This window comes from Anopheles funestus, unplaced genomic scaffold (assembly GCF_943734845.2).
Source record: "Anopheles funestus unplaced genomic scaffold, idAnoFuneDA-416_04 scaffold_65_ctg1, whole genome shotgun sequence".
Lineage (NCBI taxonomy): Eukaryota > Metazoa > Arthropoda > Insecta > Diptera > Culicidae > Anopheles > Anopheles funestus.
In genome coordinates, this window is record NW_026045319.1 from 1 (window position 1) to 57,088 (window position 57,088).

The 57,088-nt window shown below is 46.0% G+C and overlaps 2 long non-coding RNA genes across 3 annotated transcripts; both read right to left on the reverse strand.

The window, feature by feature from the left end:
* Nucleotides 1-28,704: 28,704 nt before the first annotated feature.
* Nucleotides 28,705-54,225, reverse strand: LOC125774366 (uncharacterized). Of its 2 annotated transcripts, none has more exons than XR_007420850.1 (3): nt 54,099-54,225; nt 33,198-33,281; nt 28,705-28,933 (listed from the first exon to the last, which is right to left on the reverse strand). It is a non-coding gene; the product is annotated as an uncharacterized LOC125774366 (long non-coding RNA). The 2 variants fall into 2 exon arrangements; XR_007420849.1 differs by lacking the exon at nt 54,099-54,225 and adding an exon at nt 53,889-53,973 and having other exon boundaries at nt 33,198-33,323.
* LOC125774370 (uncharacterized) lies at nt 33,734-52,101 on the reverse strand. Its single transcript, XR_007420853.1, has 3 exons — nt 52,029-52,101; nt 46,055-46,208; nt 33,734-33,771 (listed from the first exon to the last, which is right to left on the reverse strand). It is a non-coding gene; the product is annotated as an uncharacterized LOC125774370 (long non-coding RNA).
* Nucleotides 54,226-57,088: the final 2,863 nt, after the last annotated feature.

Here is a 57,088-nt window from a genome sequence, read left to right on the forward strand (position 1 = left end):
TAGCCAAGACACATTAGCCAAGACACATTAGCCAAGACACCTTAGCCAAGACACCTTAGCCAAGACACCTTAGCCAAGACACATTAGCCAAGACACCTCAGCCAAGACACCTTAGCCAAGACACATAAGCCAAGACACCTTAGCCAAGACACCTTAGCCAAGACACCTTAGACAAGACACCTTAGCCAAGACACATTAGCCAAGACACCTTAGCCAAGACACCTAAGCCAATACACCTTAGCCAAGACACCTTAGCCAAGACACCTTAGCCAAGACACATTAGCCAAGGCACCTTAGCCAAGACACCTTAGCCAAGACACCTTAGCCAAGACACCTTAGCCAAGACACCTTAGCCAAGACACATTAGCCAAGACACCTTAGCCAAGACACATTAGCCAAGACACATTAGCCAAGACACCTTAGCCAAGACACCTTAGCCAAGACACCTTAGAAAAGACACATTAGCCAAGACACCTTGCCAAGACACCTTAGCCAAGACACCTTAGCCAAGACACATTAGCCAAGACACCTTAGCCAAGACACCTTAGCCAAGACACCTTAGCCAAGACACCTTAGCCAAGACACCTTAGCCAAGACACCTTAGCCAAGACACATTAGCCAAGACACCTTAGCCAAGACACCTTAGCCAAGACACATTAGCCAAGACACATTAGCCACGACACCTTAGCCAAGACACCTTAGCCAAGACACCTTAGCCAAGACACCTTAGCCAAGACACCTTAGCCAAGACACCTTAGCCAAGACACATTAGCCAAGACACCTTAGCCAAGACACCTTAGCCAAGACACATTAGCCAAGACACCTCAGCCAAGACACCTCAGCCAAGACACCTTAGCCAAGACACCTTAGCCAAGACACCTTAGCCAAGACACCTTAGCCAAGACACATTAGCCAAGACACCTTAGCCAAGACACCTTAGCCAAGACACATTAGCCAAGACACCTTAGCCAAGACACCTTAGCCAAGACACATTAGCCAAGACACATTAGCCAAGACACCTTAGCCAAGACACCTTAGCCAAGACACCTTAGCCAAGACACCTTAGCCAAGACACATTAGCCAAGACACCTTAGCCAAGACACCTTAGCCAAGACACCTTAGCCAAGACACATTAGCCAAGACACATTAGCCAAGACACCTTAGCCAAGACACATTAGCCAAGACACCTTAGCCAAGACACCTTAGCCAAGACACATTAGCTAAGACACCTTAGCCAAGACACATTAGCTAAGACACCTTAGCCAAGACACATTAGCCAAGACACCTTAGCCAAGACACCTTAGCCAAGACACCTTAGCCAAGACACCTTAGCCAAGACACCTTAGCCAAGACACATTAGCCAAGACACCTTAGCCAAGACACATTAGCCAAGACACCTTAGCCAAGACACCTTAGCCAAGACACCTTAGAAAAAGACACATTAGCCAAGACACCTTTGAAAAAGACACATTAGCCAAGACACCTTAGCCAAGACACCTTAGCCAAGACACATTAGCTAAGACACCTTAGCCAAGACACCTTAGCCAAGACACCTTAGCCAAGACACCTTAGCCAAGACACCTTAGCCAAGACACCTTAGCCAAGACACTCTAGCCAAGACACATTAGCCAAGACACCTTAGCCAAGACACCTTAGCCAAGACACCTAAGCCAAGACACCTTAGCCAAGACACATTAGCCAAGACACATTAGCCAAGACACCTTAGCCAAGACACCTTAGCCAAGACACATTAGCCAAGACACATTAGCCAAGACACCTTAGCCAAGACACCTTAGCCAAGACACATTAGCCAAGACACATTAGCCAAGACAACTTAGCCAAGACACATTAGCCAAGACACCTTAGCCAAAACTCCTTAGCCAAGACACCTTAGCCAAGACACCTTAGCCAAGACACATTAGCCAAGACACCTTAGCCAAGACACCTTAGCCAAGACACCTTAGACCAAGACACCTTAGCCAAGACACATTAGCCAAGACACCTTAGCAAAGACACATTAGCCAAGACACCTTAGCCAAGACACCTTAGCCAATACACCTTAGCCAAGACACCTTAGCCAAGACACATTAGCCAAGACACCTTAGCCAAGACACCTTAGCCAAGACACCTTAGCCAAGACACATTAGCCAAGACACCTTAGCCAAGACACATTAGCCAAGACACATTAGCCAAGACACATTAGCCAAGACACCTTAGCCAAGACACATTAGCCAAGACACCTTAGCCAAGACACCTTAGCCAAGACACCTTAGCCAAGACACCTTAGCCAAGACAGCTTAGAAAAGACACATTAGCCAAGACACCTTAGCCAAGACACCTTAGCCAAGACACCTTAGCCAAGACACCTTAGCCAAGACACATTAGCCAAGACACCTTAGCCAAGACACCTTAGCCAAGACACCTTAGCCAAGACACCTTAGTCAAAACACCTTAGCCAAGACACCTTAGTCAAGACACCTTAGCCAAGACACCTTAGCCAAGACACATTAGCCAAGACACCTTAGCCAAGACACATTAGCCAAGACACCTTAGCCAAGACACCTTAGCCAAGACACATTAGCCAAGACACCTTAGCCAAGACACCTTAGCCAAGACACCTTAGTCAAGACACATTAGCCAAGACACCTTAGCCAAGACACCTTAGCCAAGACACCTTAGCCAAGACACCTTAGCCAAGACACCTTAGCCAAGACACATTAGCCAAGACACCTTAGCCAAGACACCTTAGCCAAGACACCTTAGCCAAGACACCTTAGCCGAGACACATTAGCCAAGACACCTTAGCCAAGACACATTAGCCAAGACACCTTAGCCAAGACACCTTAGCCAAGACACATTAGCCAAGACACATTAGCCAAGACACCTTAGCCAAGACACCTTAGCCAAGACACCTTAGCCAAGACACCTTAGCCAAGACACCTTAGCCAAGACACATTAGCCAAGACACCTTAGCCAAGACACATTAGCCAAGACACCTTAGCCAAGACACCTTAGCCAGGACACCTTAGCCAAGACACCTTAGCCAGGACACATTAGCCAAGACACCTTAGCCAAGACACATTAGCCAAGACACCTTAGCCAAGACACCTTAGCCAAGACACCTTAGCCAAGACACCTTAGCCAAGACACCTTAGCCAAGACACCTTAGTCAAGACACCTTAGCCAAGACACCTTAGCCAAGACACCTTAGCCAAGACAACTTAGCCAAGACACCTTAGCCAAGACACCTTAGCCAAGACACCTTAGCCGAGACACCTTAGCCAAGACACCTTTGCCAAGACACATTAGCCAAGACACCTTAGCCAAGACACCTGAGCCAAGACACCTTAGCCAAGACACCTTAGCCAAGACACATTAGCCAAGACACATTAGCCAAGACACCTTAGCCAAGACACCTTAGCCAAGACACATTAGCCAAGACACCTGAGCCAAGACACCTTAGTCAAGACACATTAGCCAAGACACCTTAGCCAAGACACCTTAGCCAAGACACATTAGCCAAGACACCTTAGCCAAGACACCTTAGCCAAGACACCTTAGCCAAGACACCTTAGTCAAGACACCTTAGCCAAGACACCTTAGCCAAGACACCTTAGCCAAGACCCCTTAGCCAAGACACCTGAGCCAAGACACCTTAGCCAAGACACATTAGCCAAGACACCTTAGCCAAGACACATTAGCCAAGACACCTTAGCCAAGACACCTTAGCCAAGACACATTAGCCAAGACACATTAGCCAAGACACCTTAGCCAAGACACCTTAGTCAAGACACATTAGCCAAGACACCTTAGCCAAGACACCTTAGCCAAGACACCTTAGCCAAGACACCTTAGCCAAGACACCTTAGCCAAGACACCTTAGCCAAGACACCTTAGCCAAGACACCTTAGCCAAGACACATTAGCCAAGACACCTTAGCCAAGACACATTAGCCAAGACACCTTAGCCAAGACACCTTAGCCAGGACACCTTAGCCAAGACACCTTAGCCAAGACACATTAGCCAAGACACCTTAGCCAAGACACATTAGCCAAGACACCTTAGCCAAGACACATTAGCCAAGACACATTAGCCAAGACACCTTAGCCAAGACACCTTAGCCAAGACACCTTAGCCAAGACACCTTAGCCAAGACACCTTAGCCAAGACACATTAGCCAAGACACCTTAGCCAAGACACATTAGCCAAGACACCTTAGCCAAGACACCTTAGCCAGGACACCTTAGCCAAGACACCTTAGCCAAGACACATTAGCCAAGACACCTTAGCCAAGACACATTAGCCAAGACACCTTAGCCAAGACACCTTAGCCAAGACACCTTAGCCAAGACACCTTAGCCAAGACACCTTAGCCAAGACACCTTAGTCAAGACACCTTAGCCAAGACACCTTAGCCAAGACACCTTAGCCAAGACACCTTAGCCAAGACACCTTAGCCAAGACACCTTAGCCAAGACACCTTAGCCAAGACACCTTAGCCAAGACACCTTAGCCAAGACACCTTAGCCAAGACACCTTAGCCAAGACACCTTAGCCAAGACACATTAGCCAAGACACATTAGCCAAGACACCTTAGCCAAGACACCTTAGCCAAGACACCTTAGCCAAAACACCTTAGCCAAGACACCTTAGCCAAGACACATTAGCCAAGACACATTAGCCAAGACACATTAGCCAAGACACCTTAGCCAAGACACCTTAGCCAAGACACCTTAGCCAAGACACCTTAGCCAAGACACATTAGCCAAGACACCTTAGCCAAGACACCTTAGCCAAGACACCTTAGCCAAGACACCTTAGCCAAGACACATTAGCCAAGACACCTTAGCCAAGACACATTAGCCAAACACCTTAGCCAAGACACCTTAGCCAAGACACATTAGCCAAGACACCTTAGCCAAGACACCTTAGCCAAGACACCTTAGCCAAGACACCTTAGCCAAGACACCTTAGCCAAGACACCTTAGCCAAGACACATTAGCCAAGACACCTTAGCCAAGACACCTTAGCCAAGACACCTTAGCCAAGACACCTTAGCCAAGACACCTTAGCCAAGACACCTTAGCCAAGACACATTAGCCAAGACACCTTAGCCAAGACACATTAGCCAAGACACCTTAGCCAAGACACCTTAGCCAAGACACGTTAGCCAAGACACATTAGCCAAGACACCTTAGCCAAGACACCTTAGCCAAGACACCTTAGCCAAGACACCTTAGCCAAGACACCTTAGCCAAGACACATTAGCCAAGACACCTTAGCCAAGACACATTAGCCAAGACACCTTAGCCAAGACACCTTAGCCAGGACACCTTAGCCAAGACACCTTAGCCAAGACACATTAGCCAAGACACCTTAGCCAAGACACATTAGCCAAGACACCTTAGCCAAGACACCTTAGCCAAGACACCTTAGCCAAGACACCTTAGCCAAGACACCTTAGCCAAGACACCTTAGCCAAGACACCTTAGCCAAGACACATTAGCCAAGACACCTTAGCCAAGACACCTGAGCCAAGACACCTTAGCCAAGACACCTTAGCCAAGACACATTAGCCAAGACACATTAGCCAAGACACCTTAGCCAAGACACCTTAGCCAAGACACCTTAGCCAAGACACCTTAGAAAAGACACATTAGCCAAGACACCTTAGCCAAGACACCTTAGCCAAGACACCTTAGCCAATACACCTTAGCCAAGACACATTAGCCAAGACACCTTAGCCAAGACACCTTAGCCAAGACACCTTAGCCAAGACACCTTAGTCAAGACACCTTAGCCAAGACACCTTAGCCAAGACACCTTAGCCAAGACACCTTAGCCAAGACACCTTAGCCAAGACACCTTAGCCAAGACACATTAGCCAAGACACCTTAGCCAAGACACATTAGCCAAGACACCTTAGCCAAGACACCTTAGCCAAGACACATTAGCCAAGACACATTAGCCAAGACACCTTAGCCAAGACACCTTAGTCAAGACACATTAGCCAAGACACCTTAGCCAAGACACCTTAGCCAAGACACCTTAGCCAAGACACCTTAGCCAAGACACCTTAGCCAAGACACCTTAGCTAAGACACATTAGCCAAGACACCTTAGCCAAGACACCTTAGCCAAGACACCTTAGCCGAGACACATTAGCCAAGACACCTTAGCCAAGACACATTAGCCAAGACACCTTAGCCAAGACACCTTAGCCAAGACACATTAGCCAAGACACATTAGCCAAGACACCTTAGCCAAGACACCTTAGCCAAGACACCTTAGCCAAGACACCTTAGCCAAGACACATTAGCCAAGACACCTTAGCCAAGACACATTAGCCAAGACACCTTAGCCAAGACACCTTAGCCAGGACACCTTAGCCAAGACACCTTAGCCAAGACACCTTAGCCAAGACACATTAGCCAAGACACCTTAGCCAAGACACCTTAGCCAAGACACCTTAGCCAAGACACCTTAGCCAAGACACCTTAGCCAAGACACATTAGCCAAGACACCTTAGCCGAGACACATTAGCCAAGACACATTAGCCAAGACACCTTAGCCACGACACCTTAGCCAAGACACCTCAGCCAAGACACCTTAGCCAAGACACATTAGCCAAGACACCTTAGCCAAGACACCTTAGCCAAGACACCTTAGCCAAGACACCTTAGCCAAGACACCTTAGCCAAGACACCTTAGCCAAGACACATTAGCCAAGACACCTTAGCCAAGACACCTTAGCCAAGACACATTAGCCAAGACACCTTAGCCAAGACACATTAGCCAAGACACCTTAGCCAAGACACCTTAGCCAAGACACCTTAGCCAAGACACCTTAGCCAAGACACATTAGCCAAGACACATTAGCCAAGACACCTTAGCCAAGACACCTTAGCCAAGACACCTTAGCCAAGACACATTAGCCAAGACACCTTAGCCAAGACACATTAGCCAAGACACCTTAGCCAAGACACCTTAGCCAAGACACCTTAGCCAAGACACCTTAGCCAAGACACCTTAGCCAAGACACCTTAGCCAAGACACATTAGCCAAGACACCTTAGCCAAGACACCTTAGCCAAGACACCTTAGCCAAGACACCTTAGCCAAGACACCTTAGCCAAGACACCTTAGCCAAGACACCTTAGCCAAGACACATTAGCCAAGACACCTTAGCCAAGACACCTTAGCCAAGACACCTTAGCCAAGACACATTAGCCAAGACACCTTAGCCAAGACACATTAGCCAAGACACCTTAGCCAAGACACCTTAGCCAAGACACCTTAGCCAAGACACCTTAGCCAAGACACCTTAGCCAAGACACATTAGCCAAGACACCTTAGCCAAGACACCTTAGCCAAGACACCTTAGCCAAGACACATTAGCCAAGACACCTTAGCCAAGACACCTTAGCCAAGACACCTTAGCCAAGACACCTTAGCCAAGACACATTAGCCAAGACACCTTAGCCAAGACACCTTAGCCAAGACACCTTAGCCAAGACACCTTAGCCAAGACACCTTAGCCAAGACACCTTAGCCAGGACACCTTAGCCAAGACACCTTAGCCAAGACACATTAGCCAAGACACCTTAGCCAAGACACCTTAGCCAAGACACCTTAGCCAAGACACCTTAGCCAAGACACATTAGCCAAGACACATTAGCCAAGACACCTTAGCCAGGACACCTTAGCCAAGACACATTAGCCAAGACACCTTAGCCAAGACACCTTAGCCAAGACACATTAGCCAAGACACATTAGCCAAGACACCTTAGCCAAGACACCTTAGCCAAGACACCTTAGCCAAGACACCTTAGCCAAGACACCTTAGCCAGGACACCTTAGCCAAGACACCTTAGCCAAGACACATTAGCCAAGACACCTTAGCTAAGACACCTTAGCCAAGACACCTTAGCCATGACACCTTAGCCAAGACACATTAGCCAAGACACCTTAGCCAAGACACCTTAGCCAAGACACCTTAGCCGAGACACATTAGCCAAGACACCTTAGCCAAGACACATTAGCCAAGACACCTTAGCCAAGACACATTAGCCAAGACACCTTAGCCAAGACACCTTAGTCAAGACACCTTAGCCAAGACACCTTAGCCAAGACACCTTAGCCAAGACACCTTAGCCAAGACACCTTAGCCAAGACACATTAGCCAAGACACCTTAGCCAAGACACATTAGCCAAGACACCTTAGCCAAGACACCTTAGCCAAGACACCTTAGCCAAGACACCTTAGCCAAGACACCTTAGCCAAGACACATTAGCCAAGACACCTTAGCCAAGACACCTTAGCCAAGACACCTTAGCCAAGACACCTTAGCCAAGACACATTAGCCAAGACACCTTAGCCAAGACACATTAGCCAAGACACCTTAGCCAAGACACCTTAGCCAAGACACCATAGCCAAGACACCTTAGCCAAGACACCTTAGCCAAGACACCTTAGCCAAGACACCTTAGCCAAGACACATTAGCCAAGACACCTTAGCCAAGACACATTAGCCAAGACACATTAGCCAAGACACATTAGCCAATACACCTTAGCCAAGACACATTAGCCGAGACACCTTAGCCAAGACACCTTAGGCAAGACACCTTAGCCAAGACACCTTAGCCAAGTCACATTAGCCAAGACACCTTAGCCAAGACACATTAGCCAAGACACATTAGCCAAGACACATTAGCCGAGACACCTTAGCCAAGACACTTTAGCAGAGACACATTAGCCAAGACACATTAGCCGAGACACATTAGCCAAGACACCTTAGCCAAGACACCTTAGCCAAGACACCTTAGCCAAGACACCTTAGCCAAGACACATTAGCCAAGACGCATTAGCCAAGACACCTTAGCCAAGACACATTAGCCAAGACACCTTAGCCAAGACACATTAGCCAAGACACCTTAGCCAAGACACCTTAGCCAAGACACCTTAGCCAAGACACCTTAGCCAAGACACATTAGCCAAGACGCATTAGCCAAGACACCTTAGCCAAGACACATTAGCCAAGACACCTTAGCCAAGACACTTTAGCCAAGATACATTAGCCAAGACACCTTAGCCGAGACACATTAGCCAAGACACCTTAGCCAAGACACATTAGCCAAGACACATTAGCCAAGACACATTAGCCGAGACACATTAGCCAAGACACCTTAGCCAAGACACCTTAGCCAAGACACCTTAGCCAAGACACCTTAGCCAAGACACATTAGCCAAGACACCTTAGCCAAGACACATTAGCCAAGACACATTAGCCAAGACACATTAGCCGAGACACATTAGCCAAGACACATTAGCCAAGACACATTAGCCAAGACACCTTAGCCAAGACACCTTAGCCAAGACACATTAGCCAAGACACCTTCGCCAAGACACATTAGATAAGACACCTTAGCCAAGACACATAAGCCAAGACACATTAGCCAAGACACATTAGCCAAGACACTTTAGCCAAGACACATTAGCCAAGACACATTAGCCAACACACATTAGCCAAGACACCTTAGCCAAGACACATTAGCCAAGACACATTAGCCAAGACACCTTAGCCATACACCTTAGCCAAGACACATTAGCCAAGACACATTAGCCAAGACACATTAGCCAAGACACATTAGCCAAGACACCTTAGCCGAGACACCTTAGCCAAGACACCTTAGCCAAGACACATTAGCCAAGACACCTTAGCCAAGACACATTAGCCAAGACACATTAGCCGAGACACATTAGCCTAGACATCTTAGCCAAGACACCTTAGCCAAGACACATTAGCCAAGACACATTAGCCAAGACACTTTAGCCAAGACACATTAGCCTAGACATCTTAGCCAAGACACCTTAGCCAAGACACATTAGCCAAGACACATTAGCCAAGACACTTTAGCCAAGACACATTAGCCAAGACACATTAGCCAAGACACCTTAGCCAAGACACATTAGCCAAGACACATTAGCCAAGACACCTTAGCCAAGACACCTTAGCCAAGACACCTTAGCTAAGACACATTAGCCAAGACACCTTAGCCAAGACACATTAGCCAAGACACCTTAGCCAAGACACCTTAGCCAAGACACCTTAGCCAAGACACCTTAGCCAAGACACCTTAGCCAAGACACCTTAGCCAAGACACATTAGCCAAGACACCTTAGCCAAGACACCTTAGCTGTTACTCACGGGAACAATTCGGACTTTGGTCCGCCGTTGATTTGACTGCGCGAAGGACAGTCAAGATGAAAACTTCTAAAGCAAGTTTTCAATGCCGTTTATAGGCTATTTTCCGTAGATCGGCGATTGAGCAGTTCTTACAGTAGGCTGTGTATTGAATCTCAATATCAATTCCTAATGTGGAGTGCCGCTCGGATCACCTACAGAAAAGACTCGTCGGTTTGAAGTTCGGATAACAAGTGAAGTTTTATTGAAAATTATCCAGCTTATATACTAACAAAGTTTAATGGTATTAGTTCTTATTCTACACGCAGTAAGTGTGTGTTAGTTTCAAGAACGTAAGGGTAAATTCCTAGTTTACCTCCTAATGTTAGTTTAGGATCCTGTAATGCGATCCGATTCGGCCTTGTTTAGTTAATTGCACCGAGCGCATAGGCGCGTGTTTCCTTACCGCTACTGTGCGTACGTTACTCAGATGCAAGCGGCTACCCGATGGAATTGTTTTAAGGATCAAGTGCAAGGTTATTATTGCCTGCCATATGCTACGGCTTGCGGGCGTATGGCGCTTATCGCTATTTGTTTTCCTCTCGTTCGTAGATGGGTGCTGTTTACCCGTTTCGGTACCTTATTGATATTAGCATTTCAAGATGCCCTATTCCTAACTATTCCGGGTAATCGATTGTTTAAAATATCAAGGCTCGAACAAGCCAATCCTTGTGGTGTGTTTATTACTTGCTTGCCTACCGCAAGGTGCTGGCAATAGACCGCATTGTTCTTTCCTGTGGTTTCATCCTAAATAAACACATGGCTAGGTCCTGTTTTGGTGCTTTATCCTAAACCCTTTAGTTTATTTGCATCCAAGTAATTAAATGTTTATGCTATTGAAAGTAGGTCTGGCTGCACCTGCGTTCCTTACCCTGAGTTGAACGCATTCGAGTCGGTTATTCTTTTTCCATTTTAGACCTCCTTCGCTTGACCTACGCAACGCGTGATTTGATTGCCGTAGAACAAACCTTTCCAATGTTCTTATCTAATTTGGTCTAATTCAAACCCCATGTGACATTTTTCAATGCCATCTATTGATTAACCTCGCATGCCTCTTGCTGATTAAAGTAAATCTTTTTCTTTCTTATGATAGATCGAATTTTCTTACGCGTACGCTTGTGAGTTTTGTCGCGTCCGTAACATTCCACCCCTGGTAAAACTACCTGTTAGTTTTACCAAATTTCGCGACATTATTCCTACTTAGTTTCACTCTTATTGAATTGATACCTGAATTGGTCGCATGTTGCTGCTTTAGCTGATGAGTTGAAGAGCGGGCATACTTGTAGGATGTCGTTGCTATGATGACGCTGCTATTGAGGACTATCGATGGCGCATATGTTGGGGTATAGTTTGGTTTTGGTGTTTGGAAGACGTGGTACCTGAGTTTCTTCTTCGTCGTTCTCGTTGATTGTGACGACTTCTGGTGATTCGTTTTCATATCGCTTTTTCATCATATGGTTTCGATGCGATAACAGATTCGTCAACGAATCCCAAAATGCGGCTAAGAGCTGCCAGCCGATGCCATAGATGTCGTACAGGATTCTACCATGAATTACGGTGTCAATGATGAATTTAACGACGCGAGTGAACATGTAGATGCCAATTGCTGTAGACGTGACGTTGCCCAGCCACGTTGACCATGATACGAACTTAGACCAATATTTATCGAACACGCCGTGAATGATATTCTCGGGGATTAGAGTATCAAACGAGAAGCCTTGAAGATTCGGATGCTGGCCTGACATTATCTTATGTACGACTGAAGAAGCAATTCTTTTGTCGCTCTGCTCGTACACCATATCCTTCATCCGTTGCAGGTTTTCGTAGTCATATACACCACTTTCCATCAGACTCGGTAAGGGAGTATATGACCATTTCGTGACGACGTCCGTCGTTAGTTCTTGCGGTGGCGTCGTTTCTCTCAACCTCTGGTCTGTAGTATACCATCTTCCGCCGATATTGAATTTAGCGGGCAGAAGTGGAGTGCATTCTATCTGGGTACCTCTTGGTTGTAACACCCTAGTTACTGGTGCGATGAACATGGAGCGGTTGTTGTATATCACCGGTATTTCTTGATAGCAGTCATCTTTCCTTTCGTAGATGACGAAGACCGGCTTGCACTCAATAATGTACAGTACCTCTGCTGCGACTACCGCCGTGTGACCTGGTCGTTTAATCAGATTGGAAACAAATTCGCTAGGGTTAAGACGTGCGAGCGTTAACTTAGTTTCCATTAAAGCCTTATCGACCTTGCACATTTCCGTCATTACTGTTGTATAGACGTCGTTTAGCTTTTGACCGAGGTAGCTTTCCACTAACGTTATTTTTGAGTTGAAATAGGTAAAGAGATCCAGGTTTCTCCCATTTACCGCCTTGCGTTTAAACGGCGATTGATAACCGTTTAACTCAAGTATAAAGATTCTCGGGTGATCTGTGTTATAGCTATCAAACCCGCAGATTTGATTAACGTCGCGAGCCCGTATGGAAAACATTTGCTCGTGTGTTATGAGAGTATACACGGCTCTTGTATCACTGCTTCCGTCGTTGTCGAAGGTCTTGTTAACTGTGCCTTCATAGATGATTTCGAAGTCGGTTCTTTCGCACAATCTTTGATGATCAACCTCCCAGGTGAGATAGCCATATTCACTATCCAAACACCAACCAACACTATATGGACATACGACGCCGTTTCGAAGCGTTACTAGATCTTCTTCGATGTCCGCTGTTGCTATGTAGTCAAACATGCTGATCTCGTACTCGTAGTACACCAAGGCGTCTTCCCATCTACCGGATGGCGTCGTGTAGAGTCCTCCGATGCAAGATGAGCCCTTGACGCTGCCGACGATTAACGCTTGCCCCCGGGTTGTTTGATTGCGACCAATTTCCCTAACCTTTCTATCAAAAGAGATTGAAACTTCGCCTACCGTTTGAGCATGTCTACATTCGTCTGACGTAAATTCCTTGATTGCATATGCAAATCCGTTTTCATATTCGGAAGTGTGAGACCAAGCCCCGCAGTGTTTTATCGAGCGTTTAAGAATTACCTTACATTGCCGAACGTGTGTTAATGTTTTTGGGCTTCTTTGTAAAACTTGTATTTTGGTCTCTAATGTCGTTATATTCTTAAACTGAGGCACGCAAGAAGCTACCTTTGTGAGCGAATAACTTGTTATATTAATATTGTCGTGCGCACAGTCGTATGCGATTAAACCGTGTCCCGGTTTGCCCAAAGCTTGTGCTGAAAGAAAGAGCAACATCATTATTACAAGGTTCCACATATTTAATGATAGTATCTTAGATTTGTTTTTCCTTTCTTGTCTGTCATATGAGGTGATGGCAGTAACATATTTCGTATTTGCCTGTAAGGTTTCTGACCCCCAGTTACAAGGTCTTACCATTTTTTTCTTTTTCCTGTTTACAGGTATATTATCCATTTTCCTTTTGAGGGTTCCCTCATGAATAATTCCCAGGAAGTCACGTTCCACCGGATTTTCTTTAACCGATTTTTCATCGCTCGGTTTTTTATCGAGTACCTGTGTTTTTTCCTCTGGCTTGTTATAGACGTCTAACACGGCTATGCCAGTAACTGGGCGACAATATGTGCCCTGCAAAGTTTTTATCCTTGCTGATCGGATCTCACCGTCCTTGCCCCTATGGAGTTCTACCACACGTCCTTTTAACCATGCTCCTATTTTGTTGGTCGCATCAGTTATGACGACGATGTCGTCCAGTTTAATAGGTTCCGTTCGTCGGTTCCATTTAGGACGTTGAGCAATTAATGGAAGATATTGTTTCTTCCATTTTTCCCAAAATACTCTGGCGTAGTATAGCGACAGTCGCCACAATTTTCGTTCCAGATTTTGCGTTTGAAATTCTGTCGGCACAGAGTAATCACCTGCCCTTCCAATAAGGATGTGGAACGGCGTTAGCGGTTCGTCATCCTCCTGATTGAGCGGAATATGGGTTAGAGGTCGCGAGTTTAGAATAAACTCTGCGTGTATCAACGCTCCTCTTAATACTTCTACTGGAGGCGGACGATGCTGCCGGCTGTGTATCATCTCCTTTAGATTGGATTTTATGATGCGAATCAGTCTTTCCCATGAACCGCCGAAATGCGGTGCCACTGGCGGATTAAAATGCCATGCTATGTTTAGCTTCATTGCTTTTCCGCCTTCCATTACTGAGTTTATTTGTTTTACCAGTTTTATCAACTCATTGTTCGCTCCAACGAAATTAGTGCCGTTGTCGCTGTAAACGTGCGACACGGCTCCTCTTCTTCCTTGAAAGTTCATAAAACAGAGTAGGAAGGAGTCTGTATCCATTTTTTCTGCCAATTCTATATGGCTCGCACGTGTTGTCATACACGTAAATATTACCCCCCACCGCTTCTCAACTGATCGTTTAACCGTTACATCGAAAGGTCCAAAATAATCAATACCCGTATGTGTAAATGGGTAAACGTATGCGTCCGTTCGACTTTCCGGTAATGGTGCCATGATCGGCGGTACCGGCTTAGCCTTAGCGTTCTTACAATATTGGCATCTAGCCTTTACATAACGGAAAGTTGTATTTAATCCAATTATGAAATATCTTTGTTGCAAGCTAGCTAGGACAATCTTGTCGGATTGGTGGTTGTACATCTCGTGATACCATTGTACGATCAGATAAGTAATGTGGTGGTGCTTGGGTAATATGACTGGCACTCTGGCCGGTTTAGGCAACTGTTCGACATATTCTAATCTACTCCTGAAACGCATCACCCCATTTTCGTCTAACATGGGTGTGAGTTTTGACAACGGTCCAATTGTTGTCAACTCCTTATTTTTGATAAGGTCTTCTACCTCATCAGGATAAACATCCCTTTGGGCTTTTCTATACAGTATATTTTCTGCTCTAATACGATCCTCAACCGTATAAGCCTTACTGAATGATTTACGTTTTAGCCCGTATTCGATGATTTTCATCATCATGCACACGCGAACTATCAATTTCCACCAATTGGAAAATTTCATTTCCTGTATATAATTCGGTTGTTCGCCATGCTTATTCACGAAGCTTGCTTCTTCGTGCGTTTCCGTAATGCTTGCCTTTGGCCATTCACTTTCTGCGGCCTTAAGGAATTCGGGGCCAGTTACCCATATAGATGGCCTTGATACCCTTTTGGTAGCCTCATCTGCAGGATTTTGATTTGATGGTATCCATCTCCATTGGTCCACGGTAGTCGATTCTAGTATTTCACCAATTCTATGAGCGACAAATTGCTTGTATTTACGGTGTGCGGAGTTTATCCAAGCAAGCACCGTTTTGGAATCACTCCAAAATATCGATCTAGAAATTTTTAATCTTGTTTCTTCCTTGATGGTATCGCATAGTCTTACTCCCAATAATGCGGCTTGTAGTTCCAATCTAGGAATAGATAACCCCTTTATTGGTGCTACTCTGGCCTTAGCCACAAGAAGCTGTATATGCGGTTTTCCGCTAATTCCTTTACTTCTTGCATAGATTACTGTTGAAAATGCCTTATCAGATGCATCCACAAAAACGTGTAACTCTATTTCAGACACTGGCGCGTTTAAGATCCATCTCGGAATTTTAATGTGGTTGGCTTGTTTAATACCCTCAAGGCATAAATTCCACATCTCAAATAATTTTTGCGATATCGGAGTGTCCCACTCGCTCGTTTCCTTGTGTAATTCTTGCATCAACAATTTCCCTTGAATTGTGATGTGTGAAATCAACCCCAACGGGTCGAAAAAACTCATAATGAAGGATAATACTTCTCTCTTGGTAGGTGGTCTTAGCTTATTGAACACCTCCTTCGGAAGAGCCTCCAATCTGGATCGAAATCCTATTTTATCTTTTGCGGTGTTCCAGTATATGCCTAAAATTTTAGAGGAATTTTCTTCCTGTTCATCGAGCATCCTGATAGCATCAGGTTCTACTCTATCCGCAGGTATTGACGCAATAAGTTCCTTGCTATTGGAGCAGAACTTAGTGATGAAAAATCCACCCTCATCGTGAGCTTGAATTACTTGTTTAACAGTTTCTACTGCATCATTAAGTGAATTAAAGCTATCATTGTAATCATCAACATAATGTTGATTGATTATCGGCGTGAGAGCTAACGGATATTTATCTTTCAATCGCTCAGCATTCGTATTCTTCGCTGCTTGAGCGCATGATGGTGAACATGTTGACCCGAAGGTCATTACCTGCATGACATATATGTCTGGGTACCGATTTTGACAATCGCGCCAAATGAAACGTTGCGCGTTTTGATCTTCCTTGCGGATTCTTACTTGATGGAACATTTCCTTTATGTCCCCACAAATTGCATATTCCCCTTCACGGAATCTTACTAGAATTCCAAACAAGGAAGTTGTACTATCGGGTCCCGATAGTAGCGTGCAGTTAAGGGATTGACCCTTTACCTTAGCTGCTGCGTCGAAAACTAACCGTGGCTTGGGTGGATCCTTATTTTTATTTATTACGATGAAGTGTGGCAGATAGAACAGTGGTGATACTTCCTTTATCATTTCCACGGGTTCTAATTTTCTTGCGTAGCCTTTATCCACATAGCTCTTAAAGGTTGTTATGGCCCATTCCTTTAGAGCTGGATCCTTGGCTAGTTTATTCTCCATGTGCCTAAGTCTTGACATCGCATTGTCAAGACTCCATGGAAACTCAGGTTTATCATTTTTCCATAATAACCCTACCTCATAGCGTCCATCCACAAACTTTAAAGTGTTTTTTAGGATGGTTTTCGCACGTTTTTCCTCTTCAGATTCCGGTAGTTTAGCTACTTGTTTTACTCCGAAATCTTCAGTTGAAAAATATTTTTGCATTAAGTCACGCATGTCGTCCTCTTGGACGATCATCGTGTGATCATTAATCGATTTTTCTTTACTGCTCAACTTACCGAAGACTAGCCACCCTAGTCGCGTTTTCATCCCTATAGGTTCACCTGGCTTACCAAACCGGTGCTTGAGCCCCATCAACAGGTGATTATTGTTTAGTCCTATCAAAATGGTAGGACGAATATTACCAAATCCCTTTATTGGAAGCCCTTTTAGATGAGGATATCTTTCACTCATCTCTTCATAAGGTAATGATTGCATGGGAAGTCTCAATTCTTCAATTGTTCTAACATCCTTGAGCAAGAAACCCTTTTTGGTTGCACCTTTTACATGCAGTTGTACCTGCTCGCTGGTTTCCTGAACTGCCTTTATACCTTGAGCCCAGTTCAGTTGTAGCGGTATGTTTGGCCCAGTCAGACTTAGTTGTCGAGCGACGCTCGCTTCGATCATGGTTAAAGATGAACCAGGGTCTAAAAACGCGTAAGTGTTCAATGATTTATTCCCATTTATTAATCTGACCGGCAAGGTCTGATAATGGGTCGTCCATGTAACCTCCACATTGTGGTGGTTATTCATTTGCTCCAACTGTACTGGAGCTTCCTGCTTTACATGAAGCATCTTACTATGCTTCTGTGAGCAACCATCAATTCCACATGGAATTGCACTCTTGCAGTCTCTTATGCTGTGTTTATTTGAGTTCAGACACCCAAAACACAATCTTTTTTCATTTGCGACCTTTAACCGTTCCGACGGTACCTTTTTCACAAATGTGTAACATTTAGTCGTCTCATGCGGCTTGTTACATATCAGACAACTTTTCCTTGCCTGTGTTACATTCTTTTTTCCTTGATTTGTGGCTGGTCCCTTTGATGTTCCTAAATCATGTAAGTGAAAATTCCCCTTTTGATTGTGAACCGTGATTGTGTTCATCATTTCTGCCGTCTTGGCATAGGGTTTGAGCCATCGACAAAATTCCTCAAGATTTTGAACGCTTAGTGCCGATGATGCGGACGCCATATGTTCCGCTCTCTTCACTTGAATATTGTGCGGTAACTTGCCCGTCAATTCCAGCACTAACCTATGATCATGCAAATATATCGATGTCCCCATTAAATTCACATTCTTGATGATGTTCTCCAGTGCACTAGTCATGTCCGAGATTATGTTTCTTGAATCTTTTCGTAATTTTTGGAGATCGCTCAGTAACTCCAAATATACCAAATCGGGTCTTCCGAAAAGTTCATCCAAACGTTTTATAATCTCAGGTACATTTTCGGCTTCCATCATCAGCTGTTGAACGCTTTTATAAGCCGTTCCATGCAAAACCTGCTTGAGACGATTTAAGTTTTCTAAATTAGAAAACTCCCCTTCTCGGGTTGTGTCTTCAAATGTTTTCTTGAAGTTGGGCCATTGCTTAGGACTGCCATCAAACCTAGGTAGTTGCATTAGGGCCTGTCTTCTGATCAGGACCCCTATTTTGGCGGATTCTCCACCATTAGTTGCCATCAGTTTAACGAACTCCTTCGTTTGCTGTTGTTGGCTAACTATTAATTGGGAAATCATTTTCCCGAGGGATGGTTCCTGTTCTGGACCTCCTACTACTTCGGTTGATTCCTGTTCGGCAATTTCAACCTTATTTGCGCCTTCTGTTAAGGCCCTGAGCTCCTCCCTGTTCTTTGCTTCTGCTTCCTGAAGCGCCTTTATTTCCTCCTTATTCTTTGCCTCTCTTTCTTGCGCAGCCTTAAGTGCGTCCTCTTTCCTATTGAGTTCGTACTTAATTTGCTGGCATTTACGGCATAACCAGCACTCTTCAGTTGCTGGTTTGCGTGTTAGCTTGGCACATTTCAAGTGGAACCATCGGTCACACTCTGTGCAAGCAACCATACTCTCCTCAGCGGTATCCTCCGCTGTACAGAGTCGGCAACTGCCGTTAACATTTGAAACAAACGGATAAGGCATTTTGGACGAATCAGCGATTTCCAGCCTTGCTTATAAGAATATAATTCACTTACCTGACTCCTTGGTCTGAATTTCTTTCTAAGCACCGACTGGACTCTTAGCGAAGCACAAACAACGATTCCTTGCAATCGTCGTTTTTCGGATAACTCACTAATTTTCTTTCAAAGTTTCTCAATTTTTTCTTTCAAATGTTTCTTTCTGTGTATGTTTTCTTTCGGATAGTGGCACTATAATAGTCTACTCCCAGAATTGAGGTGTTTTTTTTTTTTTTTTATTATACCATTTCACGCACTTAGCACTCTTCCGCTTCTACAAGCACTGAAATTGCAGATGCACTATCTGAGGGTACGCATCCCTCGGAAGAATCTGGCGGTTGTGGTATCTGCTGAAGAGGTCCTTGAGTTCCTCAAGGACTTCAACCGGAATATGACGACCTTCGTCTAGCGTCTGCCGGATAGCGTTTATGGTAGTCTCTATTACCTCGTCTGTATCTTCGTAGGTGGGCCGGCGATATCGACTGAAATAGTATTCGTCGTCGTCGTCCGAGTCTACCTGGTACTCCGGATAGTCGAGGATTTCTTGATGCTCTTCTTCTTCGAATTCCGGGTTCTCCCGTTGCCGGGCTAGCTCCTCCGCGAACAGACGATTCCACTCGTCGTCCTCGATCCAACCACCGATGTTACAAGGTTCGCCGAGGTCCTCCGGTTCTGCAGCTGCTGGTTCCTCAGCAACTGGTTCCTCAGCAACTGGTGCCTCTATCACTGGTTCCTCTATCACTGGTTCCTCTATCCACTGTTGAAAGCCTCGCGGTCGAACTTCTAGGATGTGTTCTCTATCCAGCTCCTCCTGGTCGCGCGGCAGACACATCTGGATGCTCACTTTCACTTTTAGTACTTTCACACACACAGCTGTTCTAGGCGACAGCACACCGCACTTTGTAAGATCGTTCTTCGAGATGCAATTACTCGCTGGCTATTGCAAACTCCTCTCTGGAGCCACCATTTTTTACTCACGGGAACAATTCGGACTTTGGTCCGCCGTTGATTTGACTGCGCGAAGGACAGTCAAGATGAAAACTTCTAAAGCAAGTTTTCAATGCCGTTTATAGGCTATTTTCCGTAGATCGGCGATTGAGCAGTTCTTACAGTAGGCTGTGTATTGAATCTCAATATCAATTCCTAATGTGGAGTGCCGCTCGGATCACCTACAGAAAAGACTCGTCGGTTTGAAGTTCGGATAACAAGTGAAGTTTTATTGAAAATTATCCAGCTTATATACTAACAAAGTTTAATGGTATTAGTTCTTATTCTACACGCAGTAAGTGTGTGTTAGTTTCAAGAACGTAAGGGTAAATTCCTAGTTTACCTCCTAATGTTAGTTTAGGATCCTGTAATGCGATCCGATTCGGCCTTGTTTAGTTAATTGCACCGAGCGCATAGGCGCGTGTTTCCTTACCGCTACTGTGCGTACGTTACTCAGATGCAAGCGGCTACCCGATGGAATTGTTTTAAGGATCAAGTGCAAGGTTATTATTGCCTGCCATATGCTACGGCTTGCGGGCGTATGGCGCTTATCGCTATTTGTTTTCCTCTCGTTCGTAGATGGGTGCTGTTTACCCGTTTCGGTACCTTATTGATATTAGCATTTCAAGATGCCCTATTCCTAACTATTCCGGGTAATCGATTGTTTAAAATATCAAGGCTCGAACAAGCCAATCCTTGTGGTGTGTTTATTACTTGCTTGCCTACCGCAAGGTGCTGGCAATAGACCGCATTGTTCTTTCCTGTGGTTTCATCCTAAATAAACACATGGCTAGGTCCTGTTTTGGTGCTTTATCCTAAACCCTTTAGTTTATTTGCATCCAAGTAATTAAATGTTTATGCTATTGAAAGTAGGTCTGGCTGCACCTGCGTTCCTTACCCTGAGTTGAACGCATTCGAGTCGGTTATTCTTTTTCCATTTTAGACCTCCTTCGCTTGACCTACGCAACGCGTGATTTGATTGCCGTAGAACAAACCTTTCCAATGTTCTTATCTAATTTGGTCTAATTCAAACCCCATGTGACATTTTTCAATGCCATCTATTGATTAACCTCGCATGCCTCTTGCTGATTAAAGTAAATCTTTTTCTTTCTTATGATAGATCGAATTTTCTTACGCGTACGCTTGTGAGTTTTGTCGCGTCCGTAACATTAGCCAAGACACCTTAGCAAAGACACATTAGCCAAGACACCTTAGCCAAGACACCTTAGCCAAGACACCTTAGCCAAGACACCTTAGCCAAGACACATTAGCCAAGACACCTTAGCCAAGACACCTTAGCCAAGACACCTTAGCCAAGACACCTTAGCCAAGACACCTTAGCCAGGACACCTTAGCCAAGACACCTTAGCCAAGACACATTAGCCAAGACACCTTAGCCAAGACACCTTAGCCAAGACACCTTAGCCAAGACACCTTAGCCAAGACACCTTAGCCAAGACACATTAGCCAAGACACCTTAGCCAGGACACCTTAGCCAAGACACATTAGCCAAGACACCTTAGCCAAGACACCTTAGCCAAGACACATTAGCCAAGACACATTAGCCAAGACACCTTAGCCAAGACACCTTAGCCAAGACACCTTAGCCAAGACACCTTAGCCAAGACACCTTAGCCAGGACACCTTAGCCAAGACACCTTAGCCAAGACACATTAGCCAAGACACCTTAGCCAAGACACATTAGCCAAGACACCTTAGCCAAGACACCTTAGCCAAGACACATTAGCCAAGACACCTTAGCCAAGACACATTAGCCAAGACACCTTAGCCAAGACACCTTAGCCAAGACACATTAGCCAAGACACATTAGCCAAGACACCTTAGCCAGGACACCTTAGCCAAGACACATTAGCCAAGACACCTTAGCCAAGACACCTTAGCCAAGACACATTAGCCAAGACACATTAGCCAAGACACCTTAGCCAGGACACCTTAGCCAAGACACATTAGCCAAGACACCTTAGCCAAGACACCTTAGCCAAGACACATTAGCCAAGACACATTAGCCAAGACACCTTAGCCAAGACACCTTAGCCAAGACACCTTAGCCAAGACACCTTAGCCAAGACACCTTAGCCAGGACACCTTAGCCAAGACACCTTAGCCAAGACACATTAGCCAAGACACCTTAGCCAAGACACCTTAGCCAAGACACATTAGCCAAGACACCTTAGCCAAGACACCTTAGCCAAGACACCTTAGCCGAGACACATTAGCCAAGACACCTTAGCCAAGACACATTAGCCAAGACACCTTAGCCAAGACACCTTAGCCAAGACACCTTAGCCGAGACACATTAGCCAAGACACCTTAGCCAAGACACATTAGCCAAGACACCTTAGCCAAGACACCTTAGCCAAGACACATTAGCCAAGACACATTAGCCAAGACACCTTAGCCAAGACACCTTAGTCAAGACACCTTAGCCAAGACACCTTAGCCAAGACACCTTAGCCAAGACACATTAGCCAAGACACCTTAGCCAAGACACATTAGCCAAGACACCTTAGCCAAGACACCTTAGCCAAGACACCTTAGCCAAGACACCTTAGCCAAGACACCTTAGCCAAGACACATTAGCCAAGACACCTTAGCCAAGACACCTTAGCCAAGACACCTTAGCCAAGACACCTTAGCCAAGACACCTTAGCCAAGACACCTTAGCCAAGACACCTTAGCCAAGACACATTAGCCAAGACGCATTAGCCAAGACACCTTAGCCAAGACACATTAGCCAAGACACATTAGCCAAGACACATTAGCCAAGACACCTTAGCCAAGACACCTTAGCCAAGACACCTTAGCCAAGACACCTTAGCCAAGACACATTAGCCAAGACGCATTAGCCAAGACACCTAAGCCAAGACACATTAGCCAAGACACATTAGCCAAGACACTTTAGCCAAGATACATTATCCAAGACACCTTAGCCGAGACACATTAGCCAAGACACCTTAGCCAAGACACATTAGCCAAGACACATTAGCCAAGACACATTAGCCGAGACACATTAGCCAAGACACCTTAGCCAAGACACCTTAGCCAAGACACCTTAGCCAAGACACCTTAGCCAAGACACATTAGCCAAGACACCTTAGCCAAGACACATTAGCCAAGACACATTAGCCAAGACACATTAGCCAAGACACATTAGCCGAGACACATTAGCCAAGACACATTAGCCAAGACACATTAGCCAAGACACCTTAGCCAAGACACCTTAGCCAAGACACATTAGCCAAGACACCTTCGCCAAGACACATTAGATAAGACACCTTAGCCAAGACACATAAGCTAAGACACCTTAGCCAAGACACATTAGCCAAGACACTTTAGCCAAGACACATTAGCCAAGACACATTAGCCAACACACATTAGCCAAGACACCTTAGCCAAGACACATTAGCCAAGACGCATTAGCCAAGACACCTTAGCCATACACCTTAGCCAAGACACATTAGCCAAGACACATTAGCCAAGACACATTAGCCAAGACACATTAGCCAAGACACCTTAGCCGAGACACCTTAGCCAAGACACCTTAGCCAAGACACATTAGCCAAGACACCTTAGCCAAGACACATTAGCCAAGACACATTAGCCGAGACACATTAGCCTAGACATCTTAGCCAAGACACCTTAGCCAAGACACATTAGCCAAGACACATTAGCCAAGACACTTTAGCCAAGACACATTAGCCTAGACATCTTAGCCAAGACACCTTAGCCAAGACACATTAGCCAAGACACATTAGCCAAGACACTTTAGCCAAGACACATTAGCCAAGACACATTAGCCAAGACACCTTAGCCAAGACACATTAGCCAAGACACATTAGCCAATACACCTTAGCCAAGACACCTTAGCCAAGACACCTTAGCCAAGACACATTAGCCAAGACACCTTAGCCAAGACACATTAGCCAAGACACCTTAGCCAAGACACCTTAGCCAAGACACCTTAGCCAAGACACCTTAGCCAAGACACCTTAGCCAAGACACCTTAGCCAAGACACATTAGCCAAGACACCTTAGCCAAGACACCTTAGCCAAGACACCTTAGCCAAGACACATTAGCCAAGACACCTTAGCCAAGACACCTTAGCCAAGACACCTTAGCCAAGACACCTTAGCCAAGACACCTTAGCCAAGACACATTAGCCAAGACACCTTAGCCAAGACACCTTAGCCAAGACACCTTAGCCAAGACACCATAGCCAAGACACCTTAGCCAGGACACCTTAGCCAAGACACCTTAGCCAAGACACATTAGCCAAGACACCTCAGCCAAGACACCTTAGTCAAGACACATTAGCCAAGACACCTTAGCCAAGACACCTTAGCCAAGTCACATTAGCCAAGACACCTTAGCCAAGTCACATTAGCCAAGACACATTAGCCAAGACACATTAGCCAAGACACATTAGCCAAGACACTTTAGCCAAGATACATTAGCCAAGACACCTTAGCCGAGACACATTAGCCAAGACACCTTAGCCAAGACACCTTAGCCAAGACACCTTAGCCAAGACACCTTAGCCAAGACACATTAGCCAAGACACATTAGCCAAGACACCTTAGCCAAGACACATTAGCCAAGACACCTTAGCCAAGACACCTTAGCCAAGACACCTTAGCCAAGACACCTTAGCCAAGACACCTTAGCCAAGACACATTAGCCACGACACCTTAGCCAAGACACCTTAGCCAAGACACCTTAGCCGAGACACATTAGCCAAGACACCTTAGCCAAGACACCTTAGCCAAGACACCTTAGCCAAGACACCTTAGCCAAGACACATTAGCCAAGACACATTAGCCAAGACACCTTAGCCAAGACACCTTAGTCAAGACACCTTAGCCAAGACACCTTAGCCAAGACACCTTAGCCAGGACACCTTAGCCAAGACACCTTAGCCAAGCCACATTAGCCAAGACACCTTAGCCAAGACACCTTAGCCAAGACACCTTAGCCAAGACACCTTAGCCAAGACACATTAGCCAAGACACATTAGCCAAGACACCTTAGCCAGGACACCTTAGCCAAGACACATTAGCCAAGACACCTTAGCCAAGACACATTAGCCAAGACACATTAGCCAAGACACATTAGCCAAGACACCTTAGCCAAGACACCTTAGCCAAGACACCTTAGCCAAGACACCTTAGCCAAGACACCTTAGCCAGGACACCTTAGCCAAGACACCTTAGCCAAGACACATTAGCCAAGACACCTTAGCCAAGACACCTTAGCCAAGACACCTTAGCCAAGACACCTTAGCCAAGACACATTAGCCAAGACACCTTAGCCAAGACACCTTAGCCAAGACACATTAGCCAAGACACCTTAGCCAAGACACCTTAGCCAAGACACCTTAGCCAAGACACATTAGCCAAGACACCTTAGCCAAGACACCTTAGCCAAGACACATTAGCCAAGACACCTTAGCCAAGACACCTTAGCCAAGACACCTTAGCCAAGACACCTTAGCCAAGACACCTTAGCCAAGACACCTTAGCCAAGACACATTAGCCAAGACACCTTAGCCAAGACACATTAGCCAAGACACCTTAGCCAAGACACCTTAGCCAAGACACCTTAGCCAAGACACATTAGCCAAGACACCTTAGCCAAGACACATTAGCCAAGACACCTTAGCCAAGACACCTTAGCCAAGACACCTTAGCCAAGACACCTTAGCCAAGACACATTAGCCAAGACACCTTAGCCAAGACACCTTAGCCAAGACACCTTAGCCAAGACACCTTAGCCAAGACACCTTAGCCAAGACACCTTAGCCAAGACACATTAGCCAAGACACCTTAGCCAAGACACATTAGCCAAGACACCTTAGCCAAGACACCTTAGCCAAGACACCTTAGCCAGGACACCTTAGCCAAGACACCTTAGCCAAGACACATTAGCCAAGACACCTTAGCCAAGACACCTTAGCCAAGACACCTTAGCCAAGACACCTTAGCCAAGACACATTAGCCAAGACACATTAGCCAAGACACCTTAGCCAGGACACCTTAGCCAAGACACATTAGCCAAGACACCTTAGCCAAGACACCTTAGCCAGGACACATTAGCCAAGACACATTAGCCAAGACACCTTAGCCAAGACACCTTAGCCAAGACACCTTAGCCAAGACACCTTAGCCAAGACACCTTAGCCAGGACACCTTAGCCAAGACACCTTAGCCAAGACACATTAGCCAAGACACCTTAGCCAAGACACCTTAGCCAAGACACCTTAGCCAAGACACATTAGCCAAGACACCTTAGCCAAGACACCTTAGCCAAGACACCTTAGCCGAGACACATTAGCCAAGACACCTTAGCCAAGACACATTAGCCAAGACACCTTAGCCAAGACACCTTAGCCAAGACACATTAGCCAAGACACATTAGCCAAGACACCTTAGCCAAGACACCTTAGTCAAGACACCTTAGCCAAGACACCTTAGCCAAGACACCTTAGCCAAGACACATTAGCCAAGACACCTTAGCCAAGACACATTAGCCAAGACACATTAGCCAAGACACCTTAGCCAAGACACCTTAGCCAAGACACCTTAGCCAAGACACCTTAGCCAAGACACATTAGCCAAGACACCTTAGCCAAGACACCTTAGCCAAGACACCTTAGCCAAGACACCTTAGCCAAGACACATTAGCCAAGACACCTTAGCCAAGACACCTTTGCCAAGACACCTTAGCCAAGACACCTTAGCCAAGACACCATAGCCAAGACACCTTAGCCAAGACACCTTAGCCAAGACACATTAGCCAAGACACCTTAGCCAAGACACATTAGCCAAGACACCTTAGCCAAGACACATTAGCCAAGACACATTAGCCAAGACACCTTAGCCAAGACACCTTAGCCAAGACACCTTAGCCAAGACACATTAGCCAAGACACCTTAGCCAAGACACATTAGCCAAGACACCTTAGCCAAGACACCTTAGCCAAGACACCTTAGCCAAGACACCTTAGCCAAGACACCATAGCCAAGACACCTTAGTCAAGACACCTTAGCCAAGACACCTTAGCCAAGACACCTTAGCCAAGACACATTAGCCAAGACACCTTAGCCAAGACACATTAGCCAAGACACCTTAGCCAAGACACATTAGCCAAGACACATTAGCCAAGACACCTTAGCCAAGACACCTTAGCCAAGACACCTTAGCCAAGACACCTTAGCGAAGACACCTTAGCCAAGACACATTCGCCAAGACGCCTTAGCCAAGACACCTTAGCCAAGACACATTAGCCAAGACACATTAGCCAAGACACCTTAGCCAAGACACCTTAGTCAAGACACCTTAGCCAAGACACCTTAGCCAAGACACATTAGCCAAGACACCTTAGCCAAGACACCTTAGCCAAGACACCTTAGCCAAGACACCTTAGCCAAGACACCTTAGCCAAGACACATTAGCCAAGACACATTAGCCAAGACACATTAGCCAAGACACCTTAGCCAAGACACCTTAGCCAAGACACCTTAGCCAAGACACCATAGCCAAGACACATTAGCCAAGACACCTTAGCCAAGACACATTAGCCAAGACACATTAGCCAAGACACCTTAGCCAAGACACATTAGCCAAGACACCTTAGCCAAGACACATTAGCCAAGACACATTAGCCAAGACACCTTAGCCAAGACACCTTAGCCAAGACACCTTAGCCAAGACACATTAGCCAAGACACCTTAGCCAAGACACATTAGCCAAGACACCTTAGCCAAGACACCTTAGCCAAGACACCTTAGCCAAGACACCTTAGCCAAGACACCATAGCCAAGACACCTTAGTCAAGACACCTTAGCCAAGACACCTTAGCCAAGACACCTTAGCCAAGACACATTAGCCAAGACACCTTAGCCAAGACACATTAGCCAAGACACCTTAGCCAAGACACATTAGCCAAGACACATTAGCCAAGACACCTTAGCCAAGACACCTTAGCCAAGACACCTTAGCCAAGACACATTAGCCAAGACACCTTATCCAAGTCACCTTAGCCATGACACTTTAGCCAAGACACATTAGCCAAGACACCTTAGCCAAGACACCTTAGCCAAGACACCTTAGCCAAGACACATTAGCCAAGACACCTTAGCCAAGACACATTAGCCAAGACACCTTAGTCAAGACACATTAGCCAAGACACATTAGCCAAGACACATTAGCCAAGACACATTAGCCGAGACACATTAGCCAAGACACATTAGCCAAGACATCTTAGCCAAGACACCTTAGCCAAGACACTTTAGCCAAGACACATTAGCCAAGACACTTTAGCCAAGACACATTAGCCAAGACACATTAGCCAAGACACCTTAGCCAAGACACATTAGCCAAGACACATTAGCCAAGACACCTTAGCCAAGACGTCTTAGCCAAGACACATTAGCCAAGACACTCTAGCCAAGACACATTAGCCAAGACACATTAGCCAAGACACATTAGCCGAGACACCTAAGCCAAGACACATTAGCCAAGACACATTAGCCAAGACACATTCGCCAAGACACCTTAGCCAAGACACCTTAGCCAAGACACTTCATCCAAGACACATTAGCCAAGACACATTAGCCAAGACACATTAGCCAAGACACCTTAGTCAAGACACATTAGCCAAGACACATTAGCCAAGACACCTTAGCCAAGACACGTTAGCCAAGACACATTAGCCAAGACACCTTAGCCAAGACACATTAGCCAAGACACATTAGCCAAGACACATTAGCCAAGACACATTAGCCAAGACACATTAGCCAAGACACATTAGCCAAGACACATTAGCCAAGACACCTTAGCCAAGACACCTTAGCCAAGACACATTAGCCAAGACACCTTCGCCAAGACACATTAGATAAGACACCTTAGCCAAGACACATAAGCCAAGACACATTAGCCGAGACACATTAGCCAAGACACATTAGCCGAGACACATTAGCCTAGACATCTTAGCCAAGACACCTTAGCCAAGACACATTAGCCAAGACACATTAGCCAAGACACCTTAGCCAAGACACCTTAGCCAAGACACGTTAGCCAAGACACATTAGCCAAGACACCTTAGCCAAGACACCTTAGCCAAGACACCTTAGCCAAGACACATAAGCCAAGACACCTTAGCCAAGACACCTTAGCCAAGACACCTTAGCCAAGACACATTAGCCAAGACACCTTAGCCAAGACACCTTAGCCAAGACACATTAGCCAAGACGCATTAGCCAAGACACCTTAGCCAAGACACATTAGCCAAGACACCTTATCCAAGTCACCTTAGCCATGACACTTTAGCCAAGACACATTAGCCAAGACACCTTAGCCAAGACACCTTAGCCAAGACACCTTAGCCAAGACACATTAGCCAAGACACCTTAGCCAAGACACATTAGCCAAGACACCTTAGCCAAGACACATTAGCCAAGACACATTAGCCAAGACACATTAGCCAAGACCCATTAGCCGAGACACATTAGCCAAGACACATTAGCCAAGACATCTTAGCCAAGACACCTTAGCCAAGACACTTTAGCCAAGACACATTAGCCAAGACACCTTAGCCAAGACACATTAGCCAAGACACATTAGCCGAGACACCTTAGCCAAGACACATTAGCCAAGACACATTAGCCAAGACACCTTAGCCAAGACGTCTTAGCCAAGACACATTAGCCAAGACACATTAGCCAAGACACATTAGCCAAGACACATTAGCCAAGACACCTTAGCCGAGACACCTAAGCCAAGACACATTAGCCAAGACACATTAGCCAAGACATATTCGCCAAGACACCTTAGCCAAGACACCTTAGCCAAGACACTTCATCCAAGACACATTAGCCAAGACACATTAGCCAAGACACATTAGCCAAGACACATTAGCCAAGACACCTTAGTCAAGACACATTAGCCAAGACACATTAGCCAAGACACCTTAGCCAAGACACGTTAGCCAAGACACATTAGCCAAGACACCTTAGCCAAGACACCTTAGCCAAGACACATTAGCCAAGACACATTAGCCAAGACACATTAGCCGAGACACCTTAGCCAAGACACATTAGCCAAGACACATTAGCCAAGACACCTTAGCCAAGACACCTTAGCCAAGACACATTAGCCAAGACACCTTCGCCAAGACACATTAGATAAGACACCTTAGCCAAGACACATAAGCCAAGACACCTTAGCCAAGACACATTAGCCAAGACACTTTAGCCAAGACACATTAGCCAAGACACATTAGCCAACACACATAAGCCAAGACACCTTAGCCATACACCTTAGCCAAGACACATTAGCCAAGACACATTAGCCAAGACACATTAGCCAAGACACCTTAGCCATACACCTTAGCCAAAACACATTAGCCAAGACACATTAGCCAAGACACCTTAGCCAAGACACATTAGCCAACACACATAAGCCAAGACACCTTAGCCATACACTTTAGCCAAGACACATTAGCCAAGACACCTTAGCCAAGACACATTAGCCAAGACACCTTAGCCATACACCTTAGCCAAGACACATTAGCCAAGACACATTAGCCAAGACACCTTAGCCAAGACACCTTAGCCAAGACACGTTAGCCAAGACACATTAGCCAAGACACATTAGCCAAGACACATTAGCCAAGACACATTAGCCAAGACACATTAGCCGAGACACATTAGCCAAGACACATTAGCCAAGACACATTAGCCAAGACACCTTAGCCAAGACACCTTAGCCAAAACACATTAGCCAAGACACCTTCGCCAAGACACATTAGATAAGACACCTTAGCCAAGACACATAAGCCAAGACACCTTAGCCAAGACACATTAGCCAAGACACTTTAGCCAAGACACATTAGCCAAGACACATTAGCCGAGACACATTAGCCAAGACACCTTAGCCAAGACACACTAGCCAAGACACATTAGCCAAGACACCTTAGCCATACACCTTAGCCAAGACACATTAGCCAAGACACATTAGCCAAGACACATTAGCCAAGACACCTTAGCCGAGACACCTTAGCCAAGACACCTCAGCCAAGACACATTAGCCAAGACACCTTAGCCAAGACACATTAGCCAAGACACATTAGCCGAGACACATTAGCCTAGACATCTTAGCCAAGACTCCTTAGCCAAGACACATTAGCCAAGACACATTAGCCAAGACACCTTAGCCAAGACACCTTAGCCAAGACACGTTAGCCAAGACACATTAGCCAAGACACCTTAGCCAAGACACCTTAGCCAAGACACCTTAGCCAAGACACATTAGCCAAGACACCTTAGCCAAGACACCTTAGCCAAGACACGTTAGCCAAGACACATTAGCCAAGACACCTTAGCCAAGACACATTAGCCAAGACACATTAGCCAAGACACATTAGCCAAGACACATTAGCCAAGACACCTTAGCCAAGAAATCTTAGCCAAGACACATTAGCCAAGACACATTAGCCGAGACACATTAGCCAAGACACCTTAGCCAAGACACATTCGCCAAGACACCTTAGCCAATACACATTAGCCGAGACACATTAGCCAAGACACATAAGCCAAGACACCTTAGCCAAGACACATTAGCCGAGACACCTTAGCCAAGACACCTTAGCCAAGACAAATTAGTCAAGACACCTTAGCCAAGACACCTTAGCCAAGACACCTTAGCCAAGACACATTAGCCAAGACACATTAGCCAAGACACATTAGCCAAGACACATTAGCCAAGACACCTTAGCCAAGACACCTTAGCCAAGACACATTAGCCAAGACACCTTAGCCAAGACACATTAGCCAAGACACATTAGCCAAGACACCTTAGCCAAGACACATTAGCCAAGACACCTTAGCCGAGACACATTAGCCAAGACACCTTAGCCAAGACACCTTAGCCAAGACACATTAGCCGAGACACATTAGCCAAGACACATTAGCCAAGACACCTTAGCCAAGACACCTTAGCCAAGACACATTAGCCAAGACACATTAGCCAAGACACCTTAGCCAAGACACATTAGCCAAGACACCTTCGCCAAGACACATTAGATAAGACACCTTAGCCAAGAAATCTTAGCCAAGACACATTAGCCAAGACACATTAGCCGAGACACATTAGCCAAGACACCTTAGCCAAGACACATTCGCCAAGACACATTAGCCAAGACACATTAGCCAAGACACATTAGCCAAGACACATTAGCCAAGACACATTAGCCAAGACACCTTAGCCAAAAAATCTTAGCCAATACACATTAGCCGAGACACATAAGCCAAGACACATAAGCCAAGACACCTTAGCCAAGTTACATTAGCCGAGACACCTTAGCCAAGACACCTTAGCCAAGACAAATTAGCCAAGACACATTAGCCAAGACACATTAGCCAAGACACCTTAGCCATACACCTTAGCCAAGACACATTAGCCAAGACACATTAGCCAAGACACCTTAGCCAAGACACGTTAGCCAAGACACATTAGCCAAGACACCTTAGCCAAGACACATTAGCCAAGACACATTAGCCAAGACACATTAGCCAAGACACATTAGCCAAGACACCTTAGCCAAAAAATCTTAGCCAAGACACATTAGCCAAGACACATTAGCCGAGACACATTAGCCAAGACACCTTAGCCAAGACACATTCGCCAAGACACCTTAGCCAATACACATTAGCCGAGACACATTAGCCAAGACACATAAGCCAAGACACCTTAGCCAAGACACATTAGCCGAGACACCTTAGCCAAGACACCTTAGCCAAGACAAATTAGTCAAGACACCTTAGCCAAGACACCTTAGCCAAGACACCTTAGCCAAGACACATTAGCCAAGACACATTAGCCAAGACACATTAGCCAAGACACATTAGCCAAGACACCTTAGCCAAGACACCTAAGCCAACACACATTAGCCAAGACACATTAGCCAAGACACATTAGCCAAGACACATTAGTCAAGACACATTAGCCAAGACACCTTAGCCAAGACACCTTAGCCAAGACACATTAGCCAAGACACCTTAGCCAAGACACCTTAGCCAAGACACCTTAGCCAAGACACCTTAGCCAAGACACCTTAGCCAAGACACATTAGCGAAGACACCTTAGCCAAGACACCTTAGCCAAGACACATTAGCCAAGACACCTTAGCCAAGACACATTAGCCAAGACACATTAGCCAAAACACCTTAGCCAAGACACCTTAGCCAAGACACATTAGCCAAGACACCTTGACCAAGACACCTTAGCCTAGACACATTAGCCAAGACACCTTAGACAAGACACATTAGCCAAGACACCTTAGCCAAGACACCTTAGCCAAGACACCTTAGCCAAGACACCTTAGCCAAGACACATTAGCCAAGACACCTTGACCAAGACACCTTAGCAAAGACACATTAGCCAAGACACATTAGCCAAGACACCTTAGCCAAAACACCTTAGCCAAGACACCTTAGCCAAGACACCTTAGCCAAGACACCTTAGCCAAGACACCTTAGCCAAGACACCTTAGCCAAGACACCTTAGCCAAGACACATTAGCCAAGACACCTTAGCCAAGACACATTAGCCAAGACACCTTAGCCAAGACACCTTAGCCAAGACACATTAGCCAAGACACATTAGAAAAGACACCTTAGCCAAGACACCTTAGCCAAGACACCTTAGCCAAGACACCTTAGCCAAGACACCTTAGCCAAGACACCTTAGCCAAGACACCTTCGCCAAGACACATTAGCCAAGACACCTTAGCCAAGACACCTTAGCCAAGACACCTTAGCCAGAACACCTTAGCCAAGACACCTTAGCCAAGACACCTTAGCCAAGACACCTTAGCCAAGACACATTAGCCTAGACACCTTAGCCAAGACACCTTAGCCAAGACACCTTAGCCAAGACACCTTAGCCAAGACACCTTAGCCAAGACACCTTAGCCAAGACACCTTAGCCAAGACACATTAGAAAAGACACCTTGACCAAGACACCTTAGCAAAGACACATTAGCCAAGACACCTTAGCCAAGACACATTAGCCAAGACACCTTAGCCAAGACACATTAGCCAAGACACCTTAGCCAAGACACCTTAGCCAAGACAACTTAGCCAAGACACCTTAGCCAAGACACATTAGCCAAGACACATTAGCCAAGACACATTAGCCAAGACACCTTAGCCAAGACACCTTAGCCAAGACACATTAGCCAAGACACCTTAGCCAAGACACCTTAGCCAAGACACCTTAGCCAAGACACCTTAGCCAAGACACCTTAGCCAAGACACATTAGCCAAGACACCTTAGCCAAGACACATTAGCCAAGACACATTAGCCAAGACACCTTAACCAAGACACATTAGCCAAGACACCTTAGCCAAGACACATTAGCCAAGACACCTTAGCCAAGACAACTTAGCCAAGACACATTAGCCAAGACACCTTAACCAAGACACATTCGCCAAGACACCTTAGCCAAGACACCTTAGCCAAGACACCTTAGCCAAGACACCTTAGCCAAGACACCTTAGCCAAGACACCTTAGCCAAGACACCTTAGCCAAGACACATTAGCCAAGACACCTTAGCCAAGACACATTAGCCAAGACACCTTAGCCAAGACACCTTAGCCAAGACACCTTAGCCAAGACACCTTAGCCAAGACACATTAGCCAAGACACCTTAGCCAAGACACCTTAGCCAAGACACCTTAGCCAAGACACCTTAGCCAAGACACCTTAACCAAGACACATTAGCCAAGACACCTTAGCCAAGACACCTTAGCCAAGACACCTTAGCCAAGACACCTTAGCCAAGACACATTAGCCAAGACACATTAGCCAAGACACCTTAGCCAAGACACCTTAGCCAAGACACCTTAGCAAAGACACCTTAGCCAAGACACCTTAGCCAAGACACCTTAGCCAAGACACCTTAGCCAAGACACATTAGCCAAGACACCTTAGCCAAGACACATTAGCCAAGACACCTTAGCCAAGACACCTTAGCCAAGACACCTTAGCCAAGACACCTTAGCCAAGACACATTAGCCAAGACACCTTAGCCAAGACACCTTAGCCAAGACACCTTAGCCAAGACACCTTAGCCAAGACACCTCAGCCAAGACACCTTAGCCAAGACACCTTAGCCAAGACACCTTAGCCAAGACACATTAGCCAAGACACATTGGCCAAGACACCTTAGCCAAGACACCTTAGCCAAGACACCTTAGCCAAGACACCTTAGCCAAGACACCTTAGCCAAGACACCTTAGCCAAGACACCTTAGCCAAGACACATTAGCCAAGACACCTTAGCCAAGACACCTTAGCCAAGACACCTTAGCCAAGACACCTTAGCCAAGACACATTAGCCAAGACACCTTAGCCAAGACACCTTAGCCAAGACACCTTAGCCAAGACACCTTAGCCAAGACACCTTAGCCAAGATACCTTAGCCAAGACACCTTAGCCAAGACACCTTAGCCAAGACACATTAGCCAAGACACCTTAGCCAAGACACCTTAGCCAAGACACCTTAGCCAAGACACCTTAGCCAAGACACCTTAGCCAAGACACATTAGCCAAAACACATTAGATAAGACACCTTAGCCAAGACACATTAGCCAAGACACCTTAGCCAAGACACCTTAGCCAAGACACCTTAGCCAAGACACCTTAGCCAAGACACATTAGCCAAGACACATTAGGCAAGACACATTAGCCAAGACACCTTAGCCAAGACACCTTAGCCAAGACACCTTAGCCAAGACACCTTAGCCAAGACACCTTAGCCAAGACACCTTAGCCAAGACACCTTAGCCAAGACACCTTAGCCAAGACACATTAGCCAAGACACCTTAGCCAAGACACCTTAGCCAAGACACATTAGCCAAGACACCTTAGCCAAGACACCTTAGCCAAGACACCTTACCCAAGACACATTAGCCAAGACAACTTAGCCAAGACACCTTAGCCAAGACACCTTAGCCAAGACACCTTAGCCAAGACACATTAGCCAAGACACCTTAGCCAAGACACCTTAGCCAAGACATCTTACCCAAGACACATTAGCCAAGACACCTTAGTCAAGACACCTTAGCCAAGACACCTTAGCCAAGACACCTTAGCCAATACACCTTAGCCAAGACACATTAGCCAAGACACCTTAGCCGAGACACCTTAGCCAAGACACATTAGCCAAGACACCTTAGCCAAGACACCTTAGCCAAGACACCTTAGCCAAGACACATTAGCCAAGACACCTTAGCCAAGACACCTTAGCCAAGACACCCTAGCCAAGACACCTTAGCCAAGACACCCTAGCCAAGACACCTTAGCCAAGACACCTTAGCCAAGACACATTAGCCAAGACACCTTAGCCAAGACACCTTAGCCAAGACACCTTAGCCAAGACACCTTAGCCAAGACACCTTAGCCAAGACACATTAGCCAAGACACCTTAGCCAAGACACATTAGCCAAGACACCTTAGCCAAGACACCTTAGCCAAGACACCTTAGCCAAGACACATTAGCCAAGACACATTAGCCAAGACACCTTAGCCAAGACACCTTAGCCAAGACACCTTAGCCAAGACACCTTAGCCAAGACACCTTAGCCAAGACACCTTAGCCAAGACACCTTAGCCAAGACACCTTAGCCAAGACACATTAGCCAAGACACCTTAGCCAAGACACCTTAGCCAAGACACCTTAGCCAAGACACCTTAGCCAAGACACATTAGCCAAGACACCTTAGCCAAGACACCTTAGCCAAGACACCTTAGCCAAGACACCTTAGCCAAGACACCTTAGCCAAGATACCTTAGCCAAGACACCTTAGCCAAGACACCTTAGCCAAGACACATTAGCCAAGACACCTTAGCCAAGACACCTTAGCCAAGACACCTTAGCCAAGACACCTTAGCCAAGACACCTTAGCCAAGACACATTAGCCAAAACACATTAGATAAGACACCTTAGCCAAGACACATTAGCCAAGACACCTTAGCCAAGACACCTTAGCCAAGACACCTTAGCCAAGACACCTTAGCCAAGACACATTAGCCAAGACACATTAGGCAAGACACATTAGCCAAGACACCTTAGCCAAGACACCTTAGCCAAGACACCTTAGCCAAGACACCTTAGCCAAGACACCTTAGCCAAGACACCTTAGCCAAGACACATTAGCCAAGACACCTTAGCCAAGACACCTTAGCCAAGACACATTAGCCAAGACACCTTAGCCAAGACACCTTAGCCAAGACACCTTACCCAAGACACCTTAGCCAAGACACCTTAGCCAAGACACCTTAGCCAAGACACCTTAGCCAAGACACCTTAGCCAAGACACATTAGCCAAGACACCTTAGCCAAGACACCTTAGCCAAGACACCTTACCCAAGACACATTAGCCAAGACACCTTAGTCAAGACACCTTAGCCAAGACACCTTAGCCAAGACACCTTAGCCAATACACCTTAGCCAAGACACATTAGCCAAGACACCTTAGCCGAGACACCTTAGCCAAGACACATTAGCCAAGACACCTTAGCCAAGACACCTTAGCCAAGACACCTTAGCCAAGACACATTAGCCAAGACACCTTAGCCAAGACACCTTAGCCAAGACACCCTAGCCAAGACACCTTAGCCAAGACACCCTAGCCAAGACACCTTAGCCAAGACACCTTAGCCAAGACACATTAGCCAAGACACCTTAGCCAAGACACATTAGATATGACACCTTAGCCAAGACACCTTAGCCAAGACACCTTAGCCAAGACACCTTAGCCAAGACACCTTAGCCAAGACACATTAGCCAAGACACCTTAGCCAAGACACCTTAGCCAAGACACCTTAGCCAAGACACATTAGCCAAGACACCTTAGCCAAGACACCTTAGCCAAGACACATTAGCCACCTTAGCCAAGACACATTAGCCAAGACACATTAGCCAAGACACCTTAGCCAAGACACCTTAGCCAAGACACCTTAGCCAAGACACCTTAGCCAAGACACATTCGCCAAGACACCGTAGCCAAGACACATTAGCCAAGACACCTTAGCCAAGACACCTTAGCCAAGACACATTAGCCAAGACACCTTAGCCAAGACACCTTAGCCAAGACACCTTAGCCAAGACACCTTAGCCAAGACACCTTAGCCAAGACACCTTAGCCGAGACACATTAGCCAAGACACCTTAGCCAAGACACCTTAGCCAAGACACCTTAGCCAAGACACCTTAGCCAAGACACCTTAGCCAAGACACATTAGCGAAGACACATTAGCCAAGACACCTTAGCCAAGACACCTTAGCCAAGACACCTTAGCCAAGACACATTAGCCAAGACACCTTAGCCAAGACACCTTAGCCAAGACACCTTAGCCAAGACACCTTAGCCAAGACACCTTAGCCAAGACACCTTAGCCAAGACACCCTAGCCAAGACACCTTAGCCAAGACACCCTAGCCAAGACACCTTAGCCAAGACACCCTAGCCAAGACACCTTAGCCAAGACACCTTAGCCAAGACACCTTAGCCAAGACACGTTAGCCAAGACACATTAGCCAAGACACCTTAGCCAAGACACATTAGCCAAGACACATAAGCCAAGACACCTTAGCCAAGTTACATTAGCCGAGACACCTTAGCCAAGACACCTTAGCCAAGACACCTTAGCCAAGACAAATTAGTCAAGACACCTTAGCCAAGACACCTTAGCCAAGACACCTTAGCCAAGACACATTAGCCAAGACACATTAGCCAAGACACCTTAGCCAAGACACCTAAGTCAACACACATTAGCCAAGACACCTTAGCCAAGACACCTTAGCCAAGACACCTTAGCCAAGACACCTTAGCCAAGACACATTAGCCAAGACACCTTAGCCGAGACACATTAGCCAAGACACCTTAGCCAAGACACCTTAGCCAAGACACATTAGCCGAGACACATTAGCCAAGACACATTAGCCAAGACACATTAGCCAAGACACCTTAGCCAAGACACCTTAGCCAAGACACATTAGCCAAGACACCTTAGCCAAGACACATTAGATAAGACACCTTAGCCGAGACACATTAGCCAAGACACATTAGCCAAGACACCTTAGCCAAGACACATTAGCCAAGACACATTAGCCGAGACACATTAGCCTAGACATCTTAGCCAAGACACCTTAGCCAAGACACATTAGCCAAGACACATTAGCCAAGACACTTTAGCCAAGACACATTAGCCTAGACATCTTAGCCAAGACACATTAGCCAAGACACATTAGCCAAGACACATTAGCCAAGACACTTTAGCCAAGACACATTAGCCAAGACACATTAGCCAAGACACCTTAGCCAAGACACACTAGCCAAGACACATTAGCCAAAACACTTTCGCCAAGACACCTTAGCCAATACACATTAGCCGAGACACATTAGCCAAGACACATAAGCCAAGACACATAAGCCAAGACACCTTAGCCAAGACACATTAGCCAAGACACATTAGCCGAGACACATTAGCCTAGACATCTTAGCCAAGACACCTTAGCCAAGACACATTAGCCAAGACACATTAGCCAAGACACATTAGCCGAGACACATTAGCCTAGACATCTTAGCCAAGACACCTTAGCCAAGACACATTAGCCAAGACACATTAGCCAAGACACTTTAGCCAAGACACATTAGCCTAGACATCTTAGCCAAGACACCTTAGCCAAGACACATTAGCCAAGACACATTAGCCAAGACACTTTAGCCAAGACACGTTAGCCAAGACACATTAGCCAAGACACCTTAGCCAAGACACCTTAGCCAAGACACCTTAGCCAAGACACATTAGCCAAGACACCTTAGCCAAGACACCTTAGCCAAGACACGTTAGCCAAGACACATTAGCCAAGACACCTTAGCCAAGACACATTAGCCAAGACACATTAGCCAAGACACATTAGCCAAGACACATTAGCCGAGACACATTAGCCAGGACATCTTAGCCAAGACACCTTAGCCAAGACACATTAGCCAAGACACATTAGCCAAGACACCTTAGCCAAGACACCTTAGCCAAGACACGTTAGCCAAGACACATTAGCCAAGACACCTTAGCCAAGACACCTTAGCCAAGACACCTTAGCCAAGACACATTAGCCAAGACACCTTAGCCAAGACACCTTAGCCAAGACACGTTAGCCAAGACACATTAGCCAAGACACCTTAGCCAAGACACATAAGCCAAGACACATTAGCCAAGACACATTAGCCAAGACACATTAGCCAAGACACCTTAGCCAAGAAATCTTAGCCAAGACACATTAGCCAAGACACATTAGCCGAGACACATTAGCCAAGACACCTTAGCCAAGACACATTCGCCAAGACACCTTAGCCAATACACATTAGCCGAGACACATTAGCCAAGACACATAAGCCAAGACACCTTAGCCAAGACACATTAGCCGAGACACCTTAGCCAAGACACCTTAGCCAAGACAAATTAGTCAAGACACCTTAGCCAAGACACCTTAGCCAAGACACCTTAGCCAAGACACATTAGCCAAGACACATTAGCCAAGACACATTAGCCAAGACACATTAGCCAAGACACCTTAGCCAAGACACCTTAGCCAAGACACATTAGCCAAGACACCTTAGCCAAGACACATTAGCCAAGACACATTAGCCAAGACACCTTAGCCAAGACACATTAGCCAAGACACCTTAGCCAAGACACATTAGCCAAGACACCTTAGCCAAGACACCTTAGCCAAGACACATTAGCCAAGACACATTAGCCAAGACACATTAGCCAAGACACCTTAGCCAAGACACCTTAGCCAAGACACATTAGCCAAGACACATTAGCCAAGACACCTTAGCCAAGACACATTAGCCAAGACACCTTTGCCAAGACACATTAGATAAGACACCTTAGCCAAGAAATCTTAGCCAAGACACATTAGCCAAGACACATTAGCCGAGACACATTAGCCAAGACACCTTAGCCAAGACACATTCGCCAAGACACCTTAGCCAATACACATTAGCCGAGACACATTAGCCAAGACACATAAGCCAAGACACCTTAGCCAAGTTACATTAGCCGAGACACCTTAGCCAAGACACCTTAGCCAAGACAAATTAGCCAAGACACATTAGCCAAGCCACATTAGCCAAGACACATTCGCCAAGACACCTTAGCCAATACACATTAGCCGAGACACATTAGCCAAGACACCTTAGCCAAGACACATTAGCCAAGACACCTTAGCCAAGACACATTAGCCAAAACACATTATCCGAGACACATTAGCCTAGACATCTTAGCCAAGACACCTTAGCCAAGACACATTAGCCAAGACACATTAGCCAAGACACATTAGCCAAGACACATTAGCCGAGACACATTAGCCAAGACACCTTAGCCAAGACACATTCGCCAAGACACCTTAGCCAATACACATTAGCCGAGACACATTAGCCAAGACACATAAGCCAAGACACCTTAGCCAAGACACATTAGCCGAGACACCTTAGCCAAGACACCTTAGCCAAGACAAATTAGTCAAGACACCTTAGCCAAGACACCTTAGCCAAGACACCTTAGCCAAGACACATTAGCCAAGACACATTAGCCAAGACACATTAGCCAAGACACATTAGCCAAGACACCTTAGCCAAGACACCTAAGCCAACACACATTAGCCAAGACACCTTAGCCAAGACACCTTAGCCAAGACACCTTAGCCAAGACACCTTAGCCAAGACACATTAGCCAAGACACCTTAGCCAAGACACCTTAGCCAAGACACATTAGCCGAGACACATTAGCCAAGACACATTAGCCAAGACACATTAGCCAAGACACCTTAGCCAAGACACCTTAGCCAAGACACATTAGCCAAGACACCTTCGCCAAGACACATTAGATAAGACACCTTAGCCAAGACACATAAGCCAAGACACCTTAGCCAAGACACATTAGCCAAGACACTTTAGCCAAGACACATTAGCCAAGACACATTAGCCAACACACATTAGCCAAGACACCTTAGCCAAGACACATTAGCCAAGACACATTAGCCAAGACACCTTAGCCATACACCTTAGCCAAGACACATTAGCCAAGACACATTAGCCAAGACACATTAGCCAAGACACCTTAGCCAAGACACCTTAGCCGAGACACCTTAGCCAAGACACCTTAGCCAAGACACATTAGCCAAGACACCTTAGCCAAGACACATTAGCCAAGACACATTAGCCGAGACACATTAGCCTAGACATCTTAGCCAAGACACCTTAGCCAAGACACATTAGCCAAGACACATTAGCCAAGACACTTTAGCCAAGACACATTAGCCTAGACATCTTAGCCAAGACACCTTAGCCAAGACACATTAGCCAAGACACATTAGCCAAGACACTTTAGCCAAGACACATTAGCCAAGACACATTAGCCAAGACACCTTAGCCAAGACACATTAGCCAAGACACATTAGCCAAGACACATTCGCCAAGACACCTTAGCCAATACACATTAGCCGAGACACATTAGCCAAGACACATAAGCCAAGACACATAAGCCAAGACACCTTAGCCAAGACACATTAGCCAAGACACATTAGCCGAGACACATTAGCCTAGACATCTTAGCCAAGACACCTTAGCCAAGACACATTAGGCAAGACACATTAGCCAAGACACATTAGCCGAGACACATTAGCCTAGACATCTTAGCCAAGACACCTTAGCCAAGACACATTAGCCAAGACACATTAGCCAAGACACTTTAGCCAAGACACATTAGCCTAGACATCTTAGCCAAGACACCTTAGCCAAGACACATTAGCCAAGACACATTAGCCAAGACACTTTAGCCAAGACACATTAGCCAAGACACATTAGCCAAGACACCTTAGCCAAGACACATTAGCCAAGACACCTTAGCCAAGACACATTCGCCAAGACACCTTAGCCAATACACATTAGCCGAGACACATTAGCCAAGACACATAAGCCAAGACACATAAGCCAAGACACCTTAGCCAAGACACATTAGCCAAGACACTTTAGCCAAGACACATTAGCCAAGACACATTAGCCGAGACACATTAGCCAAGACACCTTAGCCAAGACACATTAGCCAAGACACATTAGCCAAGACACCTTAGCCATACACCTTAGCCAAGACACATTAGCCAAGACACATTAGCCAAGACACATTAGCCAAGACACCTTAGCCGAGACACCTTAGCCAAGACACCTTAGCCAAGACACATTAGCCAAGACACCTTAGCCAAGACACATTAGCCTAGACATCTTAGCCAAGACACCTTAGCCAAGACACATTAGCCAAGACACATTAGCCAAGACACTTTAGCCAAGACACATTAGCCAAGACACATTAGCCAAGACACCTTAGCCAAGACACATTAGCCAAGACACCTTAGCCAAGACACATTCGCCAAGACACCTTAGCCAATACACATTAGCCGAGACACATTAGCCAAGACACATAAGCCAAGACACATAAGCCAAGACACCTTAGCCAAGACACATTAGCCAAGACACTTTAGCCAAGACACATTAGCCAAGACACATTAGCCGAGACACATTAGCCAAGACACCTTAGCCAAGACACATTAGCCAAGACACATTAGCCAAGACACCTTAGCCATACACCTTAGCCAAGACACATTAGCCAAGACACATTAGCCAAGACACATTAGCCAAGACACCTTAGCCGAGACACCTTAGCCAAGACACCTTAGCCAAGACACATTAGCCAAGACACCTTAGCCAAGACACATTAGCCAAGACACATTAGCCGAGACACATTAGCCTAGACATCTTAGCCAAGACACCTTAGCCAAGACACATTAGCCAAGACACCTTAGCCACGACACATTAGCCGAGACACATTAGCCGAGACACATTAGCCAAGACACCTTAGCCAAGACACCTTAGCCAAGACACCTTAGCCAAGACACATTAGCCAAGACACATTAGCCAAGACACCTTAGCCAAGACACATTAGCCAAGACACATTAGCCAAGACACATTAGCCAAGACACATTAGCCAAGACACCTTAGCCAAGAAATCTTAGCCAAGACACATTAGCCAAGACACATTAGCCGAGACACATTAGCCAAGACACCTTAGCCAAGACACATTCGCCAAGACACCTTAGCCAATACACATTAGCCGAGACACATTAGCCAAGACACATAAGCCAAGACACCTTAGCCAAGACACATTAGCCGAGACACCTTAGCCAAGACACCTTAGCCAAGACAAATTAGTCAAGACACCTTAGCCAAGACACCTTAGCCAAGACACCTTAGCCAAGACACATTAGCCAAGACACATTAGCCAAGACACATTAGCCAAGACACATTAGCCAAGACACCTTAGCCAAGACACCTAAGCCAACACACATTAGCCAAGACACCTTAGCCAAGACACCTTAGCCAAGACACCTTAGCCAAGACACCTTAGCCAAGACACATTAGCCAAGACACCTTAGCCGAGACACATTAGCCAAGACACCTTAGCCAAGACACCTTAGCCAAGACACATTAGCCGAGACACATTAGCCAAGACACATTAGCCAAGACACATTAGCCAAGACACCTTAGCCAAGACACCTTAGCCAAGACACATTAGCCAAGACACCTTCGCCAAGACACATTAGATAAGACACCTTAGCCAAGACACATAAGCCAAGACACCTTAGCCAAGACACATTAGCCAAGACACTTTAGCCAAGACACATTAGCCAAGACACATTAGCCAACACACATTAGCCAAGACACCTTAGCCAAGACACATTAGCCAAGACACATTAGCCAAGACACCTTAGCCATACACCTTAGCCAAGACACATTAGCCAAGACACATTAGCCAAGACACATTAGCCAAGACACCTTAGCCAAGACACCTTAGCCGAGACACCTTAGCCAAGACACCTTAGCCAAGACACATTAGCCAAGACACCTTAGCCAAGACACATTAGCCAAGACACATTAGCCGAGACACATTAGCCTAGACATCTTAGCCAAGACACCTTAGCCAAGACACATTAGCCAAGACATATTAGCCAAGACACTTTAGCCAAGATACCTTAGCCAAGACACATTAGCCAAGACACCTTAGCCAAGACACATTAGCCAAGACACATTAGCCAAGACACTTTAGCCAAGACACATTAGCCAAGACACATTAGCCAAGACACCTTAGCCAAGACACATTAGCCAAGACACATTAGCCAAGACACCTTAGCCATGACACTTTAGCCAAGACACATTAGCCAAGACACCTTAGCCATGACACATTAGCCAAGACACCTTAGCCAAGACACTTTAGCCAAGACACATTAGCCAAGACACCTTAGCCAAGACACCTTAGCCAAGACACATTAGCCAAGACACATTAGCCAAGACACCTTAGCCAAGACACCTTAGCCAAGACACATTAGCCAAGACACATTAGCCAAGACACCTTAGCCAAGACACCTTAGCCAAGACACCTTAGCCAAGACACATTAGCCAAGACACCTTAGCCAAGACACATTAGCCAAGACACCTTAGCCAAGACACATTAGCCAAGACACATTAGCCAAGACACATTAGCCAAGACACATTAGCCGAGACACATTAGCCAAGACACCTTAGCCAAGACATCTTAGCCAAGACACCTTAGCCAAGACACTTCAGCCAAGACACATTAGCCAAGACACTTTAGCCAAGACACATTAGCCAAGACACATTAGAAAAGACACATTAGCCAAGACACATTAGCCAAGACACATTAGCCAAGACACCTTAGCCAAGACGTCTTAGCCAAGACACATTAGCCAAGACACACTAGCCAAGACACTTTAGCCTAGACACATTAGCCGAGACACATTAGCCAAGACACCTTAGCCAAGACACCTTAGCCAAGACACATTAGCCGAGACACATTAGCCAAGACACATTAGCCAAGACACATTAGCCAAGACACCTTAGCCAAGACACCTTAGCCAAGACACATTAGCCAAGACACCTTAGCCAAGACACATTAGATAAGACACCTTAGCCAAGACACATAAGCCAAGACACCTTAGCCAAGACACATTAGCCAAGACACTTTAGCCAAGACACATTAGCCAAGACACATTAGCCAACACACATTAGCCAAGACATCTTAGCCAAGACACCTTAGCCAAGACACTTTAGCCAAGACACATTAGCCAAGACACCTTAGCCATACACCTTAGCCAAGACACATTAGCCAAGACACATTAGCCAAGACACATTAGCCAAGACACCTTAGCCAAGACACCTTAGCCGAGACACCTTAGCCAAGACACCTAAGCCAACACACATTAGCCAAGACACCTTAGCCAAGACACCTTAGCCAAGACACCTTAGCCAAGACACCTTAGCCAAGACACATTAGCCAAGACACCTTAGCCGAGACACATTAGCCAAGACACCTTAGCCAAGACACCTTAGCCAAGACACATTAGCCGAGACACATTAGCCAAGACACATTAGCCAAGACACATTAGCCAAGACACCTTAGCCAAGACACCTTAGCCAAGACACATTAGCCAAGACACCTTCGCCAAGACACATTAGATAAGACACCTTAGCCAAGACACATAAGCCAAGACACCTTAGCCAAGACACATTAGCCAAGACACTTTAGCCAAGACACATTAGCCAAGACACATTAGCCAACACACATTAGCCAAGACACCTTAGCCAAGACACATTAGCCAAGACACATTAGCCAAGACACCTTAGCCATACACCTTAGCCAAGACACATTAGCCAAGACACATTAGCCAAGACACATTAGCCAAGACACCTTAGCCAAGACACCTTAGCCGAGACACCTTAGCCAAGACACCTTAGCCAAGACACATTAGCCAAGACACCTTAGCCAAGACACATTAGCCAAGACACATTAGCCGAGACACATTAGCCTAGACATCTTAGCCAAGACACCTTAGCCAAGACACATTAGCCAAGACACATTAGCCAAGACACTTTAGCCAAGACACCTTAGCCAAGACACATTAGCCAAGACACCTTAGCCAAGACACATTAGCCAAGACACATTAGCCAAGACACTTTAGCCAAGACACATTAGCCAAGACACATTAGCCAAGACACCTTAGCCAAGACACATTAGCCAAGACACATTAGCCAAGCCACATTAGCCAAGACACTTTAGCCAAGACACATTAGCCAAGACACATTAGCCGAGACACATTAGCCAAGACACCTTAGCCAAGACACATTAGCCAAGACACATTAGCCAAGACACCTTAGCCATACACCTTAGCCAAGACACATTAGCCAAGACACATTAGCCAAGACACATTAGCCAAGACACCTTAGCCGAGACACCTTAGCCAAGACACCTTAGCCAAGACACCTTAGCCAAGAAATCTTAGCCAAGACACATTAGCCAAGACACATTAGCCGAGACACATTAGCCAAGACACCTTAGCCAAGACACATTCGCCAAGACACCTTAGCCAATACACATTAGCCGAGACACATTAGCCAAGACACATAAGCCAAGACACCTTAGCCAAGACACATTAGCCGAGACACCTTAGCCAAGACACCTTAGCCAAGACAAATTAGTCAAGACACCTTAGCCAAGACACCTTAGCCAAGACACCTTAGCCAAGACACATTAGCCAAGACACATTAGCCAAGACACATTAGCCAAGACACATTAGCCAAGACACCTTAGCCAAGACACCTAAGCCAACACACATTAGCCAAGACACCTTAGCCAAAACACCTTAGCCAAGACACCTTAGCCAAGACACCTTAGCCAAGACACATTAGCCAAGACACCTTAGCCGAGACACATTAGCCAAGACACCTTAGCCAAGACACCTTAGCCAAGACACATTAGCCGAGACACATTAGCCAAGACACATTAGCCAAGACACATTAGCCAAGACACCTTAGCCAAGACACCTTAGCCAAGACACATTAGCCAAGACACCTTCGCCAAGACACATTAGATAAGACACCTTAGCCAAGACACATAAGCCAAGACACCTTAGCCAAGACACATTAGCCAAGACACTTTAGCCAAGACACATTAGCCAAGACACATTAGCCAACACACATTAGCCAAGACACCTTAGCCAAGACACATTAGCCAAGACACATTAGCCAAGACACCTTAGCCATACACCTTAGCCAAGACACATTAGCAAAGACACATTAGCCAAGACACATTAGCCAAGACACCTTAGCCAAGACACCTTAGCCGAGACACCTTAGCCAAGACACCTTAGCCAAGACACATTAGCCAAGACACCTTAGCCAAGACACATTAGCCAAGACACATTAGCCGAGACACATTAGCCTAGACACATTAGCCAAGACACCTTAGCCAAGACACCTTAGCCAAGACACATTAGCCAAGACACATTAGCCAAGACACCTTAGCCAAGACACCTTAGCCAAGACACCTTAGCCAAGACACATTAGCCAAGACACCTTAGCCAAGACACATTAGCCAAGACACCTTAGCCAAGACACATTAGCCAAGACACATTAGCCAAGACACATTAGCCAAGACACATTAGCCGAGACACATTAGCCAAGACACATTAGCCAAGACATCTTAGCCAAGACACCTTAGCCAAGACACTTTAGCCAAGACACCTTAGCCAAGACACTTTAGCCAAGACACATTAGCCAAGACACATTAGCCAAGACACCTTAGCCAAGACACATTAGCCAAGACACATTAGCCAAGACACCTTAGCCAAGACGTCTTAGCCAAGACACATTAGCCAAGACACACTAGCCAAGACACTTTAGCCTAGACACATTAGCCCAGACACCTTAGCCAAGACACCTTAGCAAAGACATATTAGCCAAGACACATTAGCCTAGACACATTAGCCGAGACACCTTAGCCAAGACACCTTAGCGAAGACACATCAGCCAAGGCACATTAGCCAAGACACCTTAGCCAAAACACCTTACCCAAGACACCTTAGCCAAGACACATTAGCCAAGACACCTTAGCCAAGACACCTTAGCCGAGACACCTTAGCCAAGACACCTTAGCCAAGACACATTAGCCAAGACACCTTAGCCAAGACACATTAGCCAAGACACATTAGCCGAGACACATTAGCCTAGACACATTAGCCAAGACACCTTAGCCAAGACACCTTAGCCAAGACACATTAGCCAAGACACATTAGCCAAGACACCTTAGCCAAGACACCTTAGCCAAGACACCTTAGCCAAGACACATTAGCCAAGACACCTTAGCCAAGACACATTAGCCAAGACACCTTAGCCAAGACACATTAGCCAAGACACATTAGCCAAGACACATTAGCCAAGACACATTAGCCGAGACACATTAGCCAAGACACTTTAGCCTAGACACATTAGCCCATACACCTTAGCCAAGACACCTTAGCCAAGACACCTTAGCAAAGACATATTAGAAAAGACACATTAGCCTAGACACATTAGCCGAGACACCTTAGCCAAGACACCTTAGCGAAGACACATTAGCCAAGGCACATTAGCCAAGACACCTTAGCCAAAACACCTTAGCCAAGACACCTTAGCCAAGACACTTTAGCCAAGACACCTTAGTCAAGACACCTTAGCCAAGACATATTAGCCAAGACACATTAGCCAAGACACCTTAGCCAAGACACCTTAGCCAAGACATATTAGCCAAGACACATTAGCCAAGACACCTTAGTCAAGACACATTAGCCAAGACACATTAGCCAAGACACATTAGCCAAGACACCTTAGCCAAGACACATTAGCCAAGACACCTTAGCCAAGACACCTTAGCCAAGACACCTTAGCCAAGACACCTTAGCCAAGACACATTAGCCAAGACACCTTAGCCAAGACACCTTAGCCAAGACACGTTAGCCAAGACACATTAGCCAAGACACCTTAGCCAAGACACATTAGCCAAGACACCTTAGCCGAGACACCTTAGCCAAGACACCTTAGTCAAGACACATTAGCCAAGACACCTTAGCCAAGACACATTAGCCGAGACACCTTAGCCAAGACACTCTAGCCAAGACACATTAGCCAAGACACATTAGCCAAGACACCTTAGCCGAGACACCTAAGCCAAGACACATTAGCCAAGACACATTAGCCAAGACACATTAGCCAAGACACCTTAGCCAAGACACATTAGCCAAGACACTTCATCCAAGACACATTAGCCAAGACACATTAGCCAAGACACATTAGCCAAGACACATTAGCCAAGACACCTTAGTCAAGACACATTAGCCAAGACACATTAGCCAAGACACATTAGCCAAGACACCTTAGCCAAGACACATTAGCCAAGACACCTTAGCCAAGACACCTTAGCCAAGACACCTTAGCCAAGACACATTAGCCAAGACACCTTAGCCAAGACACCTTAGCCAAGACACCTTAGCCAAGACACTTTAGCCAAGACACCTTAGCCAAGACACATTAGCCAAGACACATTAGCCAAGACACATTAGCCAAGACACATTAGCCGAGACACATTAGCCAAGACACATTAGCCAAGACACATTAGCCAAGACACCTTAGCCACGACACCTTAGCCAAGACACATTAGCCAAGACACATTAGATAAGACACCTTAGCCAAGACACATAAGCCAAGACACCTTAGCCAAGGCACATTAGCCAAGACACTTTAGCCAAGACACATTAGCCAAGACACATTAGCCAACACACATTAGCCAAGACACCTTAGCCAAGACACATTAGCCAAGACACATTAGCCGAGACACCTTAGCCAAGACACTCTAGCCAAGACACATTAGCCAAGACACATTAGCCGAGACACCTTAGCCGAGACACCTAAGCCAAGACACATTAGCCAAGACACATTAGCCAAGACACATTAGCCAGGACACCTTAGCCAAGACACATTAGCCAAGACACTTCATCCAAGACACATTAGCCAAGACACATTAGCCAAGACACATTTGCCAAGACACCTTAATCAAGACACATTAGCCAAGACACATTAGCCAAGACACATTAGCCAAGACACCTTAGCCAAGACACATTAGCCAAGACACCTTAGCCAAGACACCTTAGCCAAGACACCTTAGCCAAGACACATTAGCCAAGACACCTTAGCCAAGACACCTTAGCCAAGACACGTTAGCCAAGACACATTAGCCAAGACACATTAGCCAAGACACATTAGCCAAGACACATTAGCCAAGACACCTTAGCCAAGACACATTAGCCAAGACACTTCATCCAAGACACATTAGCCAAGACACATTAGCCAAGACACATTAGCCAAGACACATTAGCCAAGACACCTTAGTCAAGACACATTAGCCAAGACACATTAGATAAGACACCTTAGCCAAGACACATAAGCCAAGACACCTTAGCCAAGACACATTAGCCAAGACACTTTAGCCAAGACACATTAGCCAAGACACATTAGCCAACACACATTAGCCAAGACATCTTAGCCAAGACACCTTAGCCAAGACACTTTAGCCAAGACACATTAGCCAAGACACTTTAGCCAAGACACATTAGCCAAGACACCTTAGCCAAGAAATCTTAGCCAAGACACATTAGCCAAGACACATTAGCCGAGACACATTAGCCAAGACACCTTAGCCAAGACACATTCGCCAAGACACCTTAGCCAATACACATTAGCCGAGACACATTAGCCAAGACACATAAGCCAAGACACCTTAGCCAAGACACATTAGCCGAGACACCTTAGCCAAGACACCTTAGCCAAGACAAATTAGTCAAGACACCTTAGCCAAGACACCTTAGCCAAGACACCTTAGCCAAGACACCTTAGCCAAGACACATTAGCCGAGACACATTAGCCAAGACACATTAGCCAAGACACCTTAGCCAAGACACCTTAGCCAAGACACATTAGCCAAGACACCTTAGCCGAGACACATTAGCCAAGACACCTTAGCCAAGACACCTTAGCCAAGACACATTAGCCGAGACACATTAGCCAAGACACATTAGCCAAGACACATTAGCCAAGACACCTTAGCCAAGACACCTTAGCCAAGACACATTAGCCAAGACACATTAGCCAAGACACTTTAGCCAAGACACATTAGCCAAGACACCTTAGCCAAGAAATCTTAGCCAAGACACATTAGCCAAGACACATTAGCCGAGACACATTAGCCAAGACACCTTAGCCAAGACACGTTCGCCAAGACACCTTAGCCAATACACATTAGCCGAGACACATTAGCCAAGACACATAAGCCAAGACACCTTAGCCAAGACACATTAGCCGAGACACCTTAGCCAAGACACATTAGCCAAGACACATTAGCCAAGACACATTAGCCAAGACACATTAGCCAAGACACCTTAGCCAAGACACCTAAGCCAACACACATTAGCCAAGACACCTTAGCCAAAACACCTTAGCCAAGACACCTTAGCCAAGACACCTTAGCCAAGACACATTAGCCAAGACACCTTAGCCGAGACACATTAGCCAAGACACCTTAGCCAAGACACCTTAGCCAAGACACATTAGCCGAGACACATTAGCCAAGACACATTAGCCAAGACACATTAGCCAAGACACCTTCGCCAAGACACATTAGATAAGACACCTTAGCCAAGACACATAAGCCAAGACACCTTAGCCAAGACACATTAGCCAAGACACTTTAGCCAAGACACATTAGCCAAGACACATTAGCCAAGACACATTAGCCAAGACACCTTAGCCAAGACACATTAGCCAAGACACATTAGCCAAGACACCTTAGCCATACACCTTAGCCAAGACACTTTAGCCAAGACACATTAGCCAAGACACATTAGCCAAGACACCTTAGCCAAGACACCTTAGCCGAGACACCTTAGCCAAGACACCTTAGCCAAGACACATTAGCCAAGACACCTTAGCCAAGACACATTAGCCAAGACACATTAGCCAAGACACCTTAGCCAAGACACCTAAGCCAACACACATTAGCCAAGACACCTTAGCCAAAACACCTTAGCCAAGACACCTTAGCCAAGACACCTTAGCCAAGACACATTAGCCAAGACACCTTAGCCGAGACACATTAGCCAAGACACCTTAGCCAAGACACCTTAGCCAAGACACATTAGCCGAGACACATTAGCCAAGACACATTAGCCAAGACACATTAGCCAAGACACCTTCGCCAAGACACATTAGATAAGACACCTTAGCCAAGACACATAAGCCAAGACACCTTAGCCAAGACACATTAGCCAAGACACTTTAGCCAAGACACATTAGCCAAGCCACATTAGCCAAGACACATTAGCCAAGACACCTTAGCCAAGACACATTAGCCAAGACACATTAGCCAAGACACCTTAGCCATACACCTTAGCCAAGACACTTTAGCCAAGACACATTAGCCAAGACACATTAGCCAAGACACCTTAGCCAAGACACCTTAGCCGAGACACCTTAGCCAAGACACCTTAGCCAAGACACATTAGCCAAGACACCTTAGCCAAGACACATTAGCCAAGACACATTAGCCGAGACACATTAGCCTAGACACATAAGCCAAGACACCTTAGCCAAGACACCTTAGCCAAGACACATTAGCCAAGACACATTAGCCAAGACACCTTAGCCAAGACACCTTAGCCAAGACACCTTAGCCAAGACACATTAGCCAAGACACCTTAGCCAAGACACATTAGCCAACACACATTAGCCAAGACACATTAGCCAAGACACATTAGCCAAGACACATTAGCCAAGACACATTAGCCGAGACACATTAGCCAAGACACATTAGCCAAGACATCTTAGCCAAGACACCTTAGCCAAGACACTTTAGCCAAGACACCTTAGCCAAGACACTTTAGCCAAGACACATTAGCCAAGACACCTTAGCCAAGACACCTTAGCCAAGACACCTTAGCCAAGACACCTTAGCCAAGACACCTTAGCCAAGACACCATAGCCAAGACACCTTAGCCAAGACACCTTAGCCAAGACACATTAGCCAAGACACCTTAGCCAAGACACATTAGCCAAGACACATTAGCCAAGACACCTTAGCCAAGACGTCTTAGCCAAGACACATTAGCCAAGACACACTAGCCAAGACACTTTAGCCTAGACACATTAGCCCAGACACCTTAGCCAAGACACCTTAGCAAAGACATATTAGCCAAGACACATTAGCCTAGACACATTAGCCGAGACACCTTAGCCAAGACACCTTAGCGAAGACACATTAGCCAAGGCACATTAGCCAAGACACCTTAGCCAAAACACCTTACCCAAGACACCTTAGCCAAGACACATTAGCCAAGACACCTTAGCCAAGACACCTTAGCCGAGACACCTTAGCCAAGACACCTTAGCCAAGACACATTAGCCAAGACACCTTAGCCAAGACACATTAGCCAAGACACATTAGCCGAGACACATTAGCCAAGACACATTAGCCAAGACACCTTAGCCAAGACACCTTAGCCAAGACACCTTAGCCAAGACACATTAGCCAAGACACCTTAGCCAAGACACATTAGCCAAGACACCTTAGCCAAGACACATTAGCCAAGACACATTAGCCAAGACACATTAGCCAAGACACATTAGCCGAGACACATTAGCCAAGACACTTTAGCCTAGACACATTAGCCCATACACCTTAGCCAAGACACCTTAGCCAAGACACCTTAGCAAAGACATATTAGAAAAGACACATTAGCCTAGACACATTAGCCGAGACACCTTAGCCAAGACACCTTAGCGAAGACACATTAGCCAAGGCACATTAGCCAAGACACCTTAGCCAAAACACCTTAGCCAAGACACCTTAGCCAAGACACTTTAGCCAAGACACCTTAGTCAAGACACCTTAGCCAAGACATATTAGCCAAGACACATTAGCCAAGACACCTTAGCCAAGACACCTTAGCCAAGACATATTAGCCAAGACACATTAGCCAAGACACCTTAGTCAAGACACATTAGCCAAGACACATTAGCCAAGACACATTAGCCAAGACACCTTAGCCAAGACACATTAGCCAAGACACCTTAGCCAAGACACCTAAGCCAAGACACCTTAGCCAAGACACCTTAGCCAAGACACTTTAGCCAAGACACCTTAGCCAAGACACATTAGCCAAGACACCTTAGCCAAGACACCTTAGCCAAGACACGTTAGCCAAGACACATTAGCCAAGACACCTTAGCCAAGACACATTAGCCAAGACACCTTAGCCGAGACACCTTAGCCAAGACACCTTAGTCAAGACACATTAGCCAAGACACCTTAGCCAAGACACTTTAGCCAAGACACCTTAGCCAAGACACATTAGCCGAGACACCTTAGCCAAGACACTCTAGCCAAGACACATTAGCCAAGACACATTAGCCAAGACACCTTAGCCGAGACACCTAAGCCAAGACACATTAGCCAAGACACATTAGCCAAGACACATTAGCCAAGACACCTTAGCCAAGACACATTAGCCAAGACACTTCATCCAAGACACATTAGCCAAGACACATTAGCCAAGACACCTTAGTCAAGACACATTAGCCAAGACACTTCATCCAAGACACATTAGCCAAGACACATTAGCCAAGACACCTTAGTCAAGACACATTAGCCAAGACACATTAGCCAAGACACATTAGCCAAGACACCTTAGCCAAGACACATTAGCCAAGACACCTTAGCCAAGACACCTTAGCCAAGACACCTTAGCAAAGACATATTAGAAAAGACACATTAGCCAAGACACATTAGCCAAGACACATTAGCCAAGACACCTTAGTCAAGACACATTAGCCAAGACACCTTAGCCAAGACACATTAGCCAAGACACCTTAGCCAAGACACATTAGCCAAGACACCTTAGCCAAGACACATTAGCCAAGACACATTAGCCAAGACACATTAGCCAAGACACATTAGCCGAGACACATTAGCCAAGACACTTTAGCCTAGACACATTAGCCCATACACCTTAGCCAAGACACCTTAGCCAAGACACCTTAGCAAAGACATATTAGAAAAGACACATTAGCCAAGACACATTAGCCAAGACACATTAGCCAAGACACCTTAGTCAAGACACATTAGCCAAGACACCTTAGCCAAGACACATTAGCCAAGACACCTTAGCCAAGACACATTAGCCAAGACACCTTAGCCAAGACACATTAGCCAAGACACATTAGCCAAGACACATTAGCCAAGACACATTAGCCGAGACACATTAGCCAAGACACTTTAGCCTAGACACATTAGCCCATACACCTTAGCCAAGACACCTTAGCCAAGACACCTTAGCAAAGACATATTAGAAAAGACACATTAGCCTAGACACATTAGCCGAGACACCTTAGCCAAGACACCTTAGCGAAGACACATTAGCCAAGGCACATTAGCCAAGACACCTTAGCCAAAACACCTTAGCCAAGACACCTTAGCCAAGACACTTTAGCCAAGACACCTTAGTCAAGACACCTTAGCCAAGACATATTAGCCAAGACACATTAGCCAAGACACCTTAGCCAAGACACCTTAGCCAAGACATATTAGCCAAGACACATTAGCCAAGACACCTTAGCCAAGACACATTAGCCAAGACACATTAGCCAAGACACATTAGCCAAGACACCTTAGCCAAGACACATTAGCCAAGACACCTTAGCCAAGACACCTAAGCCAAGACACCTTAGCCAAGACACCTTAGCCAAGACACTTTAGCCAAGACACCTTAGCCAAGACACATTAGCCAAGACACCTTAGCCAAGACACCTTAGCCAAGACACGTTAGCCAAGACACATTAGCCAAGACACCTTAGCCAAGACACATTAGCCAAGACACCTTAGCCGAGACACCTTAGCCAAGACACCTTAGTCAAGACACATTAGCCA